This window comes from Pimephales promelas, chromosome 5 (genome assembly GCF_988280905.1).
Source record: "Pimephales promelas chromosome 5, fPimPro1.hap1.1, whole genome shotgun sequence".
NCBI classification, from domain to species: Eukaryota; Metazoa; Chordata; class Actinopteri; order Cypriniformes; family Leuciscidae; genus Pimephales; species Pimephales promelas.
This window is the reverse complement of record NC_142773.1, coordinates 8,376,798-8,448,886: the sequence shown is the minus strand read 5'-3', so window position 1 is coordinate 8,448,886 and position 72,089 is coordinate 8,376,798. Positions and strand designations below refer to the sequence as shown.

The following is a 72,089-nucleotide window of genomic DNA, read 5'->3' as shown; positions in this document are numbered from 1 at the left end:
AATGGAGTGCTGGCGACTTCCGGTGACACAAGCGACAGTGACCGTTGGCGACAGAATGTGGGTGTGTCAAACGACAAGAGACAATCGACAAAAGTTGAGAAATTTCAACTTTATGCAAATGAGAAGCGATTTTTGCGAGCGACAACCAATAGGAAAGAAGACTTTCAGTGGAGCTCATGCATCACTGTCTCGAGTGCAGGCAAGACAGTTCGAGGCACTGTTGCCAACTATTTTCTCAGGAAAGTAGCTAAGGCCTTCCCTAAAAGTCGCTAAATTACGTCAAACGCTAATTAGCATATTCATTACGTCATCACGTCGTACTTGCGTCCTGTCAGCCTAGTGCGTTTTCTCACTAAATTAATGCTCTATTCATATAGCCATCTACCATCTTCTTCCGCTCATCCGGGGCCGGGTCGCGGGGGCAGCAGTCTAAGCAGAGATGCCCAGACTTCCCTCTCCCAAGACACTTCCTCCAGCTCTTCTGAGGGGGATACCGAGGCGTTCCCAGGGCAGCCGGGAGACATAGTCTCTCCAGCGTGTCCTAGGTCTTCCCCGTGGCCTCCGCCCAGTGGGACGTGCCCGGAACACCTCCCCAGGAAGGCGTCCAGGAGGCATCCGGAACAGATGTCCGAGCCACCTCAGCTGACCCCTCTCGATGTGGAGGAGCAGCGGCTCTACTCCGAGCTCCTCCCGAGTGACTGAGCTTCTCACCCTATCTCTAAGGGATCGCCCAGCCACCCTGCGGAGAAAGCTCATTTCGGCCGCCTGTATCCGGGATCTTGTCCTTTCGGTCATGACCCAAAGCTCATGACCATAGGTGAGAGTAGGAACGTAGATTGACCGGTAAATCGACTGGCTGGCTTATGTGCCCCAGGAAGACTAGCAACCACATTGTGGAAGCTAATGGGGATCCAAATAAATAAATAAATCGAGAGCTTTGCCTTACGGCTCAGCTCCTTCTTCACCACAACAGACCGGTACATTGACCGCATTACTGCTGAAGCTGCACCGATCCGTCTGTCAATCTCCCGTTCCATCCTTCCCTCACTCGTGAACAAAACCCCAAGATACTTAAACTCCTCCACTTGAGGAAGGATCTCTCCACCAACCTGAAGTGGGCAAGCCACCCTTTTCCAGCAGAAGACCATGGCCTCGGATTTGGAGGTGCTGATTTTCATCCCAGCCGCTTCACACTCGGCTGCAAACCGTCCCAGTGCATGCTGAAGGTCCTGGTGTGAAGGGGCCAACACGACAACATCATCCGCGAAGAGCAGAGACGAAATCGTGTGGTCCCCAAACCTGACACCCTCTGGCCCCTGGCTGCGCCTAGAAATTCTGTCCATAAAAATTATGAACAGAACCAGCGACAAAGGGCAGCCCTGTCGGAGTCCAACATGCACCGGGAAGAAGTCTGACTTACTACCGGCAATGCGAACCAAGCTCCTGCTTCGGTCATACAGGGACCGGACAGCCCTTAGCAAAGGACCCCGGACCCCATATTCCCGGAGCACCCTCCACAGGCCGCCTCGGGGGACACAGTCGAATGCCTTCACCAAATCCACAAAACACATGTGGACTGGTTGGGCAAACTCCCATGAACCCTCCAGCACCCTGTAGAGAGTATAGAGCTGGTCCAGTGTTCCACGGCCCGGAAGAAAACCACACTGTTCCTCCTGAATCCGAGGTTCCACTATCGGCCGTATTTTCCTCTCCAGTACCCTGGCATAGACTTTCCCAGGGAGGCTGAGAAGTGTGATCCCCCTATAGCTGGAACACACCCTCCCTTAAAAAGAGGAACCACCACTCCGGTCTGCCATCCCAGAGGCACTGTCCCCGAACGCCACGCGATGCTGCAGAGGTGTGTCAACCAAGACAGCCATCACAACATCCAGAGACTTGAGCTATTCGGGGCGGATCTCATCCACCCCCGGTGCCTTGCCACCGAGGAGTTTCTTGACTAGGGTCAACCTCAGCTAGGGTGATGTACGAGTCCACCCCTGAGCCCTCAGCCTCTGCTTCCTCAATGGAAGACATGGCGGCGGGATTGAGGAGATCCTCGAAGTATTCCTTCCACCGTCCGACGACATCCCCAGTCGATGTCAACAGCCGCCCACCCCTACTGTAAACAGCATTGGTAGGGGACTGTTTCCCCCTCCTGAGGCGCCGGACAGTTTGCCAGAATCTCTTCGAGGCCAGCCGATAGTCCTTCTCCATGGCCTCACCGAACTCCTCCCAGGCCCGAGTTTTTGCCTCCACGACCACCCAGGCTCACTAAATTAATGCTCTATTCATATAGCTGAAAGTCAAATAAAGCTGTTTTCATTTCCTATCTTTTTTTGTTGTCAGACAATAGAACGAGTAGCTATAATATAGTGAATGATTAAATTTTTTGTAGGCCTATGTGGAACATTATCTGAATTGAGAGAGAACCGGATGAACTACGCTCTGATAGTGAGTGTTACGGTTACAAGCACAAGAAAAGAAATAAAATGATCAAACTAAATTCTTTAAATATAAAACAAAAGAAAAGCAGATAAGTGATAAGTCCGTGGAAAAACACAGCTCATTCACGCCTGTCAGCGGCCGTCAGCTCCTCTCAGCCATTCACTGAACAGGGGAGACGCAGCGAGAGAGAGTGACGACAGGGAGAAAGCAAGAGCTCGCGCTCGCAGGACAGTACTGGCAACATTTGGAGGTTACTGAGGTTTGTCTAAAAGTCGCTAAAATTGTCGCTAGTCGCTTTTTTGAAAAAATGTCGCTAAAGGGGTCTGAAAAGTCACTAAAAATAGCGACAAAGTCACTAAGTTGGCAACACTGGTTCGAGGACGATTTCACTGTTTTATATGATTTGACTGTGTAACCACATGCATGGATAAAATGATGCATGGAAATAAACTGTTGACAGTCTCAGTGAGTTTAATTCATACATTTTAAATTTATATTTCAAGTGTTGTAATTTTATGATGCACGTTTAGAACTTCTGCAGTTCATTTTACAATTCCCCTGCATTACATTGACTATTAGGGACAAAAAAAATGATTATTTGTATGGAATGCCAAAGCTGACTTAATTAAAAATAAATAAATACATAAATAAATATACGGACAAATGTAAAACAGCAAAATACATAAATAATTACATGAATAAATATACAAAGAAATGTAAAAAAGTACAAATAAATTGGTATTTTTACTTTTATTTCCCTATTTATGTATGACTGTATTTTTTCACACATTTTCTGCAGTTTCTGTTCATGTATGCTATGAGTGTTAACCATAGACTGTAAAAAATAGGTGTTAACCTATATAGTCTGCCCAATTTTGTTTGGTCACACAACACAAGGTGTCACTGTGGCTTTAAAGCATCAGCACTGCCACTCTGAGCTCGATTGCTGATGTCTGAGTTAAAACACGGCCCCCACATTAGCATACGGAGAAAGAAATGTTGGAATAAATAAATGTGGAAATAAATAAATGTATAAATAAATAAATTTAGACATAAAAGCATAAATACATAAATGAATGAGGAAATAAATAAAAGTGGAAATAAAGAAATGCATAAATGTATAAATAAATAAATGTGTGAAAAAACTACAATTATACATAAATAAGGAAATAAAAGTAAAAATACTAATTTATTTGTACTTTTTTTTTTACATTTCTTTGTATATTTATTTATGTATTTTTGCTTTTTTACATTTCTCCATATATTTATTTATGTATTTATTTATTTTTAATTAAGTCAGCTTTGGAATTCCATATATTTGTCAAATTAGAATGACATTTTAATAATTTATGACCGTATGAGTGAGCTTAATTTGTTGATTGATCGATCGTTAATCTAGTAAATGATTCAGATTATTTTATTTCATGCCATGTCAGCAGTCAGAGCTATTTTCATGGCAAAAATTCATTTACAAAAATACAAACATCATATAAATACAACAAAAACAAAACAAATATAAACAAGAAGTCATATTATACAATATTTTTTTTTAAATTAACATATGATAAAAAATCCAGAACCTTTTCAGGCATAATCTCATTAAATATGTCCTTCAAAGAAGTAACTTCATAAAAGAGCCTTCTGTTTGCGTTAAATCCAGGACAATGTAATAAAAAATGTTTGACAGATAAAGGAATTTTACAAAACATACATAAAGTTGGGCCTTAACCTTTAATCTAGTAAATGAACAATCTAGTAAATGTTCAGTTAATCCACTCAACACTGCTGCGGTAATATTTAAAAAAAAACTCTCCCTACAGCATACAGTTTCTTTTAAGCCCAAAAACTAATTTATTTAAAGTCAAATTAAAATTCTATAGTTGTATATCACTTCTGATGGTATTTTGTATAGATATGGCCAGACGTGCAGTCTACCAATAACATTAGAGCGATATTCACTATGAACACCCAGCGACTTCACACAGTAGCTACAGAGCTAAAACATACATCAACATCAAAACGACAGCTAAACATATTTAAACGAAATTTCCACAGACTTAATCCACCAAAATGATATGTGGAGAATTTTTCTTTTTTTTAAAACGGCTTTAAGCAAACACAACAGCAGAGAAAACAACTCTTAATCCGAAAACAGGCATAGTTTAAGGCAGAAAGCAAACTTACATAAATCAGTCCAAAAGCAAACAGTTCGGGACAGACAGCAAAGAATCACTTAGAGAATAAAGAGTTCAAGAGTAATGCACGGGAAGACAAAATATCAGGAATCAGGGATGTTCACCAGAACAACACAAAACTTCCCAATGAGGATCTTCTTCTTCATCTGTGGTTTTTGGCAGTTTTCAAACAAAGTGCATTACCGCCATCTTCTGGATTGAGGTGTGAACTCATTGGGATGTAATGGAACTAAACTAAATAAAATAAAATAAAATAAAAATAATAAAACCTGAATCCTGAGTTTCTTTCATGAAGATCATAACATCCTTAATTATAGATTATGTGCCATTTTCTGTTGCCTTCTCTATTCTTTTCTTTTTTCAGAGTACTTTCTACTCATCAAGAGTATGTTTTACATTTCCCACTTCTCCACAATGAATGCATAATCCAGTCCAGTGTTTTCCTATTAACTTCAAGAAGTTTATTAAACTTGTGTACCCTATTATCAACCTTGTAAGCATAGTGTCCTCCTGTCTTAACAATCACTTCTTTCTGGATGCTTTATAAATGTCTTCATTTCTCTTCCTGATCCATTTTATTTACAGTATCTTTAATGATAAGTTTAATTTCTAATTTGCTAAATGAATCTTGTATATTTATTTATATTCTCTGCCTTCAGGGCTTCTTTTGCTAATGTATCCACATTAATTTCCCACATGCGCTGGAAACTGTTAATTTTTGTAGTTGAGTTAATCTAACAATTAATTGATTTATTTAATCTAAAAGATCTTGCTTATATAAATGTCCACTCTGAATACTTGATAGGGAGAACATGGAATCTGATCAGAATACTATGCGGTTTAACTTCCTCTAACCCATTGCAATGCTAAAAGAATGGCCATTATTTCAACTGAGAAGACAGAGATGATCTGAAGTTGTTTTTTTGGATGTTACTGTTGTATTTTGGGATGATTACAGCTGCGCATGACTTGCCAGTTAATGGATCTTTGGATCCATCTGTAAGTAAGTAAAATGTATTTTTATAGCACATGTAAGAAAAGATGAAGTGGACGTCGAAGATCTCAAAAATGAAGTTTATTACAGCATAGCAGTGGCAAGGTACTTAAGGCACCTTGTGTTCAACAGCGTCAGAATGAACCCGATATAATCTCAGCTCAAACATTTTATACTGTATTCCATTCGTCTTCCCCCTCAGCATGAAGTACAGGAGTCAGCCCATTTCCGCAGTAACAGTCTCATTCACATCTTGATGTGATATGTGATTGTGATAATCCAATCAGCCCAACTGATTAATTTAACTTTCAAAACAGGACTGGCAGAACTCTCATGCTTAACAGGTGACATCATCATCATCACAACTCCAAAGTGCAAAACACAAATGATAAACCTCATTTATCAAAAGTGCGTACACCAAATTTCCAGCATACCTTGCGTACTACACCCAAAACTTTGAGATTTATCAATATGGACGTTGGCGTACGGCACGCTCGAATCCTACACCAGCTCAGGAGATGGTCTACGCACGTTTTAAGTTAGTCCGGAAATGTGCAGAAAAATTCCTAACACCACAAAACGCACTGACAAACTAAAATATATGATATATTATGACCCACTGTAAAACATAGTAATTATAAACTTCAGTGTTTATTTTTGTGCAACGTGGATTTCAATGTTTAATTTCTGTGACTTTACCAAAGCATTTGATTTGTAAGCATATATTCCTTCAGTTGCGAGCATGTGTGCTTTACCCTGACGTTTCAGGATTATCCCCGGCAGGTGCGCACGGACTGGGTTCGGTAATGAAAGGCTTTCAATGACCAAAAAATAATTCAGACTGACAAAATAATAAAAAATACATTCTTCTTCTTTTAAATGATAATAATAATACAAATAATAATAACGACATCCTTCTTCTAAATAACAATAAGCGTCATTAATACAAATCATAATAAAAAGAAGAATATTACAAATTGTCATGCAATTATTAATGTGAATGAATGGTACTTCACATCACATCAATCATCATCATCCCTATTATTCATGTGACGTGATTCGAAATTGAATGCTAATTTCAAAAGACGTGCTGTAAAATAATGCATTGTCATTTCGGCTCCACGTCAGAAACGTTTCTCTTCTTTGCCGTCTACCGTGTGCCAAGACGAATGCTCTTCCTCGTTCCAAAGGCTCTCCAAAGAGATGCGGCGTCTTTGACCGGGCCGTCACGGGGAGAAAGGCTGCTAGGGTGCTGGCGGAATTACGGCAAGGAAGGAGAGAGGTCCGTATCTGACTTTCCGATCGAATTTCAAACCCTGGCAGCTGAGAGGATCACTCATTTGCACAAAGATTTCAAGTTCCCCTCAAACCCCTTCCACACCAGATGTACACGCCCTCAATGGTCAAAGACTCCCCACCATTTCACTGATCACTGAAGACATCACCCTCATCACGTCTGGCAATCATACTGAAACCATCTCCTTTTACATTCTGGACACTCCGCTTGCACCCATCGTTCTTGGTCACCCATGGCTCACTCGTAACAACCCCAAAACAGACTGGTAGCTCAAATCGGTGGCAGCGTGGAGCAGTTTTTGTCATAAGTCCTGTCTTGTGTCTGCCTGTCCGTTTGTTTCTGTTTCTTTGTTTCAGGAGCAGACAGTGGATTTTTCTAACGTGCCCACGAGGTACTGGGATCTGAAGGAGGTGTTCAGTAAGTCTTGGGCTGATTCTCTTCCTCTGCATCATCCCTATGACTGTGCCATAGAGTTACTGCCAGGTACGTCTCCGCCTAAGGGCAAATTATATTCACTCTCTGTCCCAGAGAGAGAGGTCATGGATAAATACATTTCTTATTCTCTAGCAACGGGGTTCGTCCACCCTTCCTCTTCTCCAGCGGGGGCGAGCTTCTTTTTTGTGGGGAAGAAAGATGGATCGTTACGACCTTGTATTGATTACCGGGGGTTGAACAGTATCATGGTAAAGAATACTTATCTTTGCAGTTGATGTCTTCAGCTTTCGAAAGGTTACAAGGAGCATCCGTCTTCACGAAATTGGATTTACGGAATGCTTATCATTTGGTCCGCATAAGGGACGGGGGTGGTAGACCGCTTTTAACACCCCTAGGGGGAACTTTGAATATTTGGTCATGCCGTTCGGCCTTTCCAACTCCCCAGCAGTCTTCCAAGCACTTGTCAGTGACGTTTTGTGAGACATGGTCGATCAATTCATATATGTCTAACTGGATGATATATTGATATTTTCCTCGTCTCTCCAGGAACATGTGCAACACGTCCAACAAGTGCTTCAGAGGCTGCTAGAGAATGAGCTTTTTGTCAAGGCAGAGAAATGCGTTTTTCATGCACTGCCTGTTCCTTTCCCAGGACACATCATCTCGGTTAAGGGAATGCGCATGGATCCTGAGAAAGTTAAGGCTGTGGTGAATAGGCCAAGTTCCGATTCCTGTAAGTCCCTACTGAGGTTTCTGGGGTTCGCCGGCACTGAATATTACACATTGCTGAAAAAAGTTCCACAAACTGCAAGTGCAGATTAAAGTAACTCTGTTACACTTTATTTTAATCTGTCATTGTTATTGTATAATTATTACATATTTCAGTAATATTAATTAACTACATTTACTTATAGGGTTAGGGTAGGATTAGGTTGTGGTGAAGGTTTATGTAATTGGACAATTAATTTACTATGGTAAGTACATGTAATGTACAGGTGCTTCCCAATAAATTTGAATATTTTGAAAAAAGTTAATTTATTGCAGGAATTGAACTTAAAGAATTTAACTAATATATTGTATAGACTCATTGCATGCAAAGTGAGATATTTCAAGCCTTTATTTGTTATAATTTTGCTGATCATGGCTTACAGCTTGTGAAAACCACAAAATCCAAATCTCAGAAAATTTAAATATTACATGAAATCACACAGTAATCCCATGGTCATTGGACCAGGTTTAGGTTATTTTGGCAGTTTGGACAGGTGCATGCTGGCAAATGAACTCACCATCACCAAGAAGTATGTAAGCCATAATCATCAAAATTATAACAAATAAAGGCTTGAAATAAATAACTTTGCATGCAATGAGTATATACAAAATATAAGTTGCACGGTTTAAGTTGAATTCCTGAAATAAATTAACTTTTCACGATATTCCTTGGTGCTTCATTCAGCGGGCTGGCAGACGCAGAGGAGCAGGATCTTTCGGAATCAATACCGGACTTGCCTTTAGCACCAAGTCCATCATGTACAGCTTCAGTTGAATCAGCACATGAAGGAGCTTCACCCACAGCTGTTGAGGAAATTCCTTCAACTCCCTCAACTGATTGGATGGCGGCGCAAAATGATTTTAGCACCAGGGGGAAACGCAAGAGGATGCCAGAAACGGATGTAGAGCTGCAGAAGCTTGAAGTCCCAAAGAGGATGGCTGCTAAAGTAGATGTTCAACCAACTCCAGATGCATTAACAGCATTTGGGAACCAGGTTGTACTGGAATTGAGGCAAATTCAAGACCCTGGATATTTAGCAAGACTGAAAAAGAACATAATGGTAATGATCAATGACGCTCACGAGACTGAAAGGAACAGATCCTTTTCTTCACATAGACAAGTCATTTCAGCTCCGCCACCGGCACAGTCTCATCCTTGTTACTCATCAGCTTTCAGTCCTCATCCAACCTTTTTGCAAACACTGCAAGATAATGGCAATTATGAAAGACTGTGAAAAGCGTACATTGTTACAGTGTTTCTGTTTACATTTCGTTGTGAATTATACATAATTATATATAACATATTAATTCTAACATATTTTCTTTGCACTATTGCACTTGTAAACACATTTGAATATACAGTACCAGTCAAACGTTTGGACACACTTTCCCATTATCTTCGATGTGTAAGAATGTCCAATTTTTTGACTGTACTGTCCATAACTATTCTCAAAGACTATGTTGATATTGCAGTGTAAAGTAAAAGCACTGGATGGGTTTTGCACAGTAATATACAGTGTATTTTTTTGCATTTTTTGTTTTTGATCGCTTCAATGTACATCAGGCCACGGTGAGCGGCATCATAACAACCTGGGCCAACTTCCTGTACTTTGTCCTGGGGCCAGTGTGCATTTGGATGCCGAAAGAGAGAGTACGAGCCCATTTGCCAGAGGAATTTCATCTTTTCCGAGACACGCAGGTTATCCTGGATTGTACTGCTGCCAAACACCTTCCTCTTTGTTATTATAAAGTGAAGTTTTTTCAAACTATAAGTCTCACTGCACATTCAAGGCTTTAATAGGAATGGCACCTCATGGAGCAATAACATTTGTTTCTGGACTCTATGCAGGGTCTATATGTGACAGAGTTGTTCAAACAGTCAGGAATCATTAACCTTCTTACCCCTGACATGGCCATCATGGTGGATAAGGGCTTCTTAATTGACGACCTAGTGCCATGCAAAATTCACCGGCCTGTTTTCCTGACCAAGGAAAAACAAATGCTTCCTCATGAAGTGACACACACTCAGTCTGTGGCCAGGCTCAAGGGTACACGTTGAACGTCTTATTCGTTGAGTGAAGGAGCATAAATGGCCTTTCACACAGGACGCAGAATGCGCTGCGCTATGAAACCCATTAATTTCAATGGCTTGAGCCGCTCGACCTGAGCGCAAGCGCAGCGGTGCGCACCATTGACGTCCTCACGCGCATGCCGCGGTCAAAGTTCAAAATAGTTTAACTTTTGCTGTTGCGCTCTGTGACGATTACCAGCGGGGCCAATAGAAACGGGACATCCAAACAAACACGGAAATCAAAATGGACGAACAGCTAGTACTGTGTGTGTCGGAATTTCCCAAGTTTTATGATACAAGTTTGAGGTCGTATAGGGACATCATCAGAAAAGCTGTGTCATGGAGACATATCTCCATTCAAGTTGGCATGTCAGGTGTGTTTACATATATTTATATATATATATATATATATATACATTTTCTTCCTTTGTTTCAGCTTTAATGTTAAAATAATGTAAAAATGTAATAAATGTTTTATTCTAAAAAGAACTGAGCTCATGATTTGTGTGTTGATTTCGATGTTATATAATATATCATATATATATATATATATATATATATATATATATATTAGGGCTGTCAAAATTAGCGCGTTAACGCATTAACTCAAATAAATTTTAACGGCACTCATTTTTTTAACGCGCGATTAACGCAGCGCGCATTATCTGTTTGACCCGTGGCCTAGCCCGTAGTTGGAGAGTTAGAGATGCACGTAAAGAGATAGACATAAAGAATTCCCCAGCAAACAGAAATGGATCCAATGCATCTATATTTGTCCACCATGTTGATTAATGTATTCAAAACTTTTAAAAAAGTATTAATTTAAGGTACATTTAGAACTGATAAAAATGTGTGATAAATCGCGAGTTAACTCATGACAATCATGCGATTAATCGCGATTAAATATTTTAATCGATTGACAGCCCTAATATATATATATATATATATAATATTAATATATCAAGTTGTTATAGATAGGCAATAGGGGCGGCGGACCTTTAATTTGACGCGCAGAGAACGCCAGAGCCTGAGCACATAGTGCTCGCATTCTCCGTGTTTATTTGTTTACGATCTGTTTAATCTAGACCTGTCTATACAACTCAATTTTTATACATAGAACGTATGCACGTCCCCCCATGACACCCGTTTACACCTGTTCAATTTTCTCACGTGGGTGAGGTATATAGTTTTCAAATGTGTTACTAAAAAATAATAACATTTTCCCTACTTATTTAGAGGATGAGTGTAAAAAGCGATGGAAAAATCTCAGGGACGGATTTATAAAGGAGAGAAAAGCTATGAGGGACAAAAGAATTCTCAATCAGGCTTCAGATGAGGAGGAGCTTTTTCTTTTGAGTCTGGCACCACGTCTCAGAAACCTGTCACGTGAAAAAAGGAGTGAAGTTAAAATTGAGTTCTTGACTACTTTACATAGGGCAGAGTTTTCTGATCTAAATTCTTGATTTTATATAGATATTATAAATAGAACTGAGCTCATGATTCGTGTTTTGATTTAGATGTTATACGTTATATTTGTTCCTTAGTGTCAGCTTTAATGTTGAAATAAATGATTATTCTATAAAAGAACTCATGATTCTCAGTGCTCAGTTTCTCACATTCTCACGATGAGTTCATGATTCATGTTTTGATTTAGATATAGATGTTATATGTATATAAATATATCATTGTTCATTAGGGTCAGTGTTTAAATAAATGTTTTATTCTGAAAAATGAACTGAGTTCATGATTCGTGTTTTGATTTAGATGTTATATGTATATATAATATTTGTTCCTTAGTGTCAGCTGTAATGTATGTCAGCTGAATAAATGTTTTATTCTAAAAAATAACTGAGTTCTTGATTCGTGTTTTGATTCAGACATTGCAGTTTTAAATAAGTGAGTGGCTCTTAAAAGAGCCTTTGTTTTATTTTGAAGATGAAAAGCAGCAGCAGGCGAGGGGTGCAGAGACGACAGGTGAGCACATCAGACTATATTGTGTTGCCAGGGCACTTCACCAGCGGCAGAGGAAAAGTAGCTGTTGAAGGACTCTCGTACAGCTATGGCCTCTTGGGTGGAGTTGTTGGTGCCTACTCTCCTTACACGTGTAAGTGCAGGGATGTGATGTTCTTCCTGTGGGACCAGAGCTTCTACTGTGGTGTTCCACCTCTGGAAATTATGAAGGACCACTGTTGCTTTCACAATAGCATCCACATTTGCAGCGTTCACTCCAAACACCCGGTGGTAGATTCTCCATTGTGCAGCAAGAATCCCAAAGGCATTGTCGACTACTCTTCTGGCTCGTGAAAGGCGGTAGTTGAAGATCCTCTTTTGTTGGGAGAGGTTTCTTCCAGGATAAGGCCTCAGCACATTCCTCTTTGTAAAAAAAGTGAGAATAAAAAAATGCATTTATAGATACAGGCTACTTTTGAATATAAACCAATAATAAAACATTTAAAATGTAATAAATAAATGCATATATATGAAGAGTTCAGATGCAAAAGCCTCTAAATGCCATTTGAAATTTTCTTCTAAAATGACCATTTTTATCAAGCTTGTATTTTTAAGTTCAGTAATTTCACTTAAAGGGATACTCCACCGGGTTTTCATATTAAACTATGTTATTCCCTTAATTAAGACGAGCTGATGCATACCTCTCTCGTCTCAGTGCGTGCACTCTATCGCTCTGTATTGCCGCAAATCTATGTTAGCACTTAGCTTAGCCCAGTGCATTAAATATGGGCCAGAAAGAGAAGTGACAAAACACTTCCTCGTTTTTCCTATTTAAACACAGTTACTCGATTAGTGTAACTCGACCTAGAATGGTGACACAAAATAAAACGTTGTGTTTTTCTAAGCGTTTAAAATTGATGACTATACCCAGATAGCAAACTGACATTGAATCAACGTGGAAATATGACATCGAAACAACGTTGATCTGACATTGTTTTGCTCATCGAATTAACGTTGAACCAACGTTAGACGCGTCATTCTTTCAAAACTAACGGAAAATCAACTTGAAATCAACACGTTGTTTCAACGTTATGAAAGCAAACCAATTTTTGATTTTCATTTAGCTTTGAAGAATGCCGCATCCGACGTTGGTTCAACGTTAATTCGATGAGCAAAATCAACGTTGTTTCAATGTCATGAGAGACGTCGTTTCCACGTTGATTCAATGTCAGTTTGCTGTCTGGGTATTGTATGGCGGAATACCATAAAAAAGTGCTTTAGAGCACTTCAACTTGGCGCAATAATACCTTCACACTTGAAAAGTCCTCTTACCGGCTCCCGCTTTGTCTGCATTGACGGAAATAAGAGGGAGGGGGAGAGCGAGGAAGCGGGAGCCGGTAAGAGGACTTTTCACGAGTGAAGGTATTATTGCGCCAAGTTGAAGTGCTCTATCACTTTTTTATGGTATTCCGCCATACAATATAGTCATCAATTTTAAACGCTTAGAAAAACACAACGTTTTATTTTGTGTCACCAGTCTAGGTCGAGTTACACTAATCGAGTAACTGTGTTTAAATAGGGAAAACGAGGAAGTGTTTTGTCACTTCTCTTTCTGGCCCATATTTAATGCACTGGGCTAAGCTAAGTGCTAACATAGATTTGCGGCAATACAGAGCGATAGAGTGCACGCACTGAGACGAGAGAGGTATGCATCAGCTCGTCTTAATTAAGGGAATAACATAGTTTAATATGAAAACCCGGTGGAGTATCCCTTTAAATGACAATAAATAGGTAATCTTAATTGACATTTAAGTGAAATTACTGAACTTAAAATATACAAGCTTGATAAAAATGATCATTTTAGAAGAAAATTTCAAATGGCATTTAGAGGCTTTTGCATCTGAACTCTTCATATATATATATATATATATATATATATATACACAGTATATGGGCTGTGCAAAGATTAATTGCCGATTAATTGCACCCAAAATAAGAGTTTGTGTTTGCATAATATATTTGTGTGTGCAGTGTATAATTATTTTGTGTAAATAATTATACACTGGTTATACACTAATTATATAAAATAGATAAATATATAAAATAGATAATGTACTGTATATATATATATATATATATATATTAGGGGTGGCACGGTTCACGAAACCGACGGTTCGGTTTGTATCACGGTTTTAGTGTCACGGTTTTCGGTTCTGTACGGTTCTTGTTATTTTTTTCTTTTAATCTTTAACACTTCAGAAATGTACTTCAGCATGTGATATATAGCTTAATTATCCACACTTTAGGATACAGTATAAAAAATTATATTCATGCAATCATGCACAAACTGAATTTGACTCTTTGACTTTAAGCACATGTTGGGACTATCTCAGAGGAAAGCTAGGTGAGATTTAGATACAGCAAGAGAGAAGAAATTGACATGCTTTTCGTTTATTTGGCAAAAAAAAGGAGAATGTGTATCACTATCTCTACAAGAACTTGTGCATTTTTATCACACAAATCTTATTTACACAAAGAAATTAACTTGCATTTATGAACTGACAACTTTTGTAGCTCTTACAAAAATTCTATCTTTTAAAAGAAAAAAAGAGGAACTACACTGTCTTTTATGAATAAGTCAATATACATGAAGCCTATAATTAGGCTATAGAAATAGCAAAGGCCATAAACATAAAGTGAAAAGTTCAACCTCAACACAAAAAACAGTATCAACAATGCTTCTATTCCCAAAAAGTGAGGGTACCTTTTTTTCAGTTTAAATTAAAGTGCAGGATTTGGAAACATTTGACTGAAGCTCTTATCTAAACATAAAGTGCCACTGTAACGTTATATTAAAATACCATAACATGAAATCAAAAATGTCCCCACACACCGGACTTATAGACTTATAGGACGCTGGCGCATCCTCCAACTCCCTCATCTCTCCCACTTGCCATTTCTCCGCGTGCCGTGACCTGCAGCGCTCCATACTCCACTTTTACTGGCTTGTTTACTAACTTGAACCGGCGCTGCACAGAGCGATCGGTAATGACATCAAATACCGCGAAAGTGAGTGACGGAGCCGTCGTTCCCGCTCTAGTGTGATGTTATTTACCGGTCGCTCTGTGGTAAAATTTTTACCAGGTCGAAATGACCCGAACACAACCTGAGGGATTATCAAGGCAAGTGCTGTATCAAGGCACCTCAGAGGGAAGTCTGTGGGCAGGAAAAAGTGTGGCAAAAAACGCTGCACAACGGGAAGAGGTGACCGGACCCTGAGGAAGATTGCAGAGAAGGACTGATTCCAGAGCTTGGGGGACCTGCGGAAGCAATGGACTGAGTCTGGAGTAGAAACATCCAGAGCCACCGTGCTCAGGCGTGTGCAGGAAATGGGCTACAGGTGCCGCATTCCCCAGGTCAAGACACTTTTGAACCAGAAACAGCGGCAGAAGCGTCTGACCTGGGCTACAGAGAAGCAGCACTGGACTGTTGCTCAGTGGTTGCATGTCATTCAGAAATCAAGGTGCCAGAGTCTAGAGGAAGACTGGGGAGAAGGAAATGCCAGAATGCCTGAAGTCCAGTGTCAATTACCCACAGTCAGTGATGGTCTGGAGTGCCATGTCAGCTGCTGGTGTTGATCCACTGTGTTTTATCAAGGGCAGGGTCAATGCAGCTAGCTATCACACACACAACAACAACACAGTGTAAACAAAAGTTTGAATCACTTTTAATAAGAGTCCAATTAACTGAAAACGCTTAAAGTAGGGCTGCGCGATTAATCGAATTTTAATCACGATCACGATTTTGGCTTCCCACGATTAAATTTGCGTGATCGAGCGATATTTCAAATGTGTCATTCCATTCACAGAACGCTCCGTATATCAAAGTTTTTTTTTATTTTTTTACAAAGCCAATCTAGCGTTCTGTAAACCTCTGTCTGATCACGTGCTTCTCAAAACCACACGGTAAGTTGATATATTTTATACAGCTTATTATTTTTTAAGGAAAGACGATGTGTATTTATTTACCCTGCTGAGGGGAATGTGCTAAAGCCTGGAGTGGAGCGAAAGCACGTTCCTCTCTCCACTCTAAGCATTCTGTAATCCAGTGATTTTCAACCTTTATTGAGCCGCGGCACATTTTTTACATTTACAAAATCCTGGGGCACATCACCAACCAAAATGACACTCTAACACAGTAAACAATTTAATACATAGACCTATAGTTAATACTATAGCTTTTAAATGTATTTATACTCACTTAGTGTGAAACCTGGGCCTGTTTCAATGAACACAAAATAGATATCCTGGCAGGAATAGTGGAAAGACACACACGAAGCTCTTCCTCAACAGCTCTTAGTCTCTCTCTGGTTTTTGTTTTTATCGCAGTCAAGCTTGAGAAGCTCAGCTCACATAGATATGTGGTTGAAAACTGGAGCAATGTCAAAATAGCTTTGTTGGCCAGAGTGGGGAACTCCTTGGCAACAGATAACCAAAACCTGTCTAAATAAAGATCAGCAAAGTTTAGCTTTAAACCACGATCTTGTTTCAGTTCAATGAGTTCCTCTTGCTCCTTTAAAGTCATGTCCTTTCCAGCAACGGATGCTGAGCTGTATGGGTCCCTAACCCAGTCAAGGCATTCTGTGAAGACTGAAGAGAAATAAAATGACAACTTCTCCTCGAGAGTTTTCAAATGTGTGCCAATAACCTCGCACATTGCAGCAGTGTTGCCATGCAGTTTCTCGGTGAGCGGGAACATCTCAAGGTTGCCACGCTGCACATGTTGTTGCCAGAGCTGCACCTTTAAACGGAATCCGTTCATTTTATCAGTGCTTGTAAGCAGGTTTTCATTTCGGCCTTGCATCCGTGTGTTCAGTTCATTCAGATGATGAAATATATCAGCCAGGTATGCCAGCTTTGCACACCACTCATCACTTGCAAGCAGCTTTGAGTAATCGGACCTCTCGTTTGTCAGAAATACTTTCAGTTCATCTCGCAGCTCATACACACGGGCCAGCACTTTGCCGCGCGACAACCATCGGACCTCCGTGTGGAGCAATAAGACCTTATGTTCCGCTCCCATTTCCTCACACAAAGACGCAAATAAACGACTTTTCAAAGGTCGACATTTAGTTCACTATGCGCACAACATCATCCAACACAGGAGCAAGATCTGCTGGTAAGGTCTTTGCAACGAGGGCCTCACGGTGCAAAAAACAGTGCGTAACCATAACATCTGGGTTTTTTTCTTTGACCCTACTTACGAAGCCTTTGATGCGCCCGACCATGGCTGCGGCTCCATCAGTGCAGACACCTGTGCAGTTTTCCCACGTAAGCCCGCTTTTGTCAAGATATTCCAATGTGACCCGAAATATTTCCTCTCCTGTTGATTTTTCTGGCAGTTCCTTGCAAAATAGGAAGTTTTCTCTAATGGCTTCTCCATCCACAAAACGCACGTTGGCCAAGAGCTGACAATGTCCACTAATATCCGTCGACTCATCAAGTTGCAATGCAAATTTCTTACTGATGCGCATCTTTTCCAAAACAACAGTTTCGATGTCCGCAGACATGTCATCAATACGTCTGGCAATGGTGTTATCTGAGAGAGGCACTTTAGCGATCTCTTTTGCCGCGTCAGGGCCGAGCATCTCATTTGCAATGGCTTTACAAGCTGGCAGTATTAATGTTTCTGCCACAGTATGCGACTTTTTTGATTTAGCTACGAGTTCAGCAACAAGGTAGCTAGCTTTGAGGGCTCTCTCGTTTACCTTTGTTGTTTTTCTCAAAAAAGTTGCCTGTTTCTCATTGTTTGTACGTAAGCGTACAAAACAGTCAATCGGCTTATTTTGAACGAAAGGGTGTTTCGTTTGGAGATGGCGTTTAAGCTTGCTTGGCACCATGGCGCTATTGGATAGCTTCTCACCACACACCAAGCACAGCGGAGTCGGTGCTGTCGCATCCCCGGTGAAAGTAAATCCAAATGAAAGATAGCTTTCGCTGTATTGCCTCAAGCTCACCGTCTTCTCTTTTTTCTTTTGACCACTCGTACAAGGGCCTTCATCTGGGTCAGAATTTTGTCCAGGGGCCTGTTCGGCATTTGCATTTTTCCTTCTCAAAAACTTCTCCATCACTGTCACTTGCTCGTCTTGCTGAGATCTCAAACTGTCACTGTCACGTGCGCACTAACTCTGTAGAGTGAGTGACAGCTTATTTACAGGCATTTATCACCCTCTGCTGCCACCCACTGAAATAGAAGAGTATTACATTATCTGCCACACTTTGCACAGATACCCAACAACGGTTAATTAGGTAATATTAAATAATTACCCAGGGCACACCTGACGATCTCTCACGGCACACTAGTGTGCCGCGGCACACTGGTTGAAAATCACTGCTGTAATCACTTCGCTCATGGTCCACTCAGGTTTTTCAATTCCCGCTCAAGGAAAAACTGCTCCATGTTCACTCAATTAGTCTTAGATTTTGAGAAGTGCATGTCAGGGTACTGGTCGTTTGCTGCGGTCGTATGATAGAAAACAGAACGCGGGTCAATATTGGTCACTTCTCAATACCAAGAACGCAAACTTCGGAGAATGAACTCCCGAGGACGAGAGGACGCGAGTCCGGTCATTCTCGCGTCACTCAGCACGCGGCTACTCCCGTTATCTCTTATATGGTATAAAACACAACTTTGCTTCTTTTCATCAACAATAAAACGAAATACATATAAAACAGCACTCTGCCTCATTTCATTTATAAATGGACATATTATCATGAATAGATTAATGGCCACAAAAATGTGGTTCAGGAACCTTAACTCACATTGACTATCTTCACTGCATATATTTATAACACGAAATATAAAACACAACCCTGCTTCTTTTTGTTTTCATTTTAAAAATGTGAAACATTATTGATCATTAAAACTGACAAGTCATGTATCGTTTTATTGTATTACACACAGTGAAGAGAATGTATAGTAAAAACACACACATATAAAGAATATTTTATATATTTTAGAATATATAAAATTACACAACCCTGTCTCTTTTGTTAAATGTCAGTTTTAATGATAATATCCCATTCAAAAGTATAAGTAGCCTAATAGGTATAATAAGCTATACAATGAGAAATAAAGTAAACAATTCAGTTAAACATAAGTCAGCTCTCTAATGGGATACAAAGTTAAAGTTAAATAGCCTAAAAGTTATGAAACTTCACTTTTCCCTCAGCCAGTTAGCATTGTTTGGTCTTATAAGATAAATAAAAACATGCACTGAAAAGTTATGTAGATGGTTGATTGGGCCTATTTGTCAAGATAAGTAATTGTTTTTCATAGATTGAAATAGCTTTTAAATTATGCAAACTGGCAATATTAGATCGGTTTAAAACATCTCTCCTTAAAACGCTATTGGTCTCGACTATTTAAATAAAGTTACAGGAATATGACTTGGCCTGAAAAAAAAAAAAATCAGTCAAAAGAATTTTTTTAATTTAATCCCTGCATCCAGAAACATTCTCAAATAAAAAAATATAAAAAAGATAATTAAATAAAAATGCATGATTAAATAGCAAAATAAATAATTAATACTACTGGATAATTAAGTCACTGTTTCTATGATCCACATATATTACATTAAACTAAATCATACCTTTTTGAAAAAGTAGCTATCTAACAAAGTATTATATGTGATATTTTACAATCAATATGCTCAAGACTAATTAGCCTTCCTCGAAATAAGCAGATTTGGTCTATTCATCAATGCAAATTTACTGCAACTGCTGAAATGCAAATTGAATAAGATGTGGGGAAAAAGATGTATACAATTTTATTACAGTTTTATGAATTCATTAATTGTGTATTTATTATATGAATGATTAATATAATTATGCATTTATATAAATAAGGCTGTTCTATTATTATTTGTGAGTTGGACACTAATACATTGGATTATTTTATTTATTACAGTTTTTCTATCACTTTTGTAAAGTGAAAAGTTAATATAAATTGTATTTTATTGTTTTGATTTAGAGCAGTAAATAACTGCTATTAAAAGATAACAGGGTATCACTGTATATTGCTGATTTTAAAGCTTACTGAACTTGAAATGATTTGAATATCTACAGTTCTACATAAATACACAACATAAGAATGGCCCCTCTGTAATAATTGTGGCCCCTCTTGTGCCCCCCAGTTGAAAAAATCCTAGAATCGCCCCTGCACAAAGCACATCTTGTTCAAATTCCGATCGGCTCGAACAGAAACCCGCTAGGCATACTGAAATATATTCAAGCACTTCAAGAAATATAATTACTTTGACCCGTGATCGGCAATGCTAAACGGCTAACATTCCAATGCCGACCGGCAGCATGACCAAGTTGTCAAACTGATAAAAAGCTATTTATGTAACATATCACACCATAAAAGTATAAATACATGTTTACCTGCTCAACAAAAAGTCAGCCGTGCCCGTGTCAGCATCGGTTTTGAGTCCCAGATCTCCCTGAAGCTTCCTCCAATGGTCAAAGTGGACCCTATATTTATCCTACTTAGAGTCCGGCGTTACATTTTTTTTATCTCTGCTCTTTCCTCAACATACTTTCAAACTTAACAGTAGGGGCAAGCAGGGGCCGCTTGCTGCTGTTGTTTATATTTTTATTCATTGCTTTATCCATTGCTGATCTGACGCTAATTAGCTAGCTACCATACACTGTCTGTCAGCTGTTTGCTCGTGCAGGGAGGGGGGCGGGTGCGGTTGGAGACACGAGCGCCAGGCGGAGTTTCAAGTGGAGTTGGTTATTGGATGAGAGCTTTTGACCAATGTAAGCTGTCCGGCCGGACAGCATACATTGGTCAACTTCACTGCAGCTGTACAGCCAATAGAGTGAATGGATTTTTTTCATTCTTTTTTCTATTCATATTGTTAGGATTGTACTATATAACCATAACCAGCATATAAATGAGGATATTAATAATGAACAATCTTTCAAATCGTATACCCTTGCTTTAATGCAATTTAAACATCACTGTATATTCCTTTGACTTTCATATAAAGGTTTTTGATACCTCCAAAATGCTCGCGGGATGGACTACCCGAATATGCAGAGATATAAAGTAAAGTGTATTTTTATATGTTTTACCATCATTGAAGATCAAACTGTGTAGACTTTAAACTCCTTCCACAGGGTGCACGTTCTAGACAAAGAGCGATAAAAGCAAGCTCCCGCGTGCGACTCCCCCACTCTCCGATTGGCCAAGCAAGCAGGAAGAGGACGGATTTATCCAAGGTAATAAATGTCAGAGCGCGCCGCTCCGCCTCTCTCTCTGGATTTTCCATCGCGTCGACAACATGTAATCCTCGTGTGTCTCCTCACGGAGACCGGATCCGATCCTGGATCTTTTCTTTCTAGTCTAAAGTTTGTTTCTCTGGACTCGACTCGGTGTCACTTCTATGAAGTGACATAAACTAGCCAAACTATTTTTTTGGTAACGTTACCTCAAAAACGTGGTGAGCGCCACGTGACACCTCATGGAACAAAGAACCATCTGCTTATGCACGCGGACGGGACAGGCCGCTCAAGGAACGCAGCAAAACACTGAGAGGCCAAAAGTTTGCAAGTATATCTCTCTTTGAAGCTTCTAAGAAGCATTATTTTTTTCCATGTTGTTGCTCAGATGGTTAATTGTCGAGGTAAATTGTACCAAACCTGTCCCTCTCTCTCTATACTCTCTCTCATTCATTTTACACGCGTTTCCATCGTCTAGACTTCCCGCGTGTTTGTTTTTATGTTTTATTGTTTTTAAATAATACAAGTATTCTTGTAACGTGTATAAGTAGTTCTGCCTTATTAAATACATTATATTTATTTTGATTGATTTACTGTGTCTGCTCCATAATACCGGCCCCTGAAATGACTGATCAAAGCTACAAACTTTACAAATTAAAAGATACCTTAAAGAGAATTTGTTTAGAGCTGGAAACTTAATTCTTGTGGGCACAGAATTAATTTTCATTAACTCTAGAAATTAATTGAGCTAATTAATTTGACCTATTTTGTAAAACGTGGTCCGTGTAATTAATTGCAATCAACTTGTGGTTAATTGCAGAGATACACATTACACATGCATGCATGCAGGTAAAATGACACATCATCCCTTATCGGGAGATTTATTAATATGTAAGACTGGTCTGATCCGAACCTGTATGAATAATTATTAATTATCAATTATTAATTATGATATGCAAATTCCCATTTGATTATTCTTTACACCGCCAATGGGTTTCGATTCTGATGCACGTAAATTTCGCTTCAAACTTTTGTTTTTACTACGCGCGAATTAACACAGTGGTCAAGTGTCAAACTAGACGAGGTAGATGCGAATTTGACGCACTATTCGCATCCGGTGTGAAAGCACAGTAACACGCAATTGCGACTTTATAACACGCAATTCTGACTTTATATCTCACAATTCTGACTTTATATCTCACAATTCTGACTTTATATCTCACAATTCTGACTTTATATCTCACAATTCTGACTTTATATCACGCAATTCTGACTTTATATCTCGCAATTCTGACTTTATAACACGCAATTCTGACTTAATATCTCGCAATTCTGTCTTTATATCACGTAATTCTGACTTTATATCTCGCAATTCTGACTTTATATCTCGCAATTCTGACTTTATATCTCGCAATTCTGACTATATATCTCGCAATTCTGACTTTATATCTCGCAATTCTGACTTTATATTTCGCAATTCTGACTTTATATCTCGCAATTCTGACTTTATATCTCGCAACTCTGACTTTATATCTCGCAATTGTGAGATAAAAAGTCGCAAGGTTATATATTAGTTTTACAATTAAAAAATTAATCAAATTCAGGAATCTTTTTCTTTTATTTATGAACAGCCTATACTTGATTGTTGTTGTTTTTCTGCATTTCTTTCCAGTTTCTTTTCATTTTGGTATTTTTAATTTTCTTCGATTAAGTGTTCAATTAAAATAATTTTCAATCATTTTCTTGTTCTCCTACATAAACACAAATCTTGCGGCATTTCACAGCAACACTACTTTATTAGATAACTAATTACACATTTGCTTTATTTAAATCTAACAAAATATTTGCTCACCGTGACACAGAACAATGCTTTCTAATATGAGTCGCTAGATTACTTGATTGGGTGAAACTCTTTCCACACTGAGTACAGTCGTACGGCTTCTCTCCAGTGTGAACTCGCTCGTGTGTTTTCAAGTTTCCAGACCGAGTGAAACTCTTGTCACAATATGAGCACTTGTAAGGTTTTTCTCCAGTATGAATTCTTTGGTGGCGTTTCAGATCAGCAGGTGTAATAAAGCTCTTCCCACAGTCAAAGCACACATGATCTTTCACTCCAATGTGTGTTTTCTGGTGCCGTTTGAAACTGTTCAGCCATGAAAAACTCTTTCCACACTGAGTGCATGTATACGGTTCCTGTCCAGTGTGAATTTTCATGTGTTTGTCAAAGTCTCCTTTCTGTGAGAAACTCTTCCCACACTGAGTACAGTTGTACGGCTTCTGTCCAGTGTGAACTCGCTCGTGTGTTTTCAAGTGTCCAGACTGAGTGAAACTTTTGTCACAATATGAGCACTTGTAAGGTTTTTCTCCAGTATGAACTCGTTGATGCAGTTTAAAACTCTTCAGCCATGAAAAACTCATTCCACAGAGAGAACACACATAAAGCTTCTCATCTGAATGAACTTCTGGGTGACCTTTTAGTCCTGATGATGAAATAAAATCTTTACCACACTGATCACAGTTAAATGGCTTTTCTCCAGAGTGAACGCGCAGATGAACACTGAGAGCTGATGTATCTCTGAAACTCTTTCCACACTGAGTGCATGTATATGGTTTCTCTCCAGTGTGAATTCTCATGTATGTGTTAAGGTCTACTTTACGTGAGAAACTCTTTCCACACTGAATGCAGGAGTGCGTCTTTTTGTTACGATGTTCCTCCTCCACTTCATTCAGTTCATGTCTTTGCTCTTTCACTCTCACCTGGTCTAAAATACACAGAAATACAGTTAGAATCAGTTTAAGCGAATTTATTTAATAGAAGAAAACAAAAGATATCAGATCTTTCACTTCTTATTCTCTCATTCACTTGTTAACATAGCTAAATTAGTTTGACAGCTGCTAAAGGTTATGATTAGGGATAGACCAATATGGATTTTTTTAGTGCCGATACCGATTTTTTTTCCCATCAGCTTTAGCCGATGACCGATACTAGCTGCCGATTTTCTTTGAGCCGATATTTAGTGCCAATACATTTTGCTCCCTCAATTTTCATCATAAAAATGACATAATGTTAACAAATGTTACAAGTCTCAATTTAATAAAAAAGTAACATTTATTTAACTTAAAAAAATAATATTTAACAAATAGTAAAAACATGTGAGGAAGAACAAGAACAAGTAGATAAACTATTTATGTAGATAGATAAACTATTTAATGTGTTTTTCCACATTCAAATATTAATTTTCACCTTCAAAATTTTTTTTTTAAAACTATTCGAATTTAGAATATTCATTTACAGCCCTAATGCATACTGAACGGATAGCCTACACCTTAGCTAGTGATCGACCGATATATTGGCTGGCCGATATATCGGGCGGATTTTTGCGGTTTTCACGTGTATCGGAATTGTCTGCTGCGTTCGCCGATGGTTTTTTCCCGCCATTATTTATAGTATATATATAAATGTCTATAAATAATGCTGGGAAAAAATTATCAGCGAACACAGCAGCCGCGTATCAGACGATTCCGATACACGTAAAACCCACAAATATCGGCCTGATATATCGGCATTGGTCGATCACTATTTATGATCGTTGTCGTTTCTCTATCATTTATCATCCATATACTGCTTATCAATTCACAGCCACCAAAGCATCAACAATGAAGAATCAAGAATGGACACCAACCTGTTTGTTCCTCAGTATCTTCATGTTTTATTCTGGATGGTTCTGGATCACTCATGTCTTCAATCTCCTCTTTAATAAACTCCATCTTTAACAGTCACACAGATTTCAGCTGCTACTCCTTGAGTTTGTCCGTCTCTTGTAGGATGATGGGAATATTCCCAGTATTTAGTGGTGAATTGTTGTGGGAGGGGCTTCACTGCAGGTGTGAACTGTGATCAATGTGTTTTTATCCAATCTGCATCTAAAAAGTACAGGGCCATCATGTTAAACTAAGCAGCTGAAAAACCTCTTTGTCTCCAAAAGTTCCCTGTTTTCAGCTCATTCATTATGGTGATGTCTGAGATCTTCTGTAAATTGGCACATTAAATTGTTTTATTGGTATCAATAGGCTGAAACAAACTACAGCATCATCACATTTCACTTCAGTTCTTGTCTTTGCTCTTTCACTTCCAACGGGTCTGAATCATTAAAACATTATGTTATTAGAATGAGTTCTGGAGGATAAATGTGAATTTTCAAGTGAATCCTGATTTAATAATAGAAAACAAGTGAGAACTGTTTATATATAAAAAATATCATATATAGGCCTACATATTATATATATTTTTGATGTACCAAAGGTTAGTCTTGTCATTCTACATCAAAATGAAAGCTAAACATAATTTAAACGAAATTTCCAAATCCACAAAAAATGACATGTGAAGATTTTTTTCTTTTTAGACGGCTTTAAGCAAACAACAGCAGAGAAAACAACTCGTAATCCGAAAACAGGCATAGTTTAGGGCAGAAAGCAAACTTACATAAACCAGTCCAATAGCAAACAGTTCAGGACAGACAGCAAAAAATCACTTAGAGAATAAAGAGTTCAAGAGTAATGCACGGGAAGACAAAATATCAGGAAGAAACGCTCAGACAGCCTTCGACTACTTCTTGTTACCGGCTGCTCACCGCTTAGGAGTTTTACCGCCCCCTACCGTATAAGATGATGTGCTGATATAGCTGGAAGCGCAAAACTTTCTGTTTACAAGCAGAGGAAGACGCGCGCTGTACATACACTTTTCAATTACCGCATTTTCCGCACTATAAGGCGCACTTAAAAGCCTTTAAACTTCTCAAAAAACGACAGTGTTCCTTATAATCCGGAGCGCCTTATATATGGATTATTATTTTATACGGTAGGGGGCGGTAAAACTCCTAAGCGGTGAGCAGCCGGTAACAAAAAGTAGATGAAGGAGATCGTTCTCGTCTCAGTTCTCGCGCATGCGCCCATAAGGAAGTAATGGAATAGTGGAATAAAGTCGTTAATTATGTTTTTTTCGCACAAAAAGTAGTCTCGTCGCTTGATAAACTTATAATTGAGCCGCTGTAGGCACATGGAATATTTAAACCTTTTCTTTAATGACTTTATGGGCCGTCAAGAGCCAGTCCCTTAGGCAGTCTATCTAGGACTGATCCAGCTCTCAGATTCAATCAAAAATATCTTAATTTGTGTTCCGAAGATGAACGAAGGTCTTACGGGGTCGGTACAGCATGGGGGTGAGTAATTAATGACTTAATTTTTATTTTTGGGTGAACTAACCCTTTAAGTGACTGTCATTTTTTTAAAGCTATTCTATTCATTATGATATTAATATAAGAAGTGTTGTTGTCAATATACGTTTCATGTTTTAAAACTGATTAACTTTTGTTGTTTGTTTTAGGACAATGACTTGGAGAAAGCTGAGAGAGACATGGCTAATACTGTCATTGGAGTTTTCATTGTCCGAGCTGAAGGTGCAGGACCTGAACAACCACCATTGGATGTTGGGATCCTTGTTGAAGGAGTGAAAGTGCTTCAGCAGCTTGGAGTTGTCACCAAGGCTTGTGGGAGTAATATATAGCTTGAATCTGAGCTATCCATGTGATCTCAAGTACACATTTGAGTTTCTTCAAAAGGTGGTAATGGAACTTGATGCAAGCAAACTTTCCCACAAAATTCAGGTGCTGAAAAACAAACTTATGGAATAATTAACTGTTTAGTTTAATTCCAGTACAATTCTGCTGTTTGAAAAACAATATTGTTTTTGTGTATATTTTTTTGTATAAAAAACATGGCAGTCCTAAATATTTCTTTCGATAAGAGTTAAGTTCTGTAGCACTTTGGGGTGCATGTTAGACACGAGTTGTCATGCTCACTTGAAGAATTTGTTGGGAAAAAAAAGGTCGAGACTTGTTGGTATTGCAAATAAAAAAAAACTATTTGTTTCTGAAAAATAGTTGTCTGATTATTTAATGTTTTTCTTGAACACTTGTATGGCTTGTAATTACAAAGCAACTGAAATCCTTAAATGTTTATTGCGAAGTAAATGTTCGTAAATTTAGCATAACATTAAGTATATTTAATAGTGACTTTAATAGGATCTCTTTAGTTCATAAAACATAACATTATGTATATGTAATATTGACTTTACTAGGATTTATTTAGTTCATACAACATAACAGTATATGTAATAGTGACTTTACTAGGATTTCTTTAGTTCATTCAACATTTAAATTGTTATTTAGCTTTCAACAGTGGGGTGTACTTCTGGTTACCATGTTGCCTTGTTATAAATGTGTAGAGTTGGGGTACTCGAACTCGGACTCGACAAAGGTGGACTCGGACCCAACTCTATAAATGTGTCATGTTCCACGGAAAACACCAGCCATGCTCCAAGGAACTCGTAAACAGAGTGTTCTTTGTTTCCTCAAGAAGAAATGGACGGTGTTTGCAAATCAATATCCGCTAACGACCAAGTCCCGACGTAGTGTTGCAAGACAATGTTGGGGAACATTCTTCCAATAAACACTTACACATTAGAAAACCACACCTTTATTATAAACAAAACTAATCACACAAGCATACCTGAGTGTATATTAAAAGGATATTTTTATCCTAAGTTACACACAACAATGTTGATGTGTGTTTGTGTGGGTGTAACAGTGTTCAAGTCTTCAGCTTTGCAACTGTGAGATTTGAAAGATGTTCACCTGGCCGACTCCACAGTCGTTACATTGTATTATGTTTTTGTCCTGTTTTTTGGTCTTTCAGTTTTACTGTGTGTTGCCTGCATGAAGAATACCAAATCAATCAAAGTTGAATTGATTGATTGAATAGATGCTGGGATGGGTGGAGCTCTTCCTCAAGCAGGGGGGGTGGGGGTGGGTTGACTGCTTTTTTTTCTTTGCATGATTGTGTTTATGGGGTGCAATATAACATGCATTTGTGGTTTTTCTTTTTTTAAAAGTCTTATTTTCCATAAATTTCACCTTTATTGTCAGCCGCGCTCTCCTCTGTCCTCGAACGAGCAGTTGACTTCCTGAGTCTATGAAAACACTCCCTCAGAAACACATTGTGGGCTCAGATTGGTTAGTTTGGGCCGGTGTGTTGTGATTGGCTAAACTGTCGCTTACGTTGTCCGGAAGGTTAACGCCCATTACCTTTACAGGCGAAACGTGAACTCCGGTCCAGATGTAAATATGTGTCGAACTGCAGGATCAGTTTGAGGCAGAATCAGACCGAGAAAGCGGCGATGAAGAGAGTCCACACACGGCTCTTACTAAATGTTTCTGAATGATAATTTGCTACATTTTTTAACTTAATGCACGTTTGTTTAACACAATAGCATCTGACTGGCAACAATAGCAACTGACTGGCTACTAATGTTATACTCAAACAGCGTTGGCATTAGTTTACTTTCTTGATCAAATCGAAAATAACGTCATAAAGCAAATATACATGAAAAATACGTTTAAAACATTAGTACTTATACAAAATTCAGGTCCATAATGTTTGTACGTGCTTTTCGTAGACACAATGGGCTCTATGCACGGCGTTATTTCCGGTGAAGGATTAAGGATGCTCGATAACTTCCGCCGATCATAGAGTCCAATGCAATACCGAGAATTTATATTGAATTTTATACTCCATGGTTATACTAATGAAACGTTAGTCACAAAAAAAGATAAAACAGACACCCCTCGTTGTGTTTATGCTTCTTTTTAAAATTATATTAAATAAACATAACTATATATAAAATTACATCTAAACGTATGTACGTTTCGTTTCAAAGACGAGAGGACAGTAAATATTGAAGACTCTGCCATAATCCCGTTTTCTCCGGTTTTCCTCCGCTTTAATCTACACAACCGGAAATGGACGAGCATCCTTACGTCAAATGCGGAACTTATGCGTGCATATAGCCCATAGCATAACTAGTAGCCTAGTGGCTATAAAGCCAGGACTGGCATTTGAAAAATATAAAACAAGGCTACGTCTGGAAATATACATGAAAATTATTAAGTCTTAGCCTACTTACAGGTTATGGCCCAACAACTGCTGCCTCTGGTTTTAAAGTTGGATCTGCTTCATGTTTTAGTAACAGTTTATTGTTGAATACGGTGTTGAACTCGTGGAGTTTCTGGAAGCTGTCTTCCGTAAAATGCGCAGCACAGAGAGCTAGATTACGATCATCATTTTCAGGAACATAATCAAACATAAATTGTATCCATTGTTGACGAAGTACAGCGTCCGTGGGAAGTTTGAATACAGAAGACTGACAGCTGGATGAACACAACACACTCGACGAGCTGGAGCTGCTGAAATATGCGCATGTCCTTTTCTGCATATTCCGAAGGGAGTGGTTTATATAAATGTGTGGGTTAGTGACGTACCATGACCCAGTTGTAGTCCCAATCGAGTCGTTTTTGTAGGCAATTAAACTTCCTGATTTTAAAAAGACGATATCTCTGCTTACATTAAACCTTCAGCGCTGCAACTTTGCAGATACTGTTCATGCACCAACAGCAACATTACACACTATTTAAAATGAAAAAGTGAAATCGCAGTCAACCCCCCCTTTAAAAAAATAACTGATTGTTGCTGTTTTTCTGCATTTGTTTCCAGTCTCTTTTCATTTAAGTATTTCTTTGAGTAAGGGTTCAATTGAAATACTTTTTTAATATTATTCTTGTTCCCCAACATATAAATCACAAATCATGTGGCATTTCACAGCAACACTAGTTTATTAGTTAACTAACTACACATTTACTTTATATGAATATAACAAAACATTTGCTCACTGTGACACAGAACAATGCTTTCTAACATGAGTCGCTAGATTACTTGAGTGGGTGAAACTCTTTCCACACTGAGTACAGTCGTACGGCTTCTCTCCAGTGTGAACTCGCTCGTGTGTTTTCAGGTGTGCAGACCGAGTGTAGCTTTTGTCACAATATGAGCACTTGTAAGGTTTTTCTCCAGTATGAATTCTTTGATGCTGTTTCAGGTCACCAGATGTTGTAAAGCTCTTCCAACAATCACAACACACATGATCTTTCACTCCATTGTGTGTTTTCTGGTGCTGTTTAAAATTGTTCAGCCTTGAAAAACTCTTTCCACACTGAGTGCATGTATACGGTTTCTCTCCAGTGTGAATTCTCATGTGTGTCTTAAGGCTTCCTTTCTGTGTGAAACTCTTCTCACACTGAGTACAGTCGTACGGTTTCTGTCCAGTGTGAATTCGCTCGTGTTCTTTCAGGGTTCCAGACTGAGTGAAACTCTTGTCACAATATGAGCACTTGTAAGGTTTTTCTCCAGTATGAAGTCTTTGGTGCAGTTTCAGATGACTTGATTGGGTGAAACTCTTCCCACAGTCAAAGCACATATAATCTCTCACTCCATTGTGTGTTGTCTGGTGCCGTTTAAAATTGCCCAGCCATGAAAAACTCTTTCCACAGAGAGAACACAAATAAGGCTTCTCATCTGAATTAACTTTCAGGTGTGATTTTAGATTTTCTGATGAAATAAAATCTTTATCACACTGATCACAGTTAAATGGCTTTTCTCCAGTGTGAACACGCAGATGAACACTGAGAGCTGATGTATCTCTGAAACTCTTTCCACACTGAGTGCATGCATACGGTTTCTCTCCAGTGTGAATTCTCATGCATGTGTTAAGGTCTACTTTCCTTCCACACTGAGAGCAGGTGTGCATCTTTTTGGCTTTTGTTCTTTGAACTGTAAATTTACGATGTTCCTCCTCTGCTTCATTCAGTTCTTGTCTTTGCTCTTTCACTCTCACCTGGTCTAAAAGGCACAGAAATACAGTTAGAATCAGTTCAAGCGAATTTATTTAATAGCAGAAAACAACAGAGAACAGATATTTCACTCTTTGTTCTGTCACTCACTTGTTAACATAGTTAAAATTTGTTTGACAACTGTTAAAGGTTATGATCGTTTCTCTATCATTTATCATCCATATACTAATAATTCACATCTACCAAAGCAACAATGAAGAATCAAGAATGGACACCAACCTATTTGTTCCTCAGTATCTTCATGTTTTATTCTGGATGGTTCTGGATCACTCACGTCTTCAATCTCCTCTTTAATAAACTCCATCTTTAACAGTCACACAGATTTCAGCTGCTACTCCTGGAGTTTGTCCTTCTCTTGTGGGATGATGGGAATATTCCCAGTATTTAGTGGTGAATTGTTGTGGGAGGGGCTTCACTGCAGGTGTGAACTGTGATCAATGTGTTTTCATCCAATCTGCATTTAAAAAGTACAGGGCCATCATGTTAAATTGAGCAGCTGAAAAACCTCTTTGCCTCCAAAAGTTCCCTGTTTTCAGCTCATTCATTATGGTGATGTCTGAGATCTTCTGTAAATTGGTGCATTAAATTGTTTTATTGGTGTCAACAGGCTGAAACAAACTACGGCATCATCACCTTTTACTTCAGTTCTTGTCTTTGCTCTTTCACTTCCATCGGGTCGGAAACAATAAAACGTTAAATTGTTAGAATGAGTTCTGGAGAATAAATGTGAATTTTCAAGTCAACCCTGATATAATTACAAAAAAAAAACCAAGTGGAATCTGTGATCTGAAATCGACAGGCACAATGAAATAGCAGTATTATATACATAGCTTATGCTAGTAGAACTCTTAATCCGGCCAAGACAAAGTACTCGGCGACAGAGAAGGAGTGTTTAGCCATAATATGGGCATTAGGCAGCACTACTTGGATTACAGAATGCTGTCGTTACCGATCATTCTGCTTTGCAGTGGGTAATGAATTCACCCAAAACCACTAGCTGTCTTATTCGTTGGGCCCTACAGTTCCAAAAATACGATTTCATTGTTGAGTATCGAAAGGGAAAGTTAAATGCAGCTCTCTCTCACGGATTATCTCACATACAAGTGGTAAGTCAGTCAGAAGGATGTCAGCCCACTTCCAGATACTACAGAATTAATCTCAGAAAACAGACTGATCTCATGAAGTGGCGTGTGTATGACACGGCAATTCGTATTTCCATTTTTGGCGTGCTATCATGACGCATAATCGCCTTTCAGCGTGTTTATGAACGCCGTTGACTTAACGTTATTTATAAAACGGTTAGTTCCAATCCTTGATTCTGATTGGTCAAGAGCTGTGCTTTATTCACGATAAAACACGGCAATGACCGCTTCACCCAACGGTTCTATTTATCACTGCGCCCTTAGCAACACCCTTAGCAACACCCTTAGCAACCACACATATCAACATTAACATAGAAAAAAACTTAAGAATTAAAAAGGCTAAAATGTTTAAAGTAAATTTCGATTTACTGGGTGGCATGACGATGGATAAGTGGTTTGAGGAACAATTTGGAGAGACTTCTACAAATATGAACCGTCATGCTGAAGTGCTGAAATGTAACATTGATACATTCGAGAAGACTCGTAATGAAAAAAATACCGTGCAGCAAACCCAATGGGCAGTGAAATGCTTCAGTGACTGGTGTAGTGAAAAGGGTTGCAGCATAGATTTTAAACAAATCACCAAGACGGAACTCAACGCACTTATCCGTGACTTCTACGGAACTGTCGGAAGCTCCAAAGGAGAACAATATGGGATCAGTAGCTATGTAGCGTTACTTGCAGGTCTGAACAGATTCCTGAATGATCCACCTTTGAGTTTGTCCTGGTGTCTGATGAGAGACAGTGAATTCATCTCATCCAATAATGTTTTCGTTGGAGTCGTAAAGACAATGAGAAGAGAGGGTCGTGATAAAACGGAGCATCACACACCGATTTCTGCTAAAGATTTCAGCACAATAAAACTGTCCGATGCGCTTAATCCCAACACACCTGAAGGACTCGTAAACAAAGTCTGGTTTGACGTGCAGTTACCAGTGTTGTGTGTAACGCGTTACAAAGTAACGCGTTACAGTAACGTAACTACTTTTTCGGGTAAAAAGTAGTGTAACGCGTTACTACTAAAAATTTGGTAACGAAATGTAGTTTCTTTTTAAATTCGGCGCAACGTTACTTTCCCCATGGAAAAATTTGACAGCGACACTTTTTTCCCAGCTGCGCGCTTGCGCGCGCAATACTCACAAACACGGTAGCAACGGACAGAGGCTGTAGCAGACTCAGAGCAATCATGGCAAGCGAGAAGCAGCCAACGCTAACTTTTGAGGGATGGAAGTATTCCCACTACTTCAAACTCGTTGAAACTAAGGGGAGGAATGTGAGTGTAAGGTGCACACTGTGTCCTGGCGAGAAACTTTTGTCCACCGCCGTTAACTCAACTGCGAACCTCAGCAAGCATTTGAAAGGAAAACATGCTAACATGAAGCTTGTCGCTCAAGATCCCCGGGGAAATGATGATGTGTCGATTCCAACTCCAAATAAGCAGCTAAAACTTCATTTTCACCACCAGGAGGTAACTAAACAAGAGTTGGACAAACTTGTCGCTTCGTTCATCATCGATGAAATGTTGCCCATCAGTACTGTCGAATCTCCCACTTTCAGAAAGATACTAAGCAAAATACCAATAACAGGAGACAGGCGGCCATGGTCAGATCGTAGAACTTTCACAGGCTATCTGGACGAATGTTATCTAAAAATGGAGACTGAATTAAAGAAAACGTTCGAAAGTTTGCAGTATGTGTCAACCACTGCGGATATATGGAGTAGCCATAACAGAAGCTTTCTGGGAATCACCGTGCATTGGATCAATCCACGCAATTTGAATCGTGAGAAAGCTGCCATCGCATGCAAACGAATAAAGGGCAGGCATACATATGATGTTGTTGGCTTTGAAATGGAACAGATTCACTCAACGTTTGGCCTTTCACATAGGATCACCGCCACCGTTACAGACAACGGGTCGAATTTTGTTAAAGCTTTTAAGATGTATGCACGCCCTGAGCCTGACGAAGAGGAAGAGGAGGAGGATGCAGAGCAAGGTGTAGTTTTCACAGATGTGGAAGAGTTGCTTGGGACCACAGAAGGACAGTTTTCTCTTCCCCCGCATTTTAGGTGTGCTTCGCATACGCTCAATTTGATCTCGTGCAATGACATCGACAAATGGCTGTCATCTAATACTGACTCAAAATCTGTGTACAGGAGTGCAACGGCGAAGTGTGCTGCTCTTTGGACAAAGGCAAGCCGTTCTACCATGGCCTCTGAGATTGTCGATGAAATCTGTGGGAAAAAAATGATCGTGCCTACATCAACAAGGTGGAATTCCTTCCACGATGCCTTGTCCCGTATCAGTGACATCCCGGCCCAAGATTTGAATACGCTTTGTACTAGACTGGATATCAGAGGCCCGACAGAGCGCGAACATCTATTCCTAAAGGAATACTGCAGTGTTTTGAAACCACTGACAGTAGCACTGGATATCTTGCAAGGTGAAGATAATTGTTACTATGGTTGTCTTCTACCAACCCTGGAGACCCTGATGTCAAGGACGCTCGCACTCCAAAATGGACTATCAAGGATGACAGCAGACCTACCGGGTGTAATTGTACAGGTAAGCCAATTCTTAATAGCCTATCTGAAAGTAAGTAACAGGCCTACGTGTTGTATCCTAGTCATTAAAAAAAACCCGATTTAGTTTCATATTTATGTAAAAAAAATATTTTTTTTCATCTATGTTGATAATATGAAAAGTGAAAACCATGAGTAAGATCATAATTTTGCGTAATATATCGGGAGACAAATGGAGTGGGCAGACATGATTTTGACTACTTCACCGTTTTTTTTTTTTTTTTGTAGAAAGCCTTTCTTTAAAGTTAATTTTTTTTTTCATAAATTCTATCTTAATTTCAATCAATGTTTTATCAACCAATTGGGGTTCGTGTCGTGTGTATTACACGCAAATGAACTGCGTATCAAATGCACGCAAAAACTGCGTATCATATGCACGTGAAAACTCATTTTCGCGTATAAATTGCACGATAATACACAATGCGTGCTATAGAGAGGCATTTCTGAAAACTAAGCTTGTCTTCTATATTATTTCGTCCTCCTAGGCTATCAAGACGCGATTCGCACCGGTGTTGGAGAGCAGGGAAGCTTTATTGGCTGCCTTGACGTTGCCAAAATTTAAAGTTCGTTGGATAGGGGGAGCGGAGCGGAGAGAAGCGGCACGTGCCCTGCTCATCGCGGAGTGCCGCACTCTACCCCATGTTGCAGAGCCGGCTGAGAATAAAAACAGAGAGGTTGCCGCACACAGCAGCGCCAATGAGAAGGACTTTTTTGCTTTTGATGAGGAGGAAGATGCAATGGCCTTTAGCGCAGACTCAGAGGTACTTGAATACATGAGATCAGGCTCAGAGATAGAAACTCTCAACCGTTTCCCCCGAGTAAAAGCTGTGTTCATGAAGTACAACACTGCCACACCATCCAGTGCACCAGTGGAAAGGCTGTTCAGCCTGGGAGGTCTTGTGCTTACCCCCAGAAGAAACAGACTTTCAGATAAACGGTTTGAAAGACTGCTCCTGATGAGGTATAATCACCCATTTTCTGCAGTTGTGGAATAGGTTGCCTGCCACCCATGCTATAAACAACCCAAGCCTATGCCCAATATCCTCTTTTATCTGCCATCAAACTGTGAAGAAGGACCAGCATATTTAGTTAACAAAGCCTTTTTAATTCTGAGGCTAGTCATCCTTTAAGTTGTGCTTGATTTTATTTTGGCTAAAATGTCTTTGCCTCTAAGCTGTATTATGCCATTTTATTTACACAAGCCATCAACATCAAGCCATTTTTAAGTTTTTTTATTTTTTTTGTTGGATTTAGATGAGGCATGAATGTTTTATTTTGAGACATATTTGAGGTTACCGTGTTGTTCCCAAGGAGCCTTGATACTATTTTTTATAATAAAGAGCACAAAAGAAATAACTGTTATGTCATCCATAGTAGAACTTTATGTAGGCCAACACATTTAGGAACATATATTGGGTTCTGCCCAAAGTCAAGGAACCTAAAAGTAACGTAAAAGTAATGAGTAACGTAAAAAGTTACTTTCCAAAGGGGGTAACTAAGTAAAGTAACAGATTACTTTTTTAAAAAGTAACGAGTAACGAGCAAACACTACTTTTTAAAAGTAACTTCCCCAACACTGGCAGTTACACTTCGGACGCAGAGGAAAAGAGGGGAACTGAGAACTCATTCCAGACTCATTCCGCATTTTAACAAACGAAAATGGTCTGAAGTATGTCACAATGAGCTTCAATGAAGACACAAAAAACCATAAGGACCCACATGACAGAAATAAGGATAGCAGGCGTGGCTTCATGTTCCAACAAACTGGGAACCTTCTTTGTCCCGTTGCCTCTCTAGAGAAGTACTTTTCTCTTCTGCCATCTAACCCTCCCGCTTTTTACCTTCACCCCAAAAAGCAAAACCTCTCTAAATGTGTTTGGTACGTAGACGCAGCGGCACATAAATCATATAAGCTATTTTATAATTTGTGTTAAATCTTGTTGTGTTAAAGGTTTTTCTCGTTTTTGACTGTTGCAGGTACACAAGAGAGCCTATGGGTGTGAACTACCTCGCAACTATGTTGCAGAGAATTTGTAAAGCAGCAGGTACCTCCAAGATTTACACAAATCACTGCCTGCGCAGTACCATGGTGCAGAGATTGTCCGATGCTGGTCTCGAATCGAGGGAGATTATGTCTGTGAGTGGACATAAGTGTGAAAGTTCACTACAGAGCTACTGGAGGCCAAACTTAAAACAAAGAAAGCACTGGAGTGACATTCTTGCTACAACAGAAAACACAGCTGACAGCGCTGAGCCCCAACAAAAGAGGACCGCGTTAAATATCACCACAGTGGAGCCGATTAAAATGAGACAAATATTTAATGCGTGCACAATAAACAGAGATGTTCAAATAAATTTAAATAAACAACAATAAATAAAGTATCTCTTGTTAGGCAGCATTTTAGCGACTAAATTAATAACTAGATTAAAGACCTAACTGTTATATATAAAATATGTGCCCTTCTGTTTATTTTATTTGTTATTTTGCTGAGAGATAAGCTATACCTATTTGTGTGAGGAAATTTCACAAACTTTGTGTTGTAAAAAATAAAAAGAATGAGACAAAGTTTGAGAATGGTTTGTTGTTTTTATTTGAGCTTTCCTGCATTGGAACGTTGCTCTTCACAGTCAGGGACTATATTTTTCTAGCGGAAGGAATGTTTTTATTGATTAAACTACATGAAAGTTGCACTAATACATTGTTTTTTTACTTTAATATTGTGTGGCAACCGTTTTATAAAAGCAATAAGGTACTCGAGGCAAGTGCTGTATCGTGAATAAGTAACGGCTGAAGGGGTTGCAGGCACTCCGCTTCGCGTCATGCCTAACAACGCCCTTCAGCCGTTACTTATTCACGATACAGCACAGCCTCTCGTACCTTATTGCTTACATAAATATATGACTTACCTCAACCCCGTCCCTAAACCTAACCGTCATTGGGGTTAATGGCATTTATGACTGTTCCCTTACCATCCTAGGTAAAAAAAAAGATATGACTTACCCCAACCCCGTCCCTAAACTTAACCGTCACTGAGGTTAATGGCATTTATGACTGGAGATTTGACTGTGTATACAGACACGCGAAATGACGCGGACGTTAATGGTGTAGACATATACGCATACACGCGGATAGCTCAAAATGCGTAGAGATAACACGCCACCTGACTCGAAAGTGGCGTATATGTTTACGCAAAATTCCTGATGTCATGTTGCAGAAAAACAGAACAATGACCCAGAAATAACAAAAATCTTTCAAATTTTGGCTGAGAACAAGGACAACCAGCAAGCCAAATATGAAGTCATACAAGATAAGCTGTACCTCAAAACTCAACTGTCAGAGAATCCGGTTCCATTACCGTATATTTGTTCCCAAAGATCTTGTACCTCATATATTGGAACATTATCATTGTAGCCCTATAAGTGTTCATCTGGGGATCTATAAAACATACAAAAGAATTCAGGATGTAATATTTTGGCCTGGGATGTGGTCCGACATCAAATGGTTTTTAAAAAGACGTGTAAAACACCAACACTTAAAAGCTGACCAACAGAAACCTCATGGAATGATGCAGAAAATTGCCAGCAACCAACCTAATCAAATGATGGGGGTAGATCTCATGGGATCCTTACCCTGTAGCACTTACCAAAATGAGTACCTTTTAGTGTTTGTTGATTACTTCACCCGCTGGGTAGAAGTTTTCCCCATGGGTATAGATACCGCCAAGACTGTCACTACACTATTCAGAAAAGAAATCCTAACCAGATGGGGAGTCTCAGATTTTCTGGTGTCTGACAGAGGCACACAGTTTGTTTCTGCAGTATTTAACCCTCTAAAGTCTAGGGTCAGGGTGTATTTGGGGTGCTTGAGATGTTTTGAGATGCCCTAACATTTGTGCTTTTTTCCAGTTGCTTATAAACCTATTAATGGTACAGGTGAAATTACACTATATTTAGCAGAAACATGGCTACCATAATATGTGAGCAACATGTATGTACATGTTTGTAATTTTGAGAGAATATTGTTTATGCGTGGTTATTGAAAAAAAATATGCGTCCAAAATACTTTTGACTAATGGATGCTGTGGCCTAGAGCTTTTTCTTGACAATGATCTAAAAAACATCCTGCCTAATCATTCACATAAAACTGTGAATTGGGTTATAATGTGAAAAACATTTTTTTTTTGCCAAAGCAATATGCGAATGGGTGTGAACAGGCCAGCCGTCATCATGTAAAATTAGGTGATTCTCACCTGAGATAGACAAAGACGCATAATAATAAGCCTTTCATTCAGGTGAAAGGACAACATACATACAAACATACATACATACATACATGTATGTATAAAATCAAAATATAAATGAAAATCAAAAACCTTTATTTTTTTTGTCATACCTGGAAACAAATCCTGGTCAAATAGGTTATATGGGTCATTGTATAGAACTGGTTCAAAGTTAGAGTTGGAAACATCTAGAAAGGAAAATTCTGATTCTGTTCTAACAGCTGATTAGTTTATTGTTGACAAAACATACTATATATTTAACATATGAGCAGAAACCATCTAACTAAAGGCTATTTGATGTCTTTTTTATAGTAAAAACATTATAATCAATTCTGTCTGTAACAGTAGGCTATGCATCTGTGCGTTCGTTCGTTCACATACCCACACACCCGATTCATATTTAAACAGTCTTTTTGGTTTTACAGATCTGTATAGAACAAATCTCAGTAGTCTATATAGTCTTACTAATGTAGGAGCAAGAGTGAATGAACTCACACAGCGCGCATTTAATATTCAAACAGTCTTTGTGCAGTTTACAGACACTAATCAATAACGCGATTAGAGCAAAGCACTTAAGAAAAAATGACTTGCTACATCAGCTGAATCCGTGCTCCTTGAATTGAAACAGGTAACAGGGACTTCTCTGACAGAGAGAATGCAAAACTTATATCATGTTTATTTTTCTTTATTTAAGGAAAAGCAGAACACTTTGTTTTTATTGTGAGTATCCACAAAAAATAGAAACTTAACAGGATCTAATGATGTATAACACAGTAAGATCAAAATAAACAGAGTATTTTGAGTCTCATTTGCACTAAGAAAAAAAGTGAGCATATCACGCCTGCGTGATTTTCGACCCCAGTGGGTTAAAGAATTATCTGAAAACTGGAACATAACACCAAAGTTGACCGTCCACCACCCGCAGACAAACACGTCAGAGAAAGTAAATTGATAGTAAAAAAAAAAAAAAAAAAAAAAACGTTAGGACCAATACCTACCCAAATTTAGGTTTGCCATCAACTCAGCAGTGCAAGAAACTATGGGAATGTCTCCTGCGAAACATCAGTTGGGAAGGAAGTTACAAGGGCCGATGAACAAACTTCTGAAAGTTAAAGTTCATGATCTCTCACCAGATGCCCCTAACTATGAAGTAGTGTGTCACTTGAGTCAACTGCACGCAAAAGCAAAAGAGAACTGTAAGAAAGCACACCGAAGACAATTGAGAAACTACAATAAAAATCGATAGGATGTTTTATTCAAAGAAAAAGACTGCCGACAGTTCCCACAATCCAGTGCAAAGACAAACTTTACTACTAAACTTGCACCTAAACGGAAGGAACCCTACCGGGTCATACAACAAATGGGACCAGTGAATTACCAAGTAGCACTGGAATCTACTGGTAAAGAAGACGTTCGCACTGTTCATGTTTGAAAATTAAAACCCTGATTACCGTTGTAGCGGTTCCTGAAGGACACTCCATCAGCTGTGTTTGGGCTGTGCGTAATTTAATAAAAAACATTTGTTTCCATTTCAATACCGCCGAAAAGGTCGAACTCGATTGAAGATTGCTGTGTTTGAGTATTTTGCTGGCTGCACTGTGAAAAAAGGATCTGGAATGTCATTGTTGCTGTTCTTGGAAGATACTCATTATCAGAAGTGCTTTGGTGAGCGACAGCTGATCGTTGCAGCGCCTGTGAGTTACCTCTTTTCGTTCCTCCCCTTTTAACCAGGAAACAAAGACAACAATGCATTTTTTTTCTAGAGGTAGAGCAGGTGTGCCCAACCCTGCTCCAGCCGATCGACTGTCCTACACAGTTTATCTCCAACCCTAATCAAACACACCTGAAGCAACCAATTAAGGTCTTCAGGGTCACTTGGAAATTAAAGGCAGGTGTGTTTAATTAGAGTTGGAGATGAACTGTGCAGGACAGTCGATCGACAGGAGCAGGGTTGGGGTAGATGGTAGACTGCCTACTTGCCTCGAGCCAGTTTGGGGATTATTCTGCCCTGCGTCAGAACAGGCTCACTAACATAACTACAGTTTAGTCCAGCAGGGGTGTCTCATGCCTCTATAATGTAAAAAAAAAAAAGGTAACTTGAAAGTTTTGAAATATTAATGAGAGTGGATGGCTGACTATTCAGATTTATTTCTGAAACAGGACTTTCCTGCGTGTTGCAGGTTTGTACTGACGTGGACAGACAGAATTATGCTACGTCAAATTCGCGCCTGACACGTCTAGTTTGACACTTGACCACTTTGTGTTATTTCGCGTGTCAAGAGCGAATCTGGCGCGCGTAAAAACAAAAGTTTGAAGCGAAATTTACGCGCATGACGCGCGTCAGAATCGAAATCCGTTGGCGGCCATTGTTTTTATGTCAACCGAGCATTCATCAAGAGAGTTACCGCACTGTATTTACTCTGGAGAGCAGAACAGCGGCGTGGGGATCATCGTCGCAGTATATTTGTGTCCACCGGACCCTTCGGAGCCGAACCGTTTGGCGAGTAAGTATCACCATTTGCTCGCTCCAGGAGCTGCGCTGGATGATGACCGCTGTCAGCGATACTATCTGTCATTTATTTTTGTTTGATGATAAATAGAGCCAGCTTCCAAAAGTTATTAACCTGTCCTGTGATTTTTTTTCTCTCTCTCACGTCCATACACGAACTTATGCACATATGTTGTTTGTCTTTACATCATAATACTATTTCATATAATCTAAATATATAGAATAAATAACATTCAATACAAAATGAACATGTCTCGTATATAGAAATAATGTTTTAAGTGATAAAATATTTGCTTTGTTGTGCATAATCCCACCATGCATTTAGTCATATTAACAAAATCATTTATTTAAGCATACAGACACTTCACCACGTGAGCAAGCAGCTAGGCTCCTGATTGGTTAACGCGGCGCGAATTCACACCAAAGTTCAGATTTTTCAACTCGGGCGGCAGACGCGAATTCGCGTCAAATGCGTGAATGCACAAATAGCACTAAACTGAACCATACGCGCTTAACGCGCCAGACGCTCAATTCGCGCAATTGACTTAACATTGAAATCATTTGCGCCTGATGCCTTATTTGCGTCCTGTGTGAACGTAGCATTAGGGTGCAGAGCCTTGAACAAACATGAGGAAATTTACAATTACAATAGGAACAGACAGATTCATTGTATTGAATTTGTAAGACTGGAAAACTGGAACTGGTTGATGTAATCAGTCTGACCAGACAAAAGGACTTTGCTTGAACAACACACACACACACACCCACTCTTGCAGAGGAAACTCACACAAGAGTATGGTTTTAATGTGAATGTGATAATCATTAAGGAGTGTTTGATATCATTTTGAAAGTCTTGGGGTGACTGGTAATAATGTCTCATTTCTAAAGATGTAAAAGAAAAGGTAATAAGGTTTTTAAGGATATTGAAATATCTTCCACACAAAAGGATGTGTCTTTGAGTTAATCACCTTCTACCTTTTGTCTGAGTGCAAACTCTCCTTCCCCCAGTAAGCATTATTCAGTAACCTTCCATTGTAGTTTGGTGATTAGATCAGGTAAATTTGGTGATTAGATCAGGTCTGGCTCTATTTAAGGGAAATGCACAAGAGTTCAGGGAGAGTGCTATTCTGTATCAGATCTGCCCATGATGCTGGGTCTTCGAGGCTCAGCATTCATGTAGTTAATATGTTGGGTAAGGTTTCTTTGTTCTAAAAACATTTGATTGTTTGCTCTGATTATCTTGTGGAACTGTAATAATACATTTACCTCACATAATAAATTGTTATGACTATTCTATTTCTAACAGACTTTGACTTTATTTTCATTAGAGTTAAAAGGAATAGTCAAGCATAAACGTATTAAATCATGCACAGATATCATTGATAAACCCTTTTCATTTTATGGAGTCAGATGAAAAGAGTTAATACATAAGATTAAATGTGTTGCATTCAATTAAAAGTCACTTTGCCATGGAAAAGACGGAACACACATGAAACCTTCACCACGAATCGAACTCCGCCATTGGATCGATTTCTTGTCGGACTTTATATGAATATAACAAAAAATTTGCTCACTGTGACACAGAACAATGCCTTTTAATATGAGTCACTAAACTATTTGGATATTTGAAACTCTTCCCACACTGAGTACAGTTGTACGGCTCCTCTCCAGTATGAACTCGCTCGTGTGTTTTCAAGTTTCCAGCCTGAGTGAAACTCTTGTCACAATATGAGCACTTGTAAGGTTTTTCTCCAGTATGAATTCTTTGGTGAAGTTTCAGATCAACAGATGTAGTAAAGCTCTTCCCACAGTAACAGCACACATAATCTCTCACTTCATTGTGTGTTTTCTGGTGCCGTTTAAAACTGTTCAGCCATGAAAAACTCTTTCCACACTGAGTGCATGTATACGGTTCCTGTCCAGTGTGAATTCTCATGTGTTTGTCAAAGGCTCCTTTATGTGAAAAACTCTTCCCACACTGAGTACAGTCGTACGGCTTCTCTCCAGTATGAATTCGCTCATGTAATTTCAGGTGTCCAGACTGAGTGAAACTCTTGTCACAATATGAGCACTTGTAAGGTTTTTCTCCAGTATGAAGTCTTTGGTGCAGTTTCAGATGACTTGATTGGGTAAAACTCTTCCCACAGTCAAAGCACATATAATCACTCACTCCATTGTGTGTTTTCTGGTGCCGTTTAAAATTGCCCAGCCATGAAAAACTCTTTCCACAGAGAGAACACACATAAGGCTTCTCACCTGAATGAACTTTCAGGTGAGATTTTAGATTTGCTGATGAAATAAAATCTTTATCACACTGATCACAGTTAAATGCTTTTTTTTCAGAGTGAACGCGCAGATGAACACTGAGACCTGATGAATGAGTAAAACTCTTTCCACACTGAGTGCATGTATACGGTTTCTCTCCAGTGTGAATTCTCATGTGTGTGACAAGGTTTCCTTTCTGTGTGAAACTCTTTCCACACTGAGAGCAGGTGTGCGTCTTTTTGGCTTTTGTTCTTTGAATTGTAAATTTACGATGTTCCTCCTCCACTTCATTCAGTTCTTGTCTTTGCTCTTTCACTCTCACCTGGTCTAAAATACAGAACTACAGTTAGAATCAGTTCAAGTGAACCCTAATTTAGTAGAAGCAAACAAGAGATCAGATCTTTCACTATTTGTTCTGTCATTCATTGTTTATATAGTTAAAATAATGTTGACAACTGCTATATAAGGTTATGATCTTAGATGTATTTTTCTATCATTTATCATCCATATACTGCTTAATAATTCACATCTATCAAAGCATCAACAATGAAGAATCAAGAATGGACACCAACCTATTTGTTCCTCAGTATCTTCATGTTTTATTCTGGATGGTTCTGGATCACTCATGTCTTCAATCTCCTCTTTAATAAACTCCATCTTTAACAGTCACACAGATTTCAGCTGCTACTCCTTGAGTTTGTCCTTCTCTTGTAGGATGATGGGAATATTCCCAGTATTTAGTGGTGAATTGTTGTGGGAGGGGCTTCACTGCAGGTGTGAACTGTGATCAATGTGTTTTTATCCAATCTGCATTTAAAAAGTACAGGGCCATCATGTTAAACTGAGCAGCTGAAAAACCTCTTTGTCTCCAAAAGTTCCCTGTTTTCAGCTCATTCATTATGGTGATGTCTGAGATCTTCTGTAAATTGGTGCATTAAATTGTTTTATTGGTGTCAACAGGCTGAAACAAACTACAGCATCATCACATTTCACTTCAGTTCTTGTCTTTGTTCTTTCACTTCCATCGGGTCTGAATTAGGCGTGGGCGAAAAATTGATTGAATGAATTCATTTGCAAAAAAAAAAAGTAAATGGCTACTGGTGAGAGTGGGAAGTTTGTTCCTTAGCATAGGAGTGAACTAGAGCTTATTCTGCCCGAGCGGGTCGGGTCGATATTTCCTGTCACTATCCTCGGGTTGGGCCGGGCCCTTGAGAGACGTGCACTGCCAACGCAATAGAGTGCGGCGCGGGACTAGATTTGATGGTTGAGCACGAGCATGGGCGGTTATGCACTCACTCTGTGGAAGAATAAAACGATTCGTGGGACTGCTGCAAACTAGGAATTTCTATGATAAAAACTTAAAAACTAGGCTCATAGATTTGTATTCATCTGTTGCAGAAAAGCAACAAGAACAACTAAAACAAAATAGAAACGATTTACATGCCAGAGTTTCTATTTATAACATGTTTGCAACGTTGAGCGATTTAGCCAATCCCAGACATACATGTTGATTTCTTGAACACAATGGCCAATCAGAAGCATTTAAGATAGACTCCACTCACCGCACAAAACATACACGATTTTCACACGATCGGCTATGACCAGCCACCAGCCGGTCAGTCTGATATGCTGATTTTATGCAGGCCTAATGCACTTGGGCACCGCATAATTAACATTGCACAACATCAGAATCACACATGCATACGGAGGGCACATGTAGTAAACCTTGTGAATTACGGCCGTTTCACGCCGCAAGCTGGAGCAGAGACTGCTTTTTTTGGTGGGAAAGTGCCCTGACTGGGGACTCCGTCGTTCTACTGGGGGACTTCAACGCTCACGTGGGCAACGACAGGGACACCTGGAGGGGCGTGATTGGGAGGAACGGCCCCCCTGACCTGAATCCGAGTGGTGTTCAGTTATTGGACTTCTGTGCTAGTTACAGTTTATCCATAACGAACACCATGTTCAAGCATAAGGGTGTCCACCAGTGCACGTGGCACCAGGACACCCTAGGTCGTAGGTTGATGATCGACTTTGTGGTCGTTTCATCTGACCTGCGGCCATATGTCTTGGACACTCGGGGGAGGAGGCTGGACAGACTCGGCAGATCCAAGCGTACTGTAAGGGTTTGCTGGGAACGTTTGGTCGAATCTCCTGTCAGAGAGATCTTCAACTCTCACCTCCGGCAGAGCTACGACCAGATCCCGAGGGAGGCTGGAGATATTGAGTCTGACCATGTTCTCCACCTCCATTGTCGAAGCGGCTGCTCGGAGCTGTGGCCGTAAGGTCTCCGGTGCCTGTCGAGGCGGCAATCCTCGAACCCGGTGGTGGACACCGGATGTAAAGGATGCTGTCAAGCTGAAGAAGGAGTCCTATCGGGCCTGGTTGGCTTGTGGGACTCCGGAGGCAGCTGACAGGTACCGGCAGGCCAAGCGCACTGCGGCCCGGGTGGTCGTGGAGGCAAAAACTCGGGCCTGGGAGGAGTTCGGTGAGGCCATAGAGAAGGACTATCGGCTGGCCTCGAAGAGATTCTGGCAAACTGTCCAGCGCCTCATGAGAGGGAAACAGTCCCCTACCAATGCTGTTTACAGTAGGGGGGGGGCGGCTGTTGACCTCGACTGGGGATGTCATCGGACGGTGGAAGGAATACCTTGAGGACTTCCTCAATCCCGCCGTCACGTCTTCCATTGAGGAAGTAGAGGCTGAGGGCTCAGGGATGGACTCCTCCATCACCCTAGCTGAGGTCACCGAGGTGGTTAAGAAACTCCTCGGTGGCAAGGCACCGGGGGTGGATGAGATCCGCCCCGAATACCTCAAGTCTCTGGATGTTGTGGGGCTGTCTTGGTTGACACGCCTCTGCAGCATCGCGTGGCGGTCAGGGACAGTGCCTCTGGGATGGCAGACCGGGGTGGTGGTTCCTCTTTTTAAGAAGGGGGACCGGAGGGCGTGTTCCAACTATAGGGGGATCACACTTCTCAGCCTCCCTGGGGAAAGTCTATGCCAGGGTACTGGAGAGGAAAATACGGCCGATAGTGGAACCTCGGATTCAGGAGGAACAGTGCGGTTTTTGTCTGGGCCGTGGAACACTGGACCAACTCTATACTCTCTACAGGGTGCTGGAGGGTTCATGGGAGTTTGCCCAACCAGTCCATATGTGTTTTGTGGATTTGGAGAAGGCATTCGACTGTGTCACCCGAGGCAGCCTGTGAAGGGTGCTCCGGGAATATGGGGTCCGGGGTCCTTTGCTAAGGGCTCAACACTCAGTCGTATCAACACTCTGGAAGGAGGATTGTTCTTTACAACCATCAATAGTCCATTAATTTGCAGTTGAAGGAATAATAGTATCAATATGTTGCATAACTACTAGGGATGTAACGATTCACTCAACTCACGATGCGATACGGTTCACGATACCGGTTTCATGATACGATTTTCTCACAATATTTTTAACAAATGAGATTTAAGACAAATTACAAATGAAAAAGTGTCTCTTTTATTATTTCTCAGACAAAATGCTGCACATTTATTTTTTTCATTTTGAACTATACATTTGTCAAAAAATAAAACTACATTGAAAAAAAAAATCCCTTCAAGGTTGTTTCAACTCAGTGTTTCTGTCTGTCAGGTCAAGAGGCTGGATACTGGCACCTTTGCACACTAAGTAAAAGACTGTAAAATTAGTACCACAATGACAGGCGTTTTACATTGTAATAAAAGAAAGATTTTAATTTTGTCATAATTTGTGTCATTAAACTAGAAAGATTTAGAAAAACAGAACACTTTCAGCAAAATATGCCATAAACATCAACAAATTTAAAATAAATAAATAAATCCATGTACACGACATTTAGAGATAGTAAAACTAAATACAACACATGGTTGCCATGGAAACACTGATGCACCTTGTGATCTCCGTAGCTCTCTGACACTTATCGTATTAATGACTTTTACGTGAAAACGCAGGTGATGTGCTTCTCATGGTGGTGATTATTATTAGTAGGGCTGCCCCCGACTAAAGATATTCCTAGTCGACTAACACTCCTGCATTTTAGCGATTAGTCGAATAATCGTTCATTTATGATATTATAAAAGCTTGCGTATATACAAGGAGAGGAATAGTCCAAAATTGAAGTTTAACACTTCCATATGACAGAAAATGCTTAAGCATGATATTAGCACGTTCAAACTGAAAATTAAGCGCTTAAAACAGAATAGTAAAGCGTTTAAAGTATACAGCTTACGACACGTTATAGGCTAAGAATAAAAAAAACAGCAATCAGACTGCCTGTGCAAGTGTGCATTTTAATAATTTATTATCAAAAATACAAACTGTAACAGTTAAATGAAAAAAAAAACAGTTTTGAATAAAATAAAATAAACTACGTTCTTTAAAATAAATTAAATAAACTTATTAGTAACTTAGGCCTAGTACAAAACAAGGCAAAAAATAAATAATACTGTAAAACAAAAACACTGTTTGGTATAAAATACAGTGGAAAATTAAATTAATATATTTTTTATATAGTTCAAAAGGAAAATTAATAAACGAACAATTTAATAAATGCACATGGCATATTGCACAACGCCAAAACTTGCGAATAAAAAAGAAGGCGGCAAACAAATCAACAGCCTAAGTATTTGATTAAATTGTTTAGAACAACTAGGCTATATTTAAGAAAAAATGTGGAACAAATATGCTAATTTAAAGGACAAAAATATCAGAGCAAAGCCGCAAACTGCCATTTAAGACGATGGATGAGTCTTAAACAACGAATAGCAAAGATCAGACTAATTTTTCTTAGAATAAAAAACGACTTCTGCATTATATAAAAACGAATAAATAAAAATAATATTTATTTATTTGTATAGCCTAACCTTTAAAAAAATATCCGTTTTTTTTTGTTTTGTTTTTTATATAGCCTAACGGATCGCAAACAGAAACACTTCAAAAATGAAATTAATTATTCTTACCTAAGCTTTCAATTCGATTTAATTTTTTTCATATTATGTGAGAGGAACGCTTGTCCACATTGTTGGGAAGAAGGGAGCTTCTCGACATGTTCACAATGAAGCCGGCCTTTGAAAAGATGCGCTCTGATGGAGTGGATGTGGAGGCGTTTAGCTGCTTTAGCGAGCTTTGAATATCGATGTTAATTTTTTTGCCACCATGCCAATGGTCCCGAATCAACTTTTGTTTTATCTGCTAAGTACATTTTAGTTCATCCTTCTCTTCTGCATGCTCTTCCTCATCAATTTATTTGGTGTTATTCGGGTCGAGCTCACCCTCCGCAGGGCTAATACTGTCATGATCACATTCTGGCGCGCAGCTTCTGTAGATAAAATTTCAGTCAGATCCGACACTGTGGAGTACGCATCTTCTCGTTCGTGTTGGTCAAAGAATGACAAGCTCTTTAAACGTGGGTCTAAGACAACAGCTTGCTGGTCGCGATATTTTCCGATACCTCTCCCACAAGTGCGTTTTGGTATACCGCGAGGCACGAGATCTCGTTGATCTCTCGTTGCTTTGATGTCATGTCATACACTGACTGCGCAGCCCCTGATTGCGTATTTTTTTCACGTAATATATATATATATATATATATATATATATATATATATTTTTTTTTTTTTGCGACTAACCGACTAATGAAAATGTATTCGACCAAGCCCTCCTCATATCGACTAACATTTAGTCGACTATTTGGGGGCAGCCCTAATTATTAGTCTATGAAGAGTCAAAATGCCGCCACAGCTCCGATTTGAATGAGTCAACATCTACGCTTGCCGTCGCCATGTGTTTGACAGTGCGTGCACAGTCTATGGCACACACTGGTGCGGTGCGAGCGGAGCAAACCAAGCGTTTTTCAGTTCATTACTACGAGTGCTCACATAAGCTCAAGTTCCTTAGGAATGAAGTGAAAACACTCGCGAGGTTCGCGCCAGTGTGTGCTCGCTGCTATTGTGCCTGTAAAGCGAGGTTCACAACTTCACAGTAGGTTATTCAGTAAACGCGCCTGCTGTTTAAAATGTGTATCGTGATTTGTTTAACATTTCAACCGACTTGAATAGTCACACATTTTTATCGATTTTCAACCGGTTGCGAGTGAATCGTTACATCCCTAACAACTACAGTCCTGTAATTCAGCTAACAGCTGGAAAAAATGCTTTTTTCAAAAACACTTAAAATCTCAAGAGTAAGCCAGTAGGTGGCGACAAGTGACTATCTTTATCAGTGAACAATTGAACTTTAACTTAAAGGGTTAGTTCACCCAAAAATGAAAATTAAGTCATTAATTACTCACCCCCATGATGTACCAACCCCGTAAGACCTTCGTTTATCTTCGGAACACAAATGAAGATATTTTTGATTAAATTTGAGAGCTGTCTCACTACCACATTGGCTGCCTAAGGGACTGGCTCTTGACGGCCCAGAAAGTCAATGAGGAAAATGTTTAAACATTCCATGTGCCTACAGCGGCTCAACTATATGTTTATCAAGCGACGAGAATACTTTTTGTGCGAAAAAAACAAACAAAAATAACGACTTTATTCTACTATTCCTTTTCTTCCTTGTTGGCCTGAAACGAGACTTCCTTAGATTTCCACGACGCATGCGCGAGAATTGAAATGAGGTAGTTGAAAGAGATCGCAATTCTCGCGCATGCGTCGTGGAAATCTAAGGAAGTCTCGTTTCAGGCTTGACTGTCATTGTTGTTTGTGGCTTCTGGTGGTAGCTATTATGGTCATTAGACACTTTTTAAAAAGTAAAATAAGGAGTCGTGAACGATACGAGGCAGATGAGAGGCAAGAAGAGTTATCTTATTTACTGACACCGTTCCCTCATCAAAGCTCAGGTCTGTGAAGACTCTTCTTCAGCAAACCCTGGTCGTCTAACTTACCTAAGTTAGCCCTGTACTCACTGTGGTTTTAATGCAGAACATGTAAAGTACGTGAGAGCTTCTATTTCGCAAGCTAAAAGCTAATCCATTTTTTGAGTCATAATCCGTTTCTCGTGAAGAATGTAGATGAAGTAGCCTAACTGTAAGTTAACCGATCAGGCACACTCTCTCTCTCTCTCCTCTGGCGCGCAATCTAAACTCAAGCGTGCTGTGTAACCATAGTAACCATAGTAAATTTGATCTGCTTGAACATTTTAATCGTCTTTAATACATTATTCCGAAGGCTAGATTAAAATACCCTGTAATTTAAAAAAATAGGATTAATATTTTTTTTTTTTTTGAGATCTGGGGCTATAAAAAAAACATCCGGGGCTGAAGCCCCGAATGCCCATGTCTAACGACGCGCCTGCGCAGCTGGACCTATCCAGAAAGGTGCAGCATCCAGGACCAACATCAAAAGACCCAGACGAGGAGAAATAAACTTCATGCCCAAATTATCCCCAAGGAGAAACTAAGGACACACTGGAGAACCAGAGGCTTGAGATGGTGGAGCAGTTCAAGAAGACCCTGATAGAGACATGATTACCATCCATCTACATATGCAGCGTACTTTTGCACTCAGGCGTGAAGAAATTGTGAATTCAGCTCCTCCCATTGCTGAATTGAAAGGCACTCTTTAGTGAAGCCCAAGTGAGTAAAAAATTATAGACATATTGTCAAGGTAATGATTGCAGCACTGTTTGATCTGGATAGTGTTAAAGGGTACATATCATGCTTTTAAATCATTCATTTTTACATATAAATCATACCATTGTGGTCTATATAAAACATAACTGCAATGCTTGGGTCTAAATTCCTCATTATTATAGCTCCACAAGCCCCTTTTCTACCCCTTTTCTGATGTGCGTCTTTGAGCGACCCGTTTCAAAGCGGGCCCTTTAAATAAAAAGGAGATGCGTCATACCCCGCCCGCTCTCCAGGTCGATGAGTTCACTGTCAGTTCAACTCCCCTGTCGGCCATTATTGTAGTTTGATTAGAGATATACGATTATATACACGATACCTTCAAAGAACATTTTTATTCACACGTTAATAAAATGTCAACAACAGAAGACTTGTCCATCAAGCCTTACATATTCGAGCCAGAGCGAGCGAGTTGATTGAGACGACGAACCTGCATATGAACCTGCCGAACCATATGGATGTTTTGTGTTATTAGTGAAAGTCGACTATTTCTCTTGTTAAAACAAGCACACTGACAAGATAAATGACTACGGTCTAATATTACCACAAAAAAATCTGTATTGACAATACGATACGTTTAGAAAAGCATCAGAAAAGCAGCTAAATGACCATTGATGAAACTCAAGAACAATAATACAGCAGACGTGTAACGTTACTTCAAAACAAAAACAAAGAAAGACAAAGGTACTGCTAAACCATGACCACCATGTGTTTTAAGAAAGTAAAGTACTTTATTTTTATTAACGATATTTACAGCTTATCGAAATGCTCTGTTCGTCGTTTCCAAAGATAGAAGGAATTTACCCCTCATTCAGACGAAGTCAATCGGCAAACCCTTCTTTATACTGGCAGAGGTTGTTGAAGTGGGAATCCTTGAAGTGCTTCAGGTCACTAACAACCGAACATTTTGACTTGCCCTCTCGTAACTTCTGCATCATTGAGCTCGGACTACAAAATCGGAGCGAGAAATAATAATGGCGGATTGCTCGAAGTTTTGGGCCGGTAGTCAATGTCTTTATTTGTCAGTTCCGCTGCAAATACTGCGACGCTGTAGTTCAAAAAACGTCATAGAAAACAGAAAAATCTGAACAGGTTGTAAAATATGACCAAAACAGAATATAAAGATATAAAAGAAGCACCTGAAGAGAATGATTTCATCTTTTCTGTACTTATAAACACTCCAAATATACAACAAAATGCATTTAAGGGCTAAAAAAGTGGATTTTGCATGATATGTCCCCTTTAATATGGTTTTGTCTATTTGTCTCAAGTTTTTTTTTTCCGTACAGTCTTATATGGCTCGAAGTTAATGAATGATGCGAGTTTATTAAAAAAAACCAAAAAAAAAAACCTTGTGCTTTTATTTTCTGTGCAATGTATTTCATCGAAAATACATTTTGCTCCAAAAATAGCAAAAACTTCCGACTTTATTGGACTTGTGAACACGGATTAACAACAGAACCGGAAGAGAATATAATGCTGAATAAAGTCATAGTTTTTAGAGGGACAGAAAGCGCTCTAAAATATCTTAAACTGTGTCCCGAAGATGAACGGAGGTCCTTGGAATGACATGAGGGTGAGGCATTAATTACGTAATTTTAATATTTGGGTGAACTAATCCTTTTAATTGAATTGATCAAGCACTTAAAATTGTTGTACATTTGCAGCAGTCACATTTCTGACATATATTTATTACCCACCTTCTGCCAGTCATACATTACTACCAATCAATGGTTTAAGAACACTGTGCAGTTCTAACTTTCTGTTTGTTTGTGTATTCTTTAGATGCCTTACAACAAGGGATGAGATGGCTGAGAAAAGGAGGCCTCAAATTTTGTTTAACCCTCAGGTGCACTTCGGTCATTTCTGACCGAAAAAATGTATGTTTTGAAATGTTAAAAATCACAGCTTCATCGGAATGTTACGAAACTTGGTGACTTTTATGGCATTGGGTATGTGAACACACAAAAAAATTGAGGTCATGATCCGAGCATGCTAAGTGGTCGTAAAAAAAATAGTCACACTTGTGCTCTTCGGTCAAAAATGACCGACCATAGGAAATGAATGGGAAATTGACAAAAACACAAAAACTTTGAGAATTTTTGTGTGTACAATCTACAAATCGGCCACGATGCAGAAAAAAAGTGCTCAGCATTGACGGGGTGCCACTGTAAAACATCAAGAGTGCAAAACAGACATACCCACCCCTACGCACACACATATACACACACTTTTATACACAAAAACACCAATAAATTGTGATTAAAGAAATCTGTTTTGAATATTTAAAAATCACAGCTTCTTCAGAAAATTACGAAACTTGGTGACCTTTATGGCATTGGGTATGTGAACACACACAAAAATTGAGGTCATGATTCGAGCAATTTAAGTGGTCGTAAAAAAATGTGTCACACTTTTGCTCTTCTGTCAAAAATGACAACCCATAGGAAATGAATGGGAAATTGATACAAAAAAAATTCTCAGAATTTTTGTATGTACAATCTACAAATCGGCCACAATTCTAAAAAAAAAAAAGTACACCGCAGGAAAGGGGTGACACTCTACAACATCTAGAGTGCAAAACAGACACACCCACCAACACACACACACACACACATACAAACACACTTTTATACACATACACACCAATAAATTTTGATTACAAAAAGTATGTTTTGAATTTTTAAAAATCACAGCTTCATCGCGATGTTATGAAACTTGGTGACTTTTATGGCATTATGTATGTGAACACACAAAAAAATTGAGGTCATGATCTGAGCATGCTAAGTGGTCTTAAAAAAAATAGTCACACTTGTGGTCTTTGGTCAAAAATGACCCCATAGGAAATGAATGGGAAATTGTAAAATTTTTTTTTTAAATATTGTGAATATTTGTTTTTTGTCTTTTTTTTAATAAGAAATAGTTTTTGAGATTGTTTCAAATATATATACAAATCCACCACCAACAACAAAAAAGTGTTCATGAACAGCTGGGGAATTCACATGCCTCTCCATAGAGAGCTGTACATGCCATCTAGTGGTTACACCATGATTCTACGCTTTTTCTCTATACTCTAACCAGATGGTGCTAATTTTCTTCAAAAAATATTTTTTTTCTGAAGGCCTAGACTCTATATTAAACTAAAATACTGCATTAATATTTTTTTGAAGAAAATAATATATATATACAGAAAATAATTTATATTTTTCTATGGCAAAAATAAACCATAAATATTGCATAAATATTAATAAATTCATTTAAATTGTCTCAAAATACTAAATTAAAAAGAATAAATATTATAGAACAAAAATAAATTGCATTGGTTTTACTGGGATGGAGAAAGTTTCATTTTTAGGTGTCCGGTCACTTTTGACCGGGAAGATAAGTGTGACTCCGAAACGAAGAGCACCTGAGGGTTAACTGCATAGCGGCCCCTGAATTGCTTGGGGACATTGCTCGTGGTGGAAACCCCTAAGTTCATCAGAGTATCAATTTAATAAGGACATGCATTTTGCATCAGACGAGTAGATCCTAACCGAGGATCCTTTTTTTCAATCCTTGAAAGTCCTCCAAGTCCTAAACTGTTGTAGTGTTTCAGTCGGTAGCACTCTTTCTGTCTTTGCTGGTGAGTTTCAATTTGTACTTCAATTTTACAAATGCACGTTTGCATTTATGTTGTTGTTGTTGTTTTCCAGGATCTTCTCCTGGCATTTACTTTATGAGTTCAGAATAAATAATTCCATGTGTTTTAAGTAACTCTGTCGAGAATTTTAATATATTTTTTGCTTAAGTTGTATTTTAAGTTCTTTCCCTCCAGTTTCACAGACTAATTAAGCTAAATTCAAGACTAAAATGCATGATTGAGCTGTTTTAACTGAAAGCAACTTGCACTGATATATCTTAAAATGCCAGTGTCATCATTATATTGTCTCAAGATGCACAAAGCAATATACATATATATTTTTTTACAAAGGCGCACTTACAAAATGTTCATGGGTTTTAGTCACCATTAGAGCCACTTGTTTTTCCTGAATGTGGTGTTAATTACTGTTGAAATAGTGTGGGGTCATAAATAAAAACATTTGCATGTAAACTGAAGGTTTAAATTTGTTTACTTTTAGAGAATTTTTTATTCAAATCAAAACCATATTAATTACATCCCTTTATTATTGAAAGGAGTAAAAAACTTAATTAAATGGCATAGAATCCTGCTGTACATAAAGCAAGATTGATTTGATATTGTTTTAATGTTGATTCAATGTTAAATAAGTGGTTTAATTAAGGTTGAAATAATATTGATTTTATGTCCATATTGATTGATTTTTCATCGTTGAAATAACATTATTTCAGGGTGCAAAGTGCAAACCTAATGAAAAATCTATGTTAAATTTCAACATTGATTCAATGATCTTTTGGTTAATGCACTAATATTTATTCAGTGTTGGTCTGCTATCTGGGATATTCTCCCAATTTCATTCAGCCCTAAAAACAAACACGCACGCACGTACACACACGCACGCACGCACACACACACGCGCGCGCACACACACACACACACACACACACACACACACACACACACACACACACACCTTCAGATTCACTATCTTTCTCCTTTAGCATGCATGAGAAAAGAATTATCTAACAGGTCACACAGGTGTCTATATTTCCACAGACTTAATCCACCAAAATGATATGTGGAGATTTTTTTTCTTTTTCTTTTTTTTAAACGGCTTTAAGCAAACACAACAGTAGATAGAGAGAGAGAGCAACTAGTAATCCCGAAAACAGGCATAAATTTAGGGCAGAAAGCAAACTTACATAAATCAGTCCAATAGGAAACAGTCCAGGACAGACAGCAAGAATCACGAAGAGAATAAACAGTCCAAGAGAAATCCACAGTAAGACAAAATATCAGGAAGAAACGCTCAAAGATGTTCACCAGAACAACACAACTTCCCAATGAGGATCTTCTTCTTCTTTTGTTTTTTTTTTATGGCGGTTGGCAAACCAATTTAACGATGCATTACCGCCACCGACTGGGCTGGAGTGTGTGAATCAAGAGATATTGGAACTTAACTTAAAAAAAAAATCATTTTGGCTAAGTCTGTGTCTCTCAGAAACTTAAACAAAGTGATAAATGTTACTGGATGTTTTCCCTAATAAACATTGCATTGTGAAATTATTCTGATTGACCGTTCTGAGAGACTGAAAAAGCTGGTTTCTTTCTTGACTGTAGGCTACTTTGTGCACTGAAATAAAATATACTCCACAGTTTCTAAAATGAGTACAATGTTGGCATTTCCCTGTTGGATGTTACCCTATTAATTTCAATGAAGACATTCATATTCATATTTTTTTCAACATTCATATTTTATTAATTTGAATGACTGTTAATTCATAGATGCCTACGTCACTCCAAACAGAAACATATACAACCGATCTCGCCCGGTACAGCTGCCAAACTGCTCATTTGAATGAGCAGTTCAAATGTATGATTTTGGTGGTTCTTCTGACTAGGTAGCGTTGTTAGCAAGTTAAATGGCTAACAGCTAGTAGCTTGCCAGCTGTTAGTCACAGCTTCCGGCTAGCTGTAATTAATCTGGATTAGGCCTGTCGCGATAGTCAATAAAAAAATTAGCTCGATAATTTTTCCGGCCACAATAATTTCCATTTCCATGCTTGTTTGTTTACCTCTCTCTCTCTCTCTCTCTCTCTCTCTCTCTCTCTCTCTCTCTCTCTCTGTCTCTCTCTCTCTCTCTCTCTCACTACCAAAGAGACTGGATGACAACTCTGTTAAAGACATGACCGACTTATTTTACGTGAATACTCTCCAAAACGGACATTTAAACAAAGTTGTTTGTATCCATTCAATCATGAAACAGAGCTCAATATATTATTCGCGCGTGCACACTTCGGCTCAGGTGTGTGCTGCGCACAGGAAGATGAGACATACAATATGAGACAGGCAGCTCTCCGCTTTAAATGACAGCTAACAACTTGTTTCTTCTATCCTTTTATTTTGGTATATAATAAAATAGCAGTTCGGGGTTCCTGTTTCGGCTTTTTGTGGAGCCAACTGCTCAACATATCGCAGGCATTAAATGAGACCGTCGGTTGTAAAGATGGCGGCGGAATTGGCTACAGTGACGTCATGTGACCCGAACGAATATCCACTTCTGGTTATTTAAACAGCCGTTTTTCAATATCAAGTACGCAAACTTCTGACTTGCGTCCTTGGTAGTTCAGACTTGCCAAGTTCGACTCAGGAGAACGAACTCCCCAGATAGCAAGCTGACATTGAATCAACGTAGAAACATGACATCGAAACAGCGTTGATCTGACATTGTTTTGCTCATCGAATTAACGTTGAACCAACGTCAGATGCGTCATTCTTTCAAAACTAACGGAAAATCAACTCGAAATCAACGCATTGTTTCAACGTTATGAAAGCAAACCAATTTTTGATTTTCATTTAGCTTTGAAGAATGCCGCGTCCGACATTGGTTCAACGTTAATTCGATGAGCAAAATCAACGTTGTTTCAATGTCATGAGAGACGTCGTTTCCACGTTGATTCAATGTCAGTTTGCTGTCTGGGTCCCGAGGACGAGAGGACGCAAGTCCTTTAATTTATGGAGAACGGACTCATTCAGTAAATGAAACATTTTTACAAAAATGTAAAAAGCAACATGATGGCAGAGCTTTCAGCTTAGATTCCCTTATCCTAGAGTGGAGTGCTACTAATTACTACTAAGTGCTAATGTGGATTTCTGTCTATATAATAAACATTTACCAAAACCTCAATAAGGTTAATTATAGATAAAGTTAGACAGAAACACACCTGTTCACCGCTCATTTTCCCATGGGCAAAGACGAGCAAATTGATCTCTTATCTTAGCGCCATCTACTGTTCTAGAAGAGGAAGTTGCTCAACTGAATTTGTGAGAAAATCTGATTCTGCCTGGACGCGGAAAAATAGTGCCAAAAGTCACGTGACAGTTTTTCGTACTTTCTGTTTTGTACTTGTAGAATTTTGCTTTGTACTTTTAAATATTTTAGTTTGTACTTGTAGAATTTTGCTTTGTACTTTTAAATATTGTAGTTTGTACTTGTAGAATTTTGTTTTGTACTTGTATAATTTTGTTTTGTACTTGTAGAATTTTGCTTTGTACTTTTAAATATTTTAGTTTGTACTTGCAGGATATTTTCGTCATTGAAGAAATACGTTTGTAAAACATACTGTAATTGTTTGATAGGTACGTTTTTTATTTGCAGAACAATATGCATTAGTTTGTGAAGTGATGTTTTGTATTTACAAACCACACTGAGTTTGTTTGTGAATCATTGGGTCTGAGTAAAACACGTTTTGTGTGTGTGTGTGAGGTTTCGGCACATAATTCGCTCGCTCCATAAAAAACCTCTCAACTGCTGTGCCGTCATCACGACCCTGCTGTAAGCCGCTGATGGAGTTAGCTGCTATCCTTTGGGCTGGTCTGCTTGGAGTTGCTGATCACGGGTCTAGTATTGTATTGTGTCCATTAGGTGTCTCTGATGTCCTCGGGTTCAGTGCCGTGAGGATCGGCCATGATGCTCACAGGCTTGTGAGTTTATTTTTTTCTTTTTTTTTAATGTGTTCCGAGTTTTTATACTTTTCTAGTATCACTCATTTAAATGGGAAGCTTTTTATACCTTGTATGTTACCTTTTGTACCCTTCTGTCAATATTAAGTGGATGAAAGAAAAACAATATTAAGTGGAAAAAATAGGCACCCATAGAAATGAATGGGAAAAACTGTAATTTAGAGCATTCTAAAATAAGCCAAAATGAGACACCAGGTGACGGCAAAGTCACTTCATCTTTAGGTTTTAGCTCTAAGAACTTATTGGAATGATATTTTAATGTAGTTAAAATAATGAAACAAAAATAAGCATAATTTACATACAAAAATATGGTACTTTTTAAAGTAAATAAATTCAAAAATACCCCCAAAATAAAATAAAAACATCATAAATGGATAGACAAATCTTTATCGCAGACAGTGATATAACACTTATAATAAATAAAAATTAGGATCACACTTGAGTCCTCTGTGAGCCCACACTTGTCCACAATTACAGGATTAAGGGCTATAAAGTGAAGACGGTTTAAGGGCTACTGTTTGTTTTCCTGATTAAATTATTTATCATAATAAATTATTATGTACATATTTCAGCAAATTTGATTACGTTGTATGGCCATCATGTTGCAAAGGCCTCGTAACACTTATTCCACCACTATTTTATGCATCAGGATTTACGGTGGTATAAATAACAGAGAGCATCAGCATAAAACACTTTCCACTAATTCACATGTACTGTATGTAGAATGATGCTTGACCAGTAAAGGTTTCCAGAAAGCAAGGTTCACTGTGGAGGATTGAAACCACAGATAAAAAAATATAAAAGGTCATTTTTATTCTCACAAATATTTATATCTTCTGACTTTTATGATATATAAAGTCAGAATTGCGAGTTTATATCTTGCAAAGAAGATGAATTCTATTCTGAAGTGTGTTCAGTCATCAGTGCACTGTTAAAAAAATATTTTCAAAATTTATCACATTTTTTCTTTTGTCAAGTCAACTTAATTTATTTAGTTCAGATAACTTATTATTTTGAGTTATATCTCCATTGCAATAACCCACTTTTACCATTTCTATCAACTTAATTTTAAGGCAACCAGGTTACTTATTTTTTAAAGTTAATCCAATATTTTTTTTCGCTGTGTGTGTGTGTCTTCAGTGAGACAACAGTTCACACCTCCACTGACTGTGACGTCATGTCCTGCATCTGTGTATTATATCGTATTTAGACTTAATAAAGAGTGATGGCTCACGATCATCATGTTTCATCTTCTGTTTATATGTGCTTTATGTATGTGCATGCATAATCAATGTTTGTATAAACAGCACCTCTCCACTAGACTTGTATTAAACCAACTGTTTCTAATGGAGTAGTTTTGTAGAAATATGCCAACATGTATTAAAATGTAACCTTTAGCTTGAGACGGTACAACGCTATCTCGAAATAAATAAGCAAAATAAATCCCTAATTGATATTATGTAAAAGATCATTTACACACATTGAAAAAGAACAACCAATCTTAAAAATAAAATTTATTAGCATCTCTCTAATATGTGTATAAATAAAAACATTTATAAGAAATAATGCATATACGCAGTATGAGCTGAACAATAACTGGATTATATGTGATACAAAGAAGAGGCTCGCTGACCTCGGCTTTTCTCGCTTTCTTTGTAACATATTCAGTTTCTTAGTATATCTTAGTCTGTGAGAATGTACCTCAAAAGTCAAACTTTTCAAACAATATGCATACCTAGAAGTTTCAACACTACATTCGGTCAAAGAAAAGAACAGAAAGACAGAAGTTCAACAGTAACAACGGAAAGAAAAAAAAAACATGAGTTTTGGCAGTTTTACAATTTTCAGTTAAGAGAGAACTTTGCAAAACGGCTTCAACGTTAACGATTTAAAAACTTGAACATAAGTAACTGATAAGTGCCTCGCTGTGATGATCAGATCCAGGGGTGAGCAGCTTCAGTCCTGGAGGATCACACACACACCTGATCGAGGGCTTCAGGAGTATTAGAAAGCTACTGGAAGGAGAGTCATCATCAGGTTCGGTTCGAGTTAAAACAGTAGTTTACTTCAAAGTTAAAACGTCCTGATAATTTACTCAAGATGTTCATGTCTTCCTTTCTTCAGTTGAAAAGAATTGAAGGTTTTTGATGAAAACACTCCTCTATATATTTCTCCATATAGTGACTTCAGTGGGGTCCAACGGGTCGAAGGTCCAGATGTGAGTTTCAATGCAGCTTCAAAGTCTCGACATGATCCAGCCGAGGAATAAGAGTCTTATTTAGACTATTCATCGTCATTTTATAAAGAAATAAACATTTATATACTTTGTAACCACAAATGCTGGTCTTACACTAGCTGTGATGCGCCACACATTACATAATCACATTGAAAGGTCAAGCGGGACGTAGGCGCAAGTACTGGCCGAGTGTTTACAGAGCGAACGTGCAAAGACTAAGTCAAACGCCATTTACAAAAAAATCTAATAAAAGGTAAAACAACGTCACGATTTTGAAGTTAGAGGAGAAAATGAGATTTTTGAGCATTTGTGGTTAAAAGCATATAAATGTTTATTTTTAGCCAGAAAGACAGGGCAGATGAAACTTTGGTTCCTCCTGTGTGAGCGGTCACTGGTCAGGGATGATATCCCCCTTATGTGTTTCACTTGCATGATGTTTAGGTTCACATCAGACCAGCATCCGAAGCTTTTAATTGGTTTCTCCAGCACTGCACACTGGAAACAATTGCTGGAAAAATGACCAAATTCTCCACTAAAACAGTAACGTACTGTAGAAAACAAAGCATTTTGGGCAATAATTGAATTTACAGCCCATTTTCAACAGCAATCTACTGTGTTTATGGATTATTTAAAGGTGCCATATGGAATAATTAAGGTAAAAATATTTTAAAAAATGAGCTACACGCATCAAAAGAATGAGAAGAAATAAGTGCAATGATGTTGAGAAGAAAACTGACAAGTTATAGTGCTGCCGAGATATAAACCTAAATTAGCATGCTAAATTACTAGCCCCGGCCCGGCAGGTGTTGTAATACCAGTTCTGGCCATGGGAGGGGCACAGAGGGACACGGTGAGGGCAGAGGGAGTGAGGGCTGACGGATGACTGGAGGGAGTGAGGAGTCCAACTGAACCGGAGGGGTGACATAACGGGGCGGAGCCAGGGGAAGGAAGTCCATAGGTGAGGGGAGGATGACGAGGGAGTGAAGGGAATCCGGAGGACCGAGGGAGCCTGGCCGAGCTGGTGGACTGAGGGGCCATGGAGGAGCTGAGGGAGGTAAAAGCCACAGGGGAGCAGATGGGACAGGGGGCCGAGGAAGTGTCCAGATGGAGGTGTGAGGCGAAGGCCGGGATCCAACGACCAGGCTGGGTCAGGGGAGCTGGCAGACGGAGGGGCTGACGGATGCATGACGGGAGGAGGTGGGAGAGGGAGGCTGGGTGGGATCCTGGTCTCTGGGGCAGGCTGGACGATCTCTGGCGCTGGCTGGACGGTCTCTAGGGCAGGCTGGACGATCTCTGGCGCTGGCTGGACGGTCTCTAGGGCAGGCTGGACGGTCTCTGGCGCTGGCTGGACGGTCTCTGGGGCTGGCTGGACGGTCTCTGGCGCTGGCTGGACGGGGCTGGACGGAACCAGCGAAGAGGAGAGCACGGGTTCGGCGGGGCTGGACGGAACCAGCGAAGAGGAGAGCTCGGGCTCGGCTGGGCTGGACGGAACCAGCGGGGAGGAGAGCTCGGGCTCGGCGGGGCTGGACGGAACCAGCGGGGAGGAGGATTCAGGCTCGGCGGGGCTGGACGGAACCAGCGAAGAGGAGGGCTCAGGCTGGACGGTCTCTGGCTGGACGGGGCTGGGCGGAACCAGCGATGAGGAGGGCTCTGGCGTTGGAATGGGGCTGGTGCCGTCCTCGATGGTGAGAGGTGACCCACAGGACACCAGCACCCAATCAACATACGCGGCAAAGCTCCCCTGGGGACCCCTCCCGGACAACTGCTCTCTGGTGGCGGTGTTGAGGCCGGCATACAGGAAGCTGCAGAGGCTGTCGTCCGGGAAGGTTGTGGCAGAAGCGAGGTGGAGGAATTCTGCCAGATGATCCTCCAGAGACCGGTCCGTCTGCTCTAAACAGAGCAATTGGACCCCTACGAAAGGGTCCATCTTTTCCTTTTGAAGGTCGGTCGATCTGTCACGGTGTGGCTCTGGCTGAAGGACGAGGAGACCGGAGTATCGGTGAGAACAGGGTTTATTATATACAAAAACAGGCAGGAAGGCAGGAAGGCAGGAAGACAGGAAGACAGGAAGACAGGAAGACGGGCGCCACACGGGCTTACAACAAACATCCATTGACATCGACCGACAAAGACAGAGTAAAACTGAGCGAACTAAATACACAGAAGAATCAAACATAATGGGGTGAAAACAGGTGAAACAGATGAACAGGACGCTGAACGGGAGGCTGATGAGGGAGTGAGTTCAGGTGTGCAGACGAGAGGATCATGGGAAGTGTAGTGCTGAAGACAAGACAGACTGGTGTAGACGGAGGACTGTGACAATCTGTCTTGCTTATAAACATTTACATTAATAATTTCTTCCCCTGCAGGGTAGAAGACTCCAGTCCAGGAAGAAAAACACAATTCTGGGTGTAAGAAAAAATGAAGTGGACGTCGAAGATCTCAAAAATGAAGTTTATTGCAGCATAGCAGTGGCAAGGCACACGAAGCACCTTGGGTTCATCGGCTTCAGAATGAACCCCGAACATTCAAATCTTCAACCCTTTATCCTGTTACTGTCCTCTTAATGTAAATGAAGTTGCTCTTGTCGTAACAGCTGTGTTCTGTCTTTGATCTTCTTTCAAATAAGAACGGCCAAATGTTTAAAGCAATACGGCCAAATGTTTAAGGTGATAACATCTCTTTGAAGCCCCCTAATCAAGATGGTTCTTGAAAACCTGCTGTCCTTCCCACGCTATAGGTGATGAACATGACTGTGATACTTTTAAGATTGTAAGGAATTGATTCTATGATAAATAAGCTCTTTTAAGTGAAGGAAACTTTCAATATAATCTATATTGGAGTGGAAGTTGGATCGGAGCAGACTATAATTTCTTACATGGGAGAAAACCACATTCAGGGAAACAAATTCTACAGTCTGAAATCCTGGTGTTTTTAAATAATTTAATTTGTCTTTTATAGCCCAGATTTCTAATTTTAACCGACCATTTTAATAAAACTTGAACAGGATGGATTTATATGTTCAGAAAAGCAAGGGCGCAGATGGCACTGGGGACGGGGGGGACATGACCCCCCCAGATTCATAGTGACCCGATCCGTCCCCATCCCTCACTATCCATACGAAAGTCGACAAAAATCGGTAAACCAGAGGATAACCAGTGTTTTTGCTATACCTACTTATATATAAAAATAACCAAGTTATTTTTGTGCGTGCCCGACCCGATTCTGAAGCAGTGGCGGGCCGGGATATGCACAATAATAATCTACACCAGTCACCATTACTTTGTACCCATGTTCTCACTACATGCTGTTCTGTTGTCAATAAACACACAATGCCATCATGCCACCGACGTTTTACACTCTCTCTCACTCTCTGTGTGTGATACGACTCCACTTGAGTGACGTCCCCGGGGTCCTATGAGGAGCTAGCTGCCTCCATCGTGGCTGTAGTGGCGGACCGGTAATCATAGTGATCATATACCATGAGAAAAGTGTTCTTGTATACAAATCAAAATTAAATGTTCACAGAAAAAAATGCTATGCTATTTTTATGAATTTCAAAATTTAAAGTGTGAAACAGTGTGTTAATTTTACAGTACACAAAATGTATTGTGGCAGACTACTATCGTTCCGACATCAGTCAGCCTTTTTGTAATCTTCCAGACACTCACTAACGTCTGTTTGTCCTGTGTTTCTTCTTACAGAAAGTAACTAATGAGAAGGAACCTGGAAGCCTCGACATAACTTTCTGCCATACAAGTTAACTCTCTGCTGTCTGGCTGAAGTTTGCAGGCTTCAATCCACTTTCTCAGCACTCTCTCTACAGGAGCACAAGAGCACCAATACTCCTTCAATCCTCACTATTGCACAACAAATAAAACACATCCTCTGGGTTTGACCACTTACGTGTTTGCTCTCCTTTTTCCCCAAGTGCCCTCTACATTATGCAGTAATCCCTGCAGTTATCTTTTTACAGTGTAGATCAGTATGTTAATTAATTGATTTTGATGAGATCCCACTCTTAATGTCACAGATGTCCGAAGCTTTGATTGGTCACATGCTTTTCTGCTCTGCGGTGATTTGTTTGATATGGTGGAGAAAACAAGTGTGACCACCAGATGTTACTAATGCACAGTGTGTTAATTTCACTGAATTTGTTGAAAGCCTCAAATGCTTCAAAATGCCTCGGTTTCCTATCACTAATGCTTTGACATTAATTGCATTGTTCATTAAGTCCTGTATGTCCTATTCTGAGTCTGGTTAAATTGTTTCCTTCTCTTCTTCTTCCATCCGGGTCACTGCTCGTGCGGTCGACCGGTCGGTGCTGACAGTAGCTTGAATGTTTGTCTCCCGTAACATGTGTTTTTGAGTGTTTTGTTTTGGGTATCGATCGACTCAGTATAGTTCTAGCTTAGTATTTTTGTGGCGTGTTTGTGAGGGTGTTGCCACCCCCTCATTTACTGGAAACAACAAGCCGACGCTAATTAAATCAGTTAAGTCAGTTTGTGCTCACTGCTGCTAAGCATGGATCCTACATGGACACTATGGACTTTTATGCTCTTATTTTTCGTTTTGGATTATCTGCTTACTGCATCTTATGGATATACCCCTCCGGACACTCGACGGATTACTTATTCCAGGGATTTTTTACTGCAGTTGCAACTTCACTTCCACCAAGGCATCGACAAGTTGCCTGAGGAACTACAACGTAAACTCCAAACCGACGGGACTGACATTCTGCATAACAACAGAAGGAAGGTAACAAGACGGGGGAGGAAGAAGAAGGGTGGAATTAAAGCAAAACTGAGGCGAGGAGGAAATAAGTACCGTGCGCTTCCCTCAGTGATTCTTGCTAATGTGCGCTCGTTGCGTAACAAGATTGATGAATTGCAAGCTAACGTTTATCACATGTATGAATACCGGACTGCCTCCATTCTTGCTTTCACTGAAACGTGGCTAACTGGAAGTGACAACAGTGACAGTATGTACATAGATGGCTTCGGGTCGCCTGTGAGGCTGGACCGTGATAATGAACTGACTGGTAAGCACCATGGTGGTGGCGTTTGCCTTTACATTAATCCACGTTGGTGCAAAACAGTTGTTGTCAGAGAAGAACTGTGTAATCCTGACATTGAACTCTTGGCTGTCTCCCTACGTCCATTTTATCTTCCTAGGGAATTTCCACAACTGTTTTTTATTCTGGTCTACATTCACCCCAGGGCAAATGCATCCATTGCTATAGATTACATCAAAAATACGCTCGACAGACTAGAGCTGATATCTCCGGATGCCCCTAAGTTTATCATGGGTGATTTTAATAACTGTTTTTTAGATAAATCAATTAAAGGATTCTTTCAGTATGTCAACTGCGCTACCCATTCAGGGAGAACACTGGACAAATGCTATGGGTCAGTTCCGGATGCCTACAGAGCCGTCCCTCTTCCCCCCTTGGGCTCTGCTGACCACAGCAGTATACTGCTTGCCCCCGCCTACACAACTGTGGTTAAAAGAGTAGAGAAAGTCACCAAGGATATTAAACAGTGGACACCGGACGGTATTGACAGGCTTCAAGGGTGCTTTGAAACCACGGACTGGAATATTCTTACATCCTGTTCCGCTAACATCAGTGAGCAAGTGGATACAGTTTCAGCATACATCACGTTCTGTGTGGATAGTATAATCCCCTCTAAGAAGGTTACCATTTTTCCTAATAACAAACCCTGGGTGACTAAAGATCTAAAAAACATACTGAATAAGAAAAAGAGATTATTTTTTACTGGTTCCGAATTCGAGAAGAAGGAGGTTAATAGAGAGGTCAAGCGAGCCATAAAAATTGCCAAGCTGAAATTTAAGAACAAAGTGGAGCAGACCTTTGCAAAAGGGAACCTCCGCGCGGCTTGGCAGGGTATTAAGAACATGGCAGAAGTGAACTCTGTCTCTTCCAGCCGCAAACCCATCGAAGTAGCAGAAAGTTGTTCCACTTCACTCCCGAATGACTTCAACACCTTCTTCACTAGATTTGAAAAAGATAACAGTACTCAGCTAGAGTCAATCATCTCCACTCTAAGATCGGATGATAATGGCCTTAGTATTAATATGTCAGAGGTGGTGAGTGCCCTCAAAAGGACTAAAAAGAACTCAGCTCCAGGGCCAGATGGCATCAGTGGGCGGACCCTCTGGTACTGTGCTGAGCAGCTGGGAGGTGTGTTTCAGCATCTGTTCCAGGGCTCTTTGAACAGCGGCACAGTCCCTGCGATGTGGAAAAACTCAATAGTGATCCCCATCCCTAAGAAGGGCACCGCCAGGGTCCTGAATGATTTTAGACCAGTCGCTCTTACCTCCCTGGTCATGAAGGCCACGGAGAGGATCATCAAGGAATACATATTCAAGGCAAGTAGCTCGATGATAGATCCTTTGCAGTTTTCTTATCAGGCTGGCAGGGGTGTTGATGACGCAAAAATATTCATCCTAGACACCATCCACAAGCACTTGGAAATACCTAACACCTCAGCCAGACTTCTTTTCGTAGACTTTTCATCTGCATTTAATACAATGCAGCCATATATTTTGGCAGAGAAGCTTATCACACGCTTCCACCTCAACCACCAACTCATCCTGTGGATTCTAGATTTCCTCACCAAAAGATCACAGAGGGTATTGGTGCACCACACCCTATCGGACAACCTCTTCACCTCCACAGGCTCTCCACAAGGCTGTGTCCTCTCTCCACTGTTTTTCATCCTCTACACTGATGATTGTAGATCCGTCCAGCCAAACTGCCATTGTGTGAAATTTGCTGATGATACAGTCCTCTTGTCTCTGCTTTCCAGTAATGTACAACATCACGGACCAGCCCTGCAGGACTTTTTAATTTGGTGCGGAAAGTCTTGTCTTGAGCTGAACATAGATAAAACCAAAGACATGATTGTTACCTTCTCACCCAAACAAGGACAATTAGCAGAGGCTGTCACCACTATTATTCAGAAGGAGCCAGTGGAGATAGTGGCGACATACAAATACCTGGGATCGACCTTCGATAACCTGCTAAGGTTTTCCACCAATACAGAGGAAATCCTTAAAAAGTGTCATCAGAGACAATATCTACTTAGGAAGTTGAAGTCATTCGGGGTTAACAAAGTTATTCTTAAGACATTTTATTATTCTTTCATTGAAAATGTAATAACTTTTTCATTTATTAGCTGGTTTCATTCCATCACTCTCCTAAACAGGAACCGTCTGTCGAGCGTGGTTAAGGTCTGTTCAAAGATCATTGACCAGCCTGTTCGTACTCTTACTGCCTTATGCGACCAACAGACTGTAAAGGTGGCACGTAGGATTATTAATGACCCCTCTCACATTCTGTTTTCGGAGTTTGAATGGCTACCCTCGGGAAGCAGACTCCGTTGTCCGCTTTGTCGGACACAGAGGAGGAAAGAAACCTTCATCCCGAGGGCCGTCCAGCTTATGAACTTGAACTTTAATAGGAGTTAATGATTTCTTCAGGTTTTAGTTTTTTAATGATGTGTGCTGTGTAGTGTTGGTTGTGCAATGTGCTTATGTAAGCTACTGTAATGTGCCTTCAAATTTCCCCCTGGGGACAAATAAAGTTGAATGAATGAATGAATGAATGAATGAGTGCCTACTTTTAGCTGTATTAGATGCAGCCTTTGAATTTGGACACAGCCTATAGGATGACATATAGTGATTGTGTGAATTTACAACAGGTGTGTGATCAGAAGTCTGGTGATTTGTATTCTGGAATAAGCATAGATAGTAAAAGAAATGGACAGAGCGATCTCATTGGAACTCCATTGAGACGATTAAAGCCTGTTTTTGGCGATTTTTTAGCACTTCCGTCCCTGACGCGCAGACTAAAACGGAGCTTGACTACGTAGATGTGACGAGAGCAACCTGTCTGTATTCTAGTGGCTGTGGCATGAGAAATCTGAATCATTCCCTTCCGAAATTTGCAGAGGCGGAGAGTGTGAGTAGGAGCTGTCCATGAGCTTGGAGAAGGAGAAGATTTTGCTTGGTATTCTGGTTAATTGTTTTGTCATTTTTCCTCCACGGTTCCCCGATTGTGCGCGAGCTTCTCCTCCTGTCCATACGGCAATCGTTAGCCTACTTTCACTAAAACTGCTTCTACGGGGCCATAACATATGCTACAAGGTAATGGAGCATTTTATACATTGTCGTGTTTCTTTAGAAATAAATAAAGGACAAATTGAGTCTTCAAACACCTCAGATGTAAAGTTATTCGCTGTCAAAGTGACGCCAAAATGAATGGGAGTCAATGGGAATGCTAACGCAAGTGAAGTTCTGCTACAAGATGGCAGCTTCCGCGAGGCTTCAACTTCCGGTCGATGGATTACCCCCTTGGGAATAAGGAGTCTGAGGCGGCCATATTTGAATGCTGAGGTGCCTGCTGTGAATTGTAGTTCATTGATCTGACACAAAGTAATGGTAAAAATGAAAAGAGTTTATTGAATAATATTAATTGTGTCTTTCTTGATGCTCAGCCAGACTTTGTTTGACCAGCAGAAAGCACACGTGTTCTTATACCAAACAAATGCAATGGAAATTACTGCTTCACAACACAATCCTGTGACATTAAAAATACTTAAGACATACAACTTAAAATGAAACTGTTAAAGAAAAATAATATAAAATGAAAAATAGTAAGTAAATGAATATGTATAAAGTATTATGGCAGCGATAAAGAAGTAATATGAAGCACAACACAGATGTACAGTATGTTTGCTCTTGAAGCTACACACACACACACACACACACACATGTACGTTGTTATTAAGAATCCTTAGAGCCTTAATTTCAAACATCTTAATCGTATATGAGAACATTTCATTAAACACCTTGAATAAAATTTGGACAATAATTGAATTGATTAACAAGCAAGCAAACTTTCATTATTAGCACAAACTTAAAAAGCTTGAGAAAACACCTTTAGAATTGTGGCGTACATGTGAACTAAAGTCTAAGATAAAATGACAACGTTGTAAGCTTGTAGCCATGAATAAAATAAAAAATCCACATCAAGTTAATTTTGATCACATCCACTGACAAATTTTTCCAAGCAACTCTGTTGAACAGAAAAATTACAGCAATACTAACCATCACCCCGAAAATCAAGAAACTCTGATGTTTTATGAATTCATCTTTTACACCTGTTTCAGCAGAATCCCATAAGGACGAATGGACTTCTCCACGATTTCCTTCTCTTTGCAAGCAGGGGTGCCTTCAGGAATCTCAATCAGCCAGTAGTCCTTTCTGCCACACACTTTCCTCATTTTTGGATTGATCCTGTTTTGCAGCATGACTTTGTATTTCTTCCCAGTCTTTTTGGATGTGAATTCCTTGCTGTAATCAGAAGCCTGATCTATGTCATATGTTGAGTAGATTCCTCTGCCATACACTTGTCCAGGACCTGGCACGTACGTGGAACTAGAGATACCTTTAGCACCCTCAATGCTGGTTCCATGATAGGACACAGGCCACTCACCAGCCACTGAGTCTGGTCTCCATCCATTCGTGCCCAGCCAGATGTTTCCATCAGTGTACTTGTTCAGGACTTTGAGAGCAAAACGATACCATCCACATGGGCGTTTGTAAGGCTCACCACCCCGCATGCATATCGATTTGTCTGTTAAATGTGTGAAATCATAATCAAAGGGTGGATCAAAGAATTCATCCATGTTTACAAATACCTCCTTGTCCACATCCGTATACTGAGAAGTGCTTTGAGCAAGTTTTGTTTGAAGGACCTTTGGTTTTAACAAGGTAGTTGTGATCAAATTGTAAATATCAAGTTGAGAATCTGAATTCCCTGATTTCAGTGACCGTGTTGATGAATTTGCTGTATACGGCTTCACAGTAACACCTGTGAGAACCGAAAGTCCCTCCAGAACAAGATCTCTGTCCAATGTAGACATGGTTCAGGCAGATTTAATGCAGTGGAATAAGGTAAAAAAAAAAGTCTGCTCTTTCACTGCGTTCTGGTGACAAACTGAGGACTGCACTTCTATTTATATGTACTGAAATGAGGAAGTACTGTATGTATTCTCGGAAAAGGCTCTGGTTCCAATGAAGTCTTTCTGTTTAAGCAAGAGTTTGGTGAGTCAACGAACATGCACAAACATGAATGAAACACTGGATGGGACTCGTTTAACATGGAGAGGTGGGGTAAACTAATTATTACCAGAGCTTCTCAGTGATTTTAGTCCCGTCCAAATCTGTCATCTCAGTAATCATTACGGACAATATCAATAAAAGATTACAGCGACTTTCACCCTCTGTAAAAAGGTCCTGAAAAATTACTTCAGGTAATACTAATCCCATTCGAATAGACCAGCTGTCAACATAAGTATTCTGTCACTTCCAGTTTAAAAGTAGTTGAAAAAAGCATCAGTTGCGTTCTAGACACTGGGAAAAGTCTGTAGCAAAACTGCAGAAGTGTTTTCTGGATACTATTCAGATCAAAAAGAAGGTTGAAATCACTTTTTTAAACATTGCACTTCTTTCAGCTTTAGGTA

At 39.5% G+C, this 72,089-nt stretch overlaps 5 protein-coding genes across 6 annotated transcripts in view; all 5 read right to left on the bottom strand.

The window, feature by feature from the left end:
* LOC120461479 (uncharacterized) overlaps positions 1–4,773 on the bottom strand; it is a 25,288-nt gene extending 20,515 nt beyond the window's left edge. For both annotated transcript variants that reach the window (XM_089130909.1, XM_089130910.1), the window contains exon 1: positions 4,630–4,773. The gene's annotated coding sequence lies outside the window, so the exon portion shown is untranslated. The remainder of the gene's footprint in view (positions 1–4,629) is intronic.
* An 18,351-nt stretch (positions 4,774–23,124) lies between these two features.
* On the bottom strand, positions 23,125–25,558 carry LOC148981355 (uncharacterized). Its single transcript, XM_089130908.1, has 2 exons — positions 25,126–25,558; positions 23,125–24,204 (listed from the first exon to the last, which is right to left on the bottom strand). Exons 1-2 carry the CDS (start codon positions 25,208–25,210, stop codon positions 23,291–23,293), a joined length of 999 nt encoding a protein of 332 aa, XP_088987034.1. The 5' UTR covers positions 25,211–25,558; the 3' UTR covers positions 23,125–23,290.
* A 4,586-nt stretch (positions 25,559–30,144) lies between these two features.
* Positions 30,145–56,624, bottom strand: LOC120461502 (uncharacterized). The gene is made up of 3 exons (XM_089130907.1): positions 56,483–56,624; positions 31,462–31,696; positions 30,145–31,231 (listed from the first exon to the last, which is right to left on the bottom strand). The coding sequence occupies exons 2-3, from the start codon at positions 31,544–31,546 to the stop codon at positions 30,222–30,224; spliced, it is 1,095 nt and encodes a 364-aa protein (XP_088987033.1). The 5' UTR covers positions 31,547–31,696; positions 56,483–56,624; the 3' UTR covers positions 30,145–30,221.
* On the bottom strand, positions 37,879–56,621 carry LOC120461563 (uncharacterized). Its single transcript, XM_039649802.2, has 3 exons — positions 56,483–56,621; positions 44,591–44,825; positions 37,879–44,345 (listed from the first exon to the last, which is right to left on the bottom strand). Exons 2-3 carry the CDS (start codon positions 44,673–44,675, stop codon positions 43,324–43,326), a joined length of 1,107 nt encoding a protein of 368 aa, XP_039505736.2. The 5' UTR covers positions 44,676–44,825; positions 56,483–56,621; the 3' UTR covers positions 37,879–43,323.
* A 13,373-nt stretch (positions 56,625–69,997) lies between the features above and the next one.
* LOC148981354 (uncharacterized) lies at positions 69,998–71,580 on the bottom strand. The gene has a single exon (XM_089130906.1). The coding sequence runs from the start codon at positions 71,487–71,489 to the stop codon at positions 70,719–70,721; it is 771 nt and encodes a 256-aa protein (XP_088987032.1). The 5' UTR covers positions 71,490–71,580; the 3' UTR covers positions 69,998–70,718.
* Positions 71,581–72,089: the final 509 nt, after the last annotated feature.

What these genes read in the sequence shown, in the direction of transcription:
- LOC148981355 (XM_089130908.1), bottom strand. Translation starts at nt 25,210, where the DNA reads ATGGAGTTTATTAAAGAGGAGATTGAAGACATGAGTGATCCAGAACCA. An exon ending in AGATACTGAGGAACAAACAG is followed by an intron (nt 24,205 to 25,125) that starts GTTGGTGTCCAT and finishes TGTGTATTTTAG; the next exon opens with ACCAGGTGAGAGTGAAAGAG.
- LOC120461502 (XM_089130907.1), bottom strand. Translation starts at nt 31,546, where the DNA reads ATGGAGTTTATTAAAGAGGAGATTGAAGACGTGAGTGATCCAGAACCA. An exon ending in AGATACTGAGGAACAAATAG is followed by an intron (nt 31,232 to 31,461) that starts GTTGGTGTCCAT and finishes TGTGCCTTTTAG; the next exon opens with ACCAGGTGAGAGTGAAAGAG.
- LOC148981354 (XM_089130906.1), bottom strand. Translation starts at nt 71,489, where the DNA reads ATGTCTACATTGGACAGAGATCTTGTTCTGGAGGGACTTTCGGTTCTC.
- LOC120461563 (XM_039649802.2), bottom strand. Translation starts at nt 44,675, where the DNA reads ATGGAGTTTATTAAAGAGGAGATTGAAGACATGAGTGATCCAGAACCA. An exon ending in AGATACTGAGGAACAAATAG is followed by an intron (nt 44,346 to 44,590) that starts GTTGGTGTCCAT and finishes TCTGTATTTTAG; the next exon opens with ACCAGGTGAGAGTGAAAGAG.